This window comes from Erithacus rubecula (genome assembly GCF_903797595.1).
Source record: "Erithacus rubecula genome assembly, chromosome: 1".
Classification (NCBI taxonomy): domain Eukaryota; kingdom Metazoa; phylum Chordata; class Aves; order Passeriformes; family Muscicapidae; genus Erithacus; species Erithacus rubecula.
The window spans coordinates 89,904,401-89,976,489 of NC_136658.1; the positions used below are offsets into that span (position 1 = coordinate 89,904,401).

A 72,089-nucleotide genomic window follows, 5' to 3' on the forward strand; every position below is an offset into this window, starting at 1 on the left:
AGCAGCCTCTTGAAACACATGACATAGTGGTTTACAAGAGAATAACATCAATGCACAGAATTTAGAATGAAGCCAGGCAGGAAAAAAAATATTGTGTCTTAAGAAAGTGAACTTTTAACCAGTCCAAACTATCCACTAGGTTTTACGACTATGTAATTATCACCAGATTATATCTAGGATATAAATAAAATACATTTGATCCAAGAGAAGGAATTTAACACAAACAGATAAACTAATCTTGTTTAAAATGAACTTTTCAGGTTTTGATGGAAGATAAAATAAAGGGTAAGTTAGGTGTGCCTGACATGGTAAGAATGTTTTTCATGACATTGTAAGAATATTTTTCAATGGTTAAAGAAACTGATTGTACTGAGTATTCTGGACAGAATTCAGGTCATTAAATTGTGAAAACGCCAAAGCAATTACGGTCATATAATCAAAGTTTAATGAGAAGTCCAAGTTAACACTTTTGATTATTGGTGCACTACCTGAAATATTTTGAAAATGTACTTTTTGGTGCTTCTTTGACACCATCTGAAATCTGTTCCAACACTTGTGTCTCGTTCTGTAAAGGCTTAAAACACGAAAAGAAGGAACAATTGTTCTCCTACTTCTCTCACCTCCCCTTCACCATTTTCTTGGATGAAAAACCCCAAACTCCTCCCAGCATAAATGAAAGCAAACTAGGTTTAAACATTTGAAAAGATATAAAGGTTTATTAAATGAATCCAGATTTGACAGATATTACATTAAATTAAACAGCAATAAAGTTTTACTAGGGTTTATGTACAGATCACAGTGATTTTTCATTGTGCAATGAGGGCTGACTTTGTAACTTTGAACAGTACTTACACGTGAGCTACAACAAGCAACCAGCAACACAACATTAGCCCAAGTGAACCTGCAAGTTGAGCAGTCCAAACTGATGATGCAGCACACAAATGCCTGCTACTACTATCACTACTTACTACACAACAGAGAATTTATAAAGCAGTCAAGGTTTGCCATAGAAAAGTGCAAAACATGGGAAGTCTGTACACAGTACAGTACAAAAAGGAATCATGCTACAGTCATTGAAAGCTGAAAAATAATTCTATAGCATAGGAAGCACTGCATCACAACTCTTCTGAATGGCAAGCAGATGGGCTGAGGAACAGCCATATTTTCATTGCTTTCAAAACTGTAAAATCCCTGTTTATCCATTTAAACATAGTTTAGTACCTATATTTGATCGATAGCAATGACTGTCTACAGTGGAAGATCACATTAGTTAAAGCTCAGTAGCACACATATTCATTGATCAAGCTCATTTACAGGAAAATCTACAGCATGTTCTTCATCGAAATCATGAAGCATTTATATCATTTGGTTACAAGGCAATTGAGTTTACAATTCATGTTTATCACTTAAAACCTCAGATTGGGAAATTCAAAATATATATATATAAACTCAAAAATAAAGGCTGTTTTTTAATGTTTAACATTCTTGTTCACTGATGTAGAATGCCAAAGGCCTATGGGCTCTCTTGCAGAACAACAGTCCTTGTGCAACAGTCTATATGTAAAAGTACATATTAACAGAAGGAATCAAAACAAAATGAACTTCAGGGTACATCCTACTTGAATAGAAACTAAAACAAACCTTCTAGTCTTAAAAAAAATCCATAAATCCAGAATTCTTAGTGCAGTGTTTACCTGCATGAGCACTCAGAACTACATTAGTGGGCCATGAAGTCCCAGTTAAGACTTAAAGCTGACTCACTTGTGCAAATAAATACAACACCTCATTAAGTCCAGGATTGTAGAGAAAATAACTGATCACTTAAAATAATGCTTCAAAAATGATTGGGTTTTGTTTTTTAGTTCAGTATTTCAATTAAAAAAAATTGAAAGCAGTTTTGTACTAGAAAGCATGCTGACGAGGTCAATAGTTTGGTGTATGTACACATGGCTCTGAAACAATCTAAAGTCAATGGATTATCATCATTAATAACATTGCATTCACTTCCTTAGTCTCCACCACAATGAGTGTCAGTGCATCCACTGCCAGCAATGGATAAAATTCATAAAAAGAAAATCCACTATGTCCTGTTGTTCAAGCATTCAAAACTTCTAACCACCACTGTGGCAAATTACTCAAATTCAACTTCATTTCTTCAGATCTGAAGATTTAAACACAGACCAGCTTTGAAATTTGAAGAAAAATCCCATATTTAGCACACTTTCTTGTTTCAGCATGTAAATCTTCAAATAAGATACTGATGTTGTAGTATGCAGAGACCATAAAATACCATAAGTTTGCACATTAAGTAAACTCCTAAACTGTTTTCTCCCCCTTACACAAAGTAAGCTGTTTTTTGTTGAAACTGTAATTTCCTATGGATTGCTCTGTTTGCATAACATCAAGACAGCTTTGTGATATTCCAGAATTATCACTTTGAAATATCATGATTTTGTTACACATTGTGCATTTTTGCTAAGAGTTATACAATCTATTTAAGTAAGACTTGCTTTATGAAGAAATAATCTACCCTAGAAATTACAGGTTCTCAATAGTACTTCTGTATTGTTAAAACAAAAGCAAAATTGAGATCACTTTTCCACAAGGAGACTTCAGTAACAAATCTGCCATAAAATAATAAATATGGTAATTTCAGTAGCAATTACTAGAATACCTACTTTGCAGGCATTCAGGATGCAGTTTAGAAAAACAAATCATTGGCCGACAATTTTTATCGCTTTAGATCAAAAATGTGGAGACCAGTTTTTGAGAAAAACTGTCTGTATGATCTAATTAAACAGTATTATGTAGAGCCATAAGTCATAGTAGTAGAAGCCCAGGGAGCAGATGTGCTCTGACAAAAAAATAAATTTGGTCTAAATATGATAATTTCACTAGAAGTTATCTAAATTCACAACATCCTGAAGAATGTAATTGCTTTTTGCAATTGAAGCACTTCAAAATCAACTCCTTTATATTAACAAAAGTATCACAACATGTAACATCAAAAAAAAAAAAAAGAGATTCTGCCTAGTATTCAGCCTACCTTCATGTTTCTGTGCATTCATATATATAGATACATACATGTGCACATACTGATACTTAGTGCTACTTAAAATGAAGCAATATTGCAAATACTTCCAAAACACAGTGTGCTGAAGCTGCTAGAAAGATGTTAGCACAGGATGAAAAAAGAGACTGTGCACCTAAGGTTTGAACTCCATACATATGAAATTGCTGGCAGCAGGGACTAGGACATTTTCAAAACAGGAGGAGCAGAAAAATAAGGCTGTATTATATATTCAGTCTTCCCTCTGATATTCTGAAGTGTTCAGCATTCAACAACAATGAAAAAGGTCTGTTATGGCTCATGCTTTACATTTGGAGAAGACAACAAGCTTGCAAGGGAACAACTCCTGTCAGAGCCAAGTAAAGCCCTTTTATCAGGATGGACTGACTTGCATGTTTACAGCGAGTTTTCATGTGAGGAATCTCATTTCAGACAGTGCATAATCACTCAAAATTCTGGTTTTCAGAGACATAATTGTAACAGAAGTTTATAAATTAGGCATTAAGATGCATCTTAAACAACAATAAAACATGCCATTGTCTTTCTGCTTTCAAGTACTATGGTTGTAAGTGTAAGTGTGAGGCATTGGAAATTTTAGGTACAAATCTTTTTAAAACTTAATTATTTTTGCTTTTTACAAAGAATTATAAAATGTATATAAGATGATGAAAAACTCATTTATCCTTTTTTAAGACTTTTATTCCTAAAGAACTTCTTGAAAAACATTATTTGAAAAATAAAAATCATAGACTCTGCAAAGTACAAAAATTTACATCTTTGCACAATTCCTGTGCTTTAGTTGTACTGTATTCATTATATACATATATACTAATTTGTGCTTTTAATTACACAAGTTTAGTATAAACTTATAAAATTAAGTCTATGAGTTAACTATGCAAAAAGGATCTGGGAATAGCAGGAAACTTAATTCAACCATAAGTTAAAAAAAATAATCCTGAAAATATCATTTTAGTTAGTCTACTTCAGAGCAGACTATCATTATTACAATTTCCTAAACTAAAGTCAAATGTTTACAGCAAAAAAATTATTCCTGTCTCCATCTTTTTTGACATTATATACTAATACACATATCTGAATGCAGTATCATTCTTAGCCACAAAGAAAATTTTCCTTTATATCTGAACTCCATCGTTCTTCAGACTTATTCTCAGCACTTCAATTTCCTTCCAGTTTCTAAAACAAAAAAACACAAAACTCAAGGTGGACTATTTGAACTCAGGAACAAGTATCAACCTGTCACATTTATAACAGAGAGTATCTAGGGTACAGAATTAATCTGATAATCTTATTCCTCTAGTCTGCATTCTTAGTAGTAAAAACCTTACAGTTAAGAACTATCTCATTTCCTTATCTGTCAAATCGATCTAGGTATTTCTTTTTAACACACTATTTTAAAAAAATTAAGGACAGAAGGACTTAAATATCTGCATGCAAATAAACCTTTATTACTGTAGAACACTAAGTCCTGTGAGTAAAGTGATTTTTGTCACTTCAACCCATTATGAATCAGAAAATGTAATTTCTGCATGTGGTTTTCATTCACAGATCTGCAATGTTTCCAAGGGCACACATTTGGAAATACCTTGTCCAGTGTAGATGTGACACTCAGAAGTTCTTGAAAATTTCTAGATCTTTAGGAGGTACCGGAGGTGTCTTGTTCCAGTCATCTTCAGGATAAGCTTCAAAATTGGAAGTATCTCCATCATTGGATACTTTGGGCACTATGGGAGGCTAGTCAGAAGTACAACAAAAATGTTAGTAGTTTCCTCAATGAGCTCTTCTTCACCATACTATTTGTAAAAGATCTATTAAACAAATGGAGTACAGATTTACAGTTCACATTTTCCCTAATAATAAATTGTGTGAGAGGAGCTTGCAGCATCACATACGTCACATTCCCAAACTTTGTCAATTTTTTACATTTAAATAATGTAGTTAAAATACACTTAGATAATTAATACACTTAATACAGATACCTATTTTATTGAGCATTAGTCCTTTTTCAACTAAGACTCTCCAAAGCAGCATGGGAAACTGCTACCATGAAGAAGGAAAAAAGCCTCCTTTTCTCTGCTTTCAAATAGATTGATTACTTTTAAAGAGGTTGAAACTACTAACTTCTGTTTACCAACTGTGGTTTTTCCTAACCTAGTGATAAATTCAAGCAGGTAAACAAATTGCTTCACCATAGCTCATTTCACAAGGACAGCTATAAAAGCAGCTTAACTCAAATGGTTTATTTTTATGAAATTTGAAGGTGCCAAAAGAAATACCAGTTTTCTATTTGATTTCACAGAGGATCCCTTCAATTTCTAGTATTGCTCACCAGCTTCACAGTACCAGTAGTTTTAACTTGTCTTAAATCTAACATTGAGAATACTCCGTGCTTCTGGCCACAGACTGTAAGATAAATATCCTTCCAGGACCTTTTCATTAATTGCAGGTGTTAATGAAATCCCCTTTCCTCTCTCAAGGGACATTCACCTCTCTATCCTCTTAGCAAGTGAGAGCTTAACTATCAGGCTGAGTCCAACAGAAGGCTTTAGAATGAGAAAACCTTATGGATGATCACTGCACTGGCCCAAAGTTATACCACAGAGAGAGCTATAAAGTATGGCAAAATGCTATTCTGCATATCCTCAAAAAGATAAAAGTCTGGCTTCCACTAGCTCATGATATCTTATCTGATCCTTTGAGCTTCTCAAAATGATGTCATCATCAGTAGGCTTTCAGTGGTAAAGATGGGGTCTCTTTAAGACAGTACTTCTAACCTTCAGCCAAAAGCAGAGTCCTAATTCTGTGTCTGGCAGTCACAGTAATACTGCCCAGATGCTTAGGAAAATGTGCAGAATCTGCTCTGCCCCGAGAACTGTCTGCTCCACTGTGGGCAGTGTCTGGTACCCCTCCTCCCTGTAAGCATTTTGGCAAAAAAAGTTTTGTGAAGTGACACAGAAAAAAAAAAAAGAAGAGAGAAAGGATGATTAATGAAATTATTTTCTCCTTTTCAGCCATAGCTATTGTTTATATGAAATTTGTATTTAAGACCCTACTATGACCATGAATAAATGCATCATTTATACCATAGATTCACATTTTTTACGTTGCATTAGTTTCTTGTATTTAAATTCCCCCACTACCCAAAAACTCAAGGTATCTACCTGGAATTTAAGTACAAGAAACTAATGCAAAGAATACTGCTGTAAGGAATTATACAAGTTAGAAAATTCTGAAGAAGGAAAGAAAGAAGGGAATTTTATTTTCAAAGGACTTCAAAACCATTTTGCAGTGTTGATAGCTTTGAAACGTGCCATCATACAATACTAGAATTCAGTGCTATTAAAAAGTATGTTGGAATTGCATTCATAAATCCTGTTCTACCTTCCCTGTTCCTCATACTCCCATGTGCTTTACATTTTATTAAAACATTTGCCGGAACTGAACTTTGCAGAAAAATATAAAGCTCAGAGTAAAATAATTCCATATATATAAGGAAAAGGAAAAAAAGAAAAAATTCAAACCAACAAATTATCAATCCCCTCCAACTCCCAAAATAAAAAAAATCACTTAGAACAAGTAATCACTTACAAAACCCTAAACCTGAGAATTAAATTTTGTATTAACTAATCAGCTTCAGCAAACTAAAGCAGGGTTTTTTTTTGACAGTTCATATACAGACAAAAATGCAAACAGACATTCATACAATTAACTCTGCGTTGCAAAAAGGCCAATATGCACTTAATTACTAAGTGTGCATATAGACATGGTTATACACACACAAACACACAGATGCAACAGCCAACAAACCTTCAACAGGTCAGCTTAAATGAACAATGATTTCTCCTTGTGATGTCCTATACAGTATTTGCAGAATGTACCTTTAGTCTCCTTTGAGGTACAGCATCCCAGTCTATAGACCTGAACCATCGATGTCTCTTCACATCATCTGCTCCATTCTTTAAGAAAGAAATCAAAATAATTATTTTTTTAAGCTACATGTATGTCAAAACATGTATTTTATTACAAGCACTATGATATCAAATAAGTTATCCTTTTTTCTTTACTTCAGGTGATAATAATTAAAAGATTCTAAAGGGTAAATTTGTAGAATTAATTCCTTAGCAGGTCTGAGTTCTAGCAATAAAACCCAACTACTTCTGATTTGGGGTTTGTCTGGGCTTTTTCTAGCATTCTTCTGACACAATGGAGATCAAGAAAAGGCTTTGAAGTACCCACAAAACCATTCACTACAGTGCTATTTACTTTTGTTTTCTCCAACATTTTAGAGGATGCCTTCTATTCAGACATACTTTCTAATTCTTGCACTATAAAAGAAAATAACTGAGGGTTGACAGTGCTTTAAATAAAAATAGTGTCTGGGAAGCACATAGTTTTTTCAAATATTATAGATAGTTATGCTGATAGCAAGAGGTTCTCAGTACTGTTATGAAAGCAAATATCTTAAAACATTTGTTTTCATTTTAGATATACAGTTAAAGGTGTATTTGCCTTGTAATGATTATTCTCTCTGGGGTGCTTGTTTTATTTATGTACATAAGAAACAAAAATGTCTCTTTTTTTCATTATTAAGCTTGTTTCAAGCACAGACTTGTTCTCAAGGCATTAAGCACTGGGGAGAAACAGCTGGTTCTCTGTTTCAGGCATGATCACAGCATAGCACTCAAGATTATACCACATACAGCTTCACAAAATGGAGCATTATCACACATTTGGGTGTCTTCAGATTTATGTGGAGTGGGACTATCCATGCTCATATCCAATGAGGCATCAAGGAGATCAGTACCACCTAGCTCCCTCAAAAGCACATTCAACTGAATGCTTCACCAGGAAATGTTCAGTGGGATTTACATCTTTTTAAACCAATTATGATCATGCAAACGGATGAGACAGAAGTCTTAGTGCTCCCACCCGAAAATCTGCTTTTAATTAGAACTGTTTTTGATTTAATAGTCAACTGTAGGGAAAACCCCAAAACAAACCTAAGCAACTACAGACTAAAGAAAACCTCCCAAAACAACACAAAACCCAGTCAAACACATTTACCAAAGCCCATGTTTGAGTAAGTCAAGATTTGCTTTTGTTCTTGATTTCCTTCAAAACTGTCCAAAGATACAAAAGTTTACACTGGTAAATGAGTTTAAAAATTTTCAGCTTAAGAAATCCTCCTGAAAAACACTACAAAGGATTCTAAAGGATAAGAAAAATATTATTTCCTGTTTTATCTTACTAGTTGAAATTTGTGCAATAAAAAGGCACCAAATGAAAACACTGGACAGCTTGTTAAAGCATTTATACTTATATCAATATGTTAAGAAAACCCTGGATGATGGTGCACCTTTTACCTTTTTCACCTATGTTTACCATTCAATGTGCTTTGGGCCAGAAGGCAAACCTCCAACATCCCTTGCCAGAGAAATAAAAAATTTAGATGTCTCTGAAGAAATGAAATATTATACAAGCTAATTTCAGTATCTATTCAGTCTTCATAAATCAGTTTGGATTAGGGTAAGTAATTCTTCCTGGTGGAAGAGTATTTGACAGTGCTTAATCAGCCCCACTGAGACAATGACCAGGTATCAGAGTACTACAACAATCCTTATACTCCTAAATTATTAAAATTAAAAATGATTTTTAGACTTCAAATTTGTTTAGTGCTCCTTCTGGGATTAACATCTCCAGAAAAAAAGAACAGAATGAGGGCACCTCTGTACTACAGGACTTAATAGTATGTTTCTGGCCAAATCTAGGTTTTAGCATTAATGAAGGGATGGTGGTGAGGAGAGAGGGAAACCATCATGAACAATAGCATTAATCCAAACAAGAGAATGATTTTCAGAAGAACAGAAATACACAGGCTAAACTTTGCACTTAGGATTGCATAACCCAAGTAATATATGGGAAAATGTATCTATGTATCTAAACTCTAGGAAGAGCTGGTCTGTATCTTTCCAATAGAATTCTTTCAACCCTGTGCTGTGTAACACTAAAGATTTTATACTGACCTTCATATTTCCTAGTCGTCTTGTTCTGTCAACCACAAGCAGCTTCTTAATAAGGTCTCTGAAGTAAAGAAAACATGTTCTCTGTTAAAGAGAAGTAATTTATATTTGACTGTCAAGTATTACAGAATACAGACATGCTTCCCTTTGACCCATTCATTTCCTCATATTGTAGGACATTTAAGAGTAAACAATAGAAAAAAAAAATCTAACAGAATTCTTGTAGATTTCTTTTAGACTCTTCAAGAAACAAAGGAAAAAACTCTCTCTCTCTCTCCTCCCCTGCCTCTTGCCAAGTAGCACCATTTTGTTTTTTGTATTTTACTGGGCATTCAAAATCTCAAAATGGATCACTAATCTGTTTCTCAGAATTCAATACTAATATATATTAAAAAAGCAGCTAAAGCTGCACCCTTATCTTTATGGTAAATATCTGGGGAAACCATGGAAGAGCTAGTCATCTGCTTAAAACTAGTAACATCTATAATTTCATTGAAAACAAAAAGCCTCACAGATATACTGGTCCATTAAACAGTTCTACATAAAGTTAAATCAACATTTTAAAAGATTAAAAAGTTTGAAGACATAAAACTTGTCAATTTTAATAGCAAGTATTTCAAATATTAAGCCTCAAGCAACTATGACATAAACCAAAAGTGTAATAATTTATGGAATTAGCTTGAATACTTGAAGTTGAAAGAAAAATATGACTTCTAACTTCTATAAGCACTTACACTTTATCTCAAAGATTATTTTTCTACTTCATGTTACAAAAATGGCATTCTGGGCTAGTTGCATAAAATACCAATGACAAGAAAGAACTTACTTCTATAATCTCAAGTAGTCCTGAGAGATGATTTACAGCATGTAGTACTGGAGATTAAAGAGTATGACTACTTCCAATTCTTAACAATATGGCTAGTTCCAATTATTAACAATAGGAAAGTTTTTTTAACAAAAAAAAAGTCAACAGTTTTATTTACAGAAAAGAACACAAACATAAAATGACACACCTGCCTCTCTCCATCCCTACCTGTAATATCTAATATCCCTTCCAAAAATAGCATTGTGTCACCTATCCTTGAAATCACAAAAGTGCATGCAGAAAGAACTGAATGTGCTAGACTGTTTAAAAAGCTGTTGCATTTGGCAGGAATACAATTCTGAAATTCAACTGGGAAAAGTAATTAAATTACTAGATATACGAATAAAAAATTTAATGTAGAAAGCAATTTTTAAAACTCTCATGATTATTCCAGACAATCAATATTTGAATTAGATTAAATCATGTGACCAAGTCCTTTTACAGTCACCTTTGTAAAAACATCCCTTTCTACTTCACAAAGAAGATCATTCCTTATGGAAGAGGCTACAGGGATGGCTATAAGCACACTTAAGGCAGAAGTAGGGTTGAAAAGAAATCCAGAAACCCAGAAAGAGATTCATAGAGTTTATGGCCTAAGACACACTCCTATTCCTATAAAACTAGGCTACATTTCATGGACCATTCTTGACTTGCTTCAAAAATTCATCATGAAACAGTTAAGGGGTGAGCTTTCTTGGTGATACAGTGTTGTCACTAAAGATGATACTTGCTGCATTGGACCAGTGAAATATTCCTTGAATTGAAACAAATAATAGATGGTTTAGTAGTTCTCTATTACATTGGTTCTAAAAAAACATTTAAAAAATATGTTAAAATTAATTCAATAGATATGCTGGTGTATACATTTGGAGAATCAAATTCTGCCTGAAGGTCCCTCCAGACCAATAATCAGTAAAATCCAGTAACAGTGACATAAAAAAAAAAAAAAAAAAAAAAAAAAAAAGCTTTAAAAAAACAACAAAAAAAGTGACATTTATGCAGCAGGAGGTACAAATTCAGAAAGTATAAAGTATGGGAGGATGATGGGGGTGAGTAAAAAATGTCAATGCCCATAAGCTCAGGTAGTACATATCCCTAGGGAGAGTAACATTCTCACCATTCAGAAAGGGAAATAGTTTTGCTACCTCAGAATGGAGAGCTGAAACACTCGGACACAGTCTGGATGTGACAGGATCCAAGTCAGAATGCTATCTGGCTGAAATGCTGACTTATTGGAAGAAGAAAGAGAAAAGAGATGGGTTTAGAAGGCAAGATGCAGACTGCCTTCATTGGACAAAATAATCCTGGCACTTGCTTTAAGTTAATGATGCAAAGATGCTCAAAGACTATCCAGTTGTGCATACTGTGGTGCAAAAGAAGGAAGAGGGGCTGACATTGTGCTCACAACTCACTGCAGAAAGCAAGTGAAGCCACAGCAGCAGTGTGGCCAGCAGGACAGAACACTGATTGCCCCCCTCTACCTGCAAGTGGTGAGCCCACACTTAGTGTCCCTGTGTCCAGTTCTGGGCCACTCCCTTCAAGAAAGACATTGAGATGCAGGAGTGGGTCCAGAGAAGGGAAAAGGAGCTCGTGAAGGATCTGGAGGATAAGAAGTGGCTGAAAGAGCTGGGATTCTTTAGCCTGGATAAAAGGAGAATCGGGGCAGCCTTAATTAGTCTTTTAACTCCTTTCACTATATTGGATGGGTTGTTACTGATGATAATTGAATTTGAGGTGTTCCACCTTCTGGTAGCAATATTACAGATCAGTGCACAGAATGCTACAAGAGAGAATCCATTTTCTTTCCAAGACCAATTGGATTAGGAAGACTAGACAATGAGAGTACATTAAACTGGAAATACTGTGTAGCTGCTAAGAAAAAACTGTTACAAAGAGACAAAAATATGAGACAGTAGTCAGCCTAAGGGGCATGCAGACATGCTTTATTCCCCGATGATTCAGAGGAGGCTTAAACCAACAAACAAACCCATCTTTCTCAAATGATTAGTTTTGCTTGTATCTGTTTACCCAGCAGTAACAATAAGCAAGTGCCTCTCTAAGGTCACCATCAAAACACCACCAGTTATTAACATAGGAATAACTTCTTGACTTCACTTCCTCATCATTCATTCAATTATCTCTGGTTCTAAGAGAAACTTCATGTTTATAATTGCATTTCCTCTGTTTCAATGTTTACTAAAATTATTTCATTTATGGAATTTTTAAATCAGAAAAAAGTTATTTAATCTGAAATAATCACCCCTAAAAATTGCTAGATACTGAGAATTAAACCCACATTACACGTATATGTATTACTGCATATTGAACTGGGTTCCTGCTATCATAAATTTAAGTTGATTTTACACCAGAACTTCTGAAGTACCAGAGTTCTCTCAAGTAGTTATGCTGAGGGTGATTTAAGTGGTATGTACTTATAGATAGAAACAGTTAAATGTTCTCTTCCTTCTCTCCTGATTTTTACTCAGATTAACTTCTCACATTTCTCCTCATGACCTTCGTATGGTACAAGCCAATAGGGTTTGCACAAGGTGCAAAAGCATTTAATATCCCACAATACATGGAAAAGAGAGTCAGATATTATCTTAAATCTCTATCACCACCTTGCAGTCTACCAAACATATAAGTTTATTTCAACTGAAAAGTGTAAATGTAATATAAAATATTTTCCAGCATGATGCTTCAGAAAATCAGAATTTGAAATCAGGTCTTCTAAAAAGATTTTTTGGAAACAGTACTCAGGAGATATTTAGAAAAGATAGTGTTGAAAGTCATTGACTTACTTTACATATAAATCCAAATGCCTCGGGAAATCTATTTTGCCAGCAAGAATCTTCTGATATATACCAAATGGATTATCATCAAAAAATGGAGGAAACCTATTTTAATACAGAAAATATTCAGATGTTAGAAAAAGAATTTTTAAAAATCTTATAAGCAATATTATGCTGCAGCAGTTCCCCTCAGAAATAATTGTCTATATTGCTCTTTTTGGTAGGACACTACCAATACTATCTTGAAGAACAATTTAAGCCTGCCATTGTAAAACAGAAGACATTTTTGTACGCAACACACTGAATGCAGAATTAAAATTTAAATATAACAATAGGAAAATACAAAATCGTACATAATTGCAGTAAAAATACAATTTACGAAACAGATTTTCAGTGCCAAAAGTAAAAAATGCTTTGCCTTTATCTCTAAAACCCAGAGATATACTCTCCAAAAGAGCATTACCGTTTTTGATCTTGTCCTGTAACTGCAGGCACACTCTTATTTACCAGTTTCTGTCTAAAGTGCTAAAGGACCTTCACAAGAACACATTATCCAGTTCAGCTCTTTGTTCAATTATGCTGACATCTTGAATTCAAGTATATGTTTTGCTAGATAAGGTTTCTGAAACAGTCAGAGTGCTCACAACTCTCCAAGTGCAGTTGCCTTTCTGTGAGGGATAGATAAAGTTTTCACTTCATAATCTTCCCCATGACAAATAGTAAATTAACATGCAAATAAAATTCTACATTTATGTTTTATATGAAGTTCCTCATGAACTTATGAGCTAACGGAGAGACTTGTTGTACAGCTACAGTATGAATGGAAAGTTTTATACTGCACTTCCTTTTCTAGTACAGTACATCCCAATTGCTGCAAGAGGTGCATCAGTATAACCTGTACAGGCAGCTAAGCCCAAGTACCAACAGCTTTTGAGTGTCAGTCATGTTCTTAAAAGGTACCACAGGAAACCTTTCAAAGGGAATGGAATAACTCATTCAATAATCTCAGTTGTGCTTTGCTCTCCATAACATGACCAAAGCAACCCTCTTATTATGCCTCTGCCCCAAAATCCCGACAGAATTAAAAAACCCCACAGGTTTCAGTGTTCACTATATTAATTACATGCATCCACTATTAAATAAAAATATTTTTCACATCTCCCTACCATTTCATAATTACTTTCTCAGACAACTTAACTGTGTGCATACACACACAAATACAGTACTTGTGGCTTTGGAAATCACTGATAGCATGAAAACAAAGATGAAAATGTTTCTTCACTTCAGACTCTAAAATTTCATAGTAGTCAAACTAGCTTATTCTTTAATGAATACTATATATTATGTTTCAGAATTATTAATTTATTCATTATTCAGCTGATCAAGTGGATTAGCATTCCATTTCAAATACTGTAAATTCTCACCATGGTAATGATCAAATTCCATCAGAATAACAAGTAAAGATGTCTGTAAGATTATGGCAAAAAAAAATCCTAATAATTCAAAGCACTGAAAAGCATGACTAAACTATCTGATTAGGGCAAGACTAAAGGACCTTTTTTGTTGCTGTTCAGAAAGCCAGAGTATTTTTTAATACAAAACTACTTTCCCAGGAAACTGGAAAGTGGAAGAATCTCAGGAATAATACTTGTGCTATTACAAGCTATTATTGCTTTGACACTAAAGACCAAGGAAAATATGATTACTATTTAACATGCACAAGTTTTTCCCACACAAGAAGGACTATCATATAAAGTTTCTTTTTTCACTCCAGCAACATATTTACATTCTACACAGCAAATTGACAAACTCAATTTTCTATTTATAATTTATTAGAATCTATAAATGCATAAAGCAATTAGAGTATTTTGTAACTATGCATTACATAGCTACGACTTCAGTAAGCAGATTACTGTACATTACTGAGGTATGAAATCAAGTATAGAAGTAAATCTAATTTTTTTCATATTTACATGTTTGAATTGCCCTTTGCTTTCTCACTTTGAAAGTACAAAATTACTATGTCTAGAGTTGTTGAGAAACATTTAAATCACAGTTGGGTATATAGTAATTTTATGGCAATTCTGCTTAAAGTGCATTTGAACTCTATGCAAAATGACAACAGCTTTGAAAGACTGCACTTTTCTCATGGACAAACCAAGAAATTTGATTTTGACGCTTTCTGTAAATGTCAACCTTCAACACAGCACAGATTTTAGACAAAACAACATAAGTATTGTGCTGGAAGCTACCTAATAAATCAAGAAAAATCCTCTTGAGCTTCAGACTTTCTTCACACCACAACACAAATACAAACAGCTGGCTTTTCACCAACTGAAAAGAAGCTACAAAAAATATCATCTCTGTAAATGGAAGAACAGCTGCAAACTATTCATTTTGCTAACTGAAGCATAACAATGTCATGGACATAAGTTTCAAAACAGTCTGAAGAACAGAAGTTGTAAAACCTCAAGGGAAAACACACAGGTCTGAGAATATGAAACTGCAGACAGGAACCATTAACCTACCTAAAACGGCAGACCAGCACAACACACATAACAACCAACGCAAAAATAAAAAACACAAAGCTCACATTAATACACAAAATTCATATTAGCTGCATATCTGATAACAGCACAATTATGACCTAACATATCTAATGTTAAATAACAAGTATATTTTTCTCTGCATTAAATTGTAACAGAACTCATTTACTCAAAATAAATATATGTTCCAACTCTTGTATTGACAGTTTGTTTATCTTCTTTAGATTAACTTTATGAACTTGGTGTTACTCAACTGTTAAGAATTCTTCTCACCTTTGCTTATCCCTGTTCCTTCCCCTTTCTGTATCTTGCTGTGTTAAACCTAAACAGGACCTTGCCTTAAACTTAGTCTGTGCAGAAGAATTCCATGGGCCTCCAGAGATTAAATTAGGGAAATAAGACACTGTAGAACAGGAAGGTGTGGGTTTATTTGTTTGTTTTTAGAGAAGCCATTTCCTTACACACACACCTACCAATTCTTTTCAATTGCTTTTGGGCTTCAGAGAGACTAACTTCAGGAAATAACTATCAAATGCCTTATGTTGATTTACTTCCAGACAATAACAGTCTTGAAGTCAGGTTTTGTTCACCCCTAAAATAATTTCAAATTTTTTAAATCTCTGAATTTCGATGCATAAAGTTAACTAGGACTGTTTCTGTTATAAAAGCCTTGATATGAATACGAATGGTGAATATGCACCCAGATCTTGAATTGCTGAGGAAAAGTGCTTCAAAACACTATTGCCAAGAACAGCAAAAACTTGATAAAATGCTAAAAGCATACATTCCTTGTGACCAACCTTCCCATCTAAAGGAAACACATATAAACCATAACCCCTGTCCTCCTTTAATCCCCTAAAAAAATCCTAAGAAAGAAGTATCTATCTATACCCCATCTCGAAAAAAAACCTAAAAACAAACAAAAAAACCCCCAAAACAAACCTCAAAATGAAAGCACCCCCCAAAAAACAAGCTTGTATGGAGTCCCCATTCCAGCTTTGAAAAATGACTGAATGCTGCTGTGTTTTATTTTCCAGTGTTTGACAGAGTCCCTATCCAAAGCAGAGTTCAATCATCATGTAGAGCATACGAGTACTGCAATAAAAAAAACCCTTAGAAAATCACACACAGCAGACAGCTGCTCTGTCAATCAGCCTATATAAAACCTCACTTGACTTTCAGGGAAGTGCAAGCTATCTCTGTTGGTTAAGAGTCTCTAAAAGCCAAAGTGTTCATATTAAGCCACCTCCCTTCTATGCCCCCACCCTGAAATCCAGCCCTCACCCCTTGAGCCAGACAGTGTCACGATGCAGAACATCCTACATAGAAACAGCATCTGCTCTTTTTTAAAATTATATTTCAGTAGAATATACAGCAGCATACTGGAGCACCCTCCAGTCTTGAAGTCTTAATGACTCCAAATATCTAGCTTGGTTGCCACCTGTAGCCAGTATGTTAACTCTCTAAACCATGTTTCTATTAGTGGTCTAGTGGAGAGAATCCTACAATATTCACTTACACTGAGACCACACAGACCTAACAGAGAGTGGTCCCACTGAAACCCGTGGCAGGAAGGTAAATCACAGCTGGGTGACTGCAGCACCTGTGCTCATATTACAGCCTAGACATTTTTATCTACAGTCTTCCTGCTGTCTAGCACTAAGATTAGTGGCAACAAGCTTCCTGGGAATCTCTTTTTTCTCTCTGAGAATCTTTCATCTCTCTGAGAAGGACTCTTGACCAACTTGGGCTGCTCACCTTACAGGAAACGATGGAAGAAAGGTGAAACCTGGTCTCTGTACAGATCAGCCTACATAAATAACAACTTCATATTAGACCAGACTGCCAAGCCTGCCTGGGTCAACCAGTAATTATTATATATTTTTATTGCTTTTCTGTCCACAAATTGCTGTGAGATTCAAAATCCATGTATATGCAAGGCTTCAGGATGTTAAAGCAAGCAGTGGGTAGCAATGCTGTGCTGGGTGAAGTTGTGCTGCTATCAGGTGAACTTCACAGCAGCACATGCAATGGATTACAGCTCTGAAGTGACCACCAATCCATCAGGGGAACTACTTGCTCAGGCCAACTTATCAGCTTGTGCAAACACTGGAAGTCACCAAATTACTTTGAAATGATAGTACTGCACAGAGAAAAGGATGAATAAATGCAAGCAAGGATACTTTGTTCTGATTATTCTATAATGCTGCAGATTTATAAGGAAAGGCCGCAGAGGACACCTGACACAGCTGGGGACCCAAGAAGAAGGTGCAGAGCACACTGAGCCAGGAACCAGGCAGAAGCTCTAAGAACTATGAAATCAAACTGATGAAATATACAATGATTCTTCAGAAGCTATGAAAGCTTTGCTTTCATCTGCATTTGTCCTATAGGACCCACCATGGCAAAGCCAGCTGCTATCAAAAATCAAAATCTTTCATAGAAGTTCCCTCAAACCACATAGCCAAGACAAACAAGGCAGAAGCCTTGTTTAGCACATAAGCACAATTTCACATTCTACCTAAATCAGTTACTTATTTTACTGAAAAAAAAAAAAATCTTGAAATCAGAGCAAATTGAAAATAATACTTTTATCTAATACTAACAACTCAGGAACAGTTATTTATATTAATGGCCAAAACTGTTTCTTCGGTTTAAATTTTTATCTTCTGAAAACATTGTTTATCAAACAAATTACAAAACACCAAATGCAGTATTTGAACAAACTAATTTCAAACAGACCTATAAAGCTTTTCCCTCTTCTTCCTCTGGTTTAAAGAAAATCAGCACTCAGCTGTAATATAAACTGTATTAATAAAAGTCTTCCTACTTGCAACAGTGCATTTTTACAGACTAAAGCTTCCACTGTAATTAGGATTTCCCCACACTGGAAATTAATTACAAAGCAGTTCTGTTCTTTACCCTTTAAATATAAAGGACTTTGTGAATGAAGTTCTTTGGCAAACCCTGAATTTCTAAAACACATAAGGAAAAGAGAAGCTGTTAAAAAATTCTTAAGTAACAAAAAAAAAAAAAAAAAAAAGCTCAAACCAAACAGAAAACCAAAACCCAAAACAAGAAACAAAACCAACAAACTCAAACCTAAAACATTATCATAATAACAGTGTTACATGCTCTTTTGTAAAGCTTCCCAATTCCTTTCTTCAAAGGCAGAAATTAAACTGCTACATCAATAATAAATTTAATCCAAATACTGCAAACAGAACTAGAAAACAATTACATAATATTGCTGTGATATAGTAATTAGCACTTACCCTGACAACATCTCAAATATAAGAATTCCTAGGGCCCACCAATCCACAGCTCTTCCATGGCCTTTACTTTGTATAACTTCTGGTGCAAGGTACTCAGGAGTGCCACACAGAGTCCATGTTCTGGTTGTAAAAGAAGGAAAAAAATCCCACAACACAAACAACAAAAGCAGATTAAAGTGAACCGAAATAACAGGAAAAACCAAACACACACATAAGAAGTACCCAACATATACCTATGTATTTACTGTATAAAGAAACAGAGAAATAAGAAAAGTCTAAACAGTCTGCTTTGATGATGTTCTCCAATTCTCCTGGAACAGAGATAAATGCAAATTAAGAAACTTCCTGTCTCAGAAAATATCTGTGCACTGAGTTCCCCAGCTGGCGCTGTGGCATTCTACCCATTAGGCTATACATTGTTTTGAATCATTAACAGTGTTTCTCACTATGCAAACTGCAGACCCTGTGAGTTCATGGACTACTTCTGACAGGCCCAGCAGAAGACAAGCTTGATGGCCTTTTCCAGCAAAACAAAGTTTTATTTAGAAAAAAAAAAAAAAAAAAAAAAAAAAAAGAAGGGAGTTTTTAAAGTAGTAGAAGTAGTAGTAATTTCAATCAGTAAATAGCTGCACATACATGAAGATTTGTTTTACCACCTAAGTAAAGTTTTTAAATCATATTGAAATCTAACCTGTCATCACTTCCACAATATTCATGAAAAAGGAAACATTTTGTATTTTTAGTTATTTAAAGTATTTACAAGGTGTAATAATTAAACAAGTGTGACATAAATAGGCAATACCTTTTGTGATATATTTTAAAGCCATTTTTAGTCACTGCTTTCTATGACAAGGTCATAAGAAAACTGTTATAATGCTAACTAATTGAAGCTCAAATTCTATGATGACCAGCAATAAATTGAAGCTAAGCAGTTATGTTTACAAAGACCAAATTACATTTGAAAAGAAGAATATTCTGAAATAATTTTTTCCAGAAATCTGAACTTTCCTTTGCAAAAATGCCTGTGTAGAATTTGCCTTAATTCACTCCCTTGACTTAGGTTTAAAGGTACACTTTAGAAAAAAATGAAAAATGTGCTCTTATTTTGAATAAATTACTCTTCCCCAGCAGCAAGTCAGAAAATGAAACATTTCAAATGTGCTCACCAATTCAAGAGAAACTGAGATCACAGCACAGAGTAAGAAAGAAAACTGTATCACATTTTTAAAGGAGTGCCAGTAAAATATGACAAAGAATACAGTCACAATGGTCACCGCTCGTAATTTCTAACCTGCACCTCACTGTGTGAGGAAGAATTTTCTCCAATCAAACTGGTAACACATTCCTGGACAAATGCATTAATATGGACAACAATAACCTTTAGAAGTAATACCACTTCACCTTTTTTTTTTTTTCTGAGGATGCAGGGAAGATGATTGTTCCACCCTTCTCTTTGCTGATGTGGCCTCACCTTGAGTCCTGTGTGCACTTTTGGACACCACAATGTAAAAAAGACATTAAGCTACTAGAGAGTGTCCCAAGGAGGGCAATGAAGATGTTGAAGGGTCTGGAGGGAAGCCTTATGAGGAGGGGCTGAGGACACTTGGTCTGTTTGGACTGGAAGAGACTGATGGGAAACCTCACTGTGGGTCTTTAACATCCTCACAAGGGGAAGCAGAGGGGCAGGCACTGATCTCTTCACTCTTGTGGCCAGTGAGAGGACTCAACATCATGAAGCTGAGTCAAGGGGGGTTTAGGTTGTGTATCAGGAAAAGGTTCTTCACCCAGAGGGTGGCTGAGCACTGGAATAGGCTCCCCAGGGAAGTGATGCCTCAGGGCATTTGCCTCAGAATATTCAAAAAGTGCTTGGAAAATGCTCTCAGGCACATGGTGTAACACCTGGGGATGTTCTGGGCCAGGCTAGGAGTTGGATTTGATGATTCTGATGGATCCCTTCCAACTCAGCATATTCTCTGATTCTTCAAAATATTTTAAAGAGAGCTTTAGGGATTTTTTTTTTTTTTTTGCTGGTTGGTTTTTTTAAAGCCTTAGTCTTGATTCAGAAAAATAGTTAAGATAAAGGAAGAGGAGCTGTTCAGTCAGTTAAGGCTTTAAATGAAGAATTATGATTTGAATTTCTTTAAGCTTCAGTTTACTATGGCAAAAGCCAAATTACTCCAGCTAAGCTGCCAGAAGTGTTAAGCACATCTTGCATCCAATGTGCTTTAAGATTCTTAAAACTACATTCCTAGGTGTAAAGAACACATCTTTAATTTTTATTATTAATTTATCTAAAAAATGTAAACTCTTATTTTCCAAATCAAGCATACTGAAATTTTACATACAGTGCTGCTTTACACTACTGCCATCTAGCAGCTACCTAGAGCAGGACCATGGAATTAAGAATAACAGCAAAGCTCTGTCATCTTTTAAAATGAAGTATTTCTCCCTCTCCCAAATTAAAAAAGCTGGATCCATCATGTGATTTAATCATACTGATTTAGGCAGCTATGCAAATGAAGCAGCTGACAGTTTTACTGAATTTTTATTCAAGCAAGAGGAAAACTAAGTGAATTAAGGCCAACATAACTTGAGGTCTCCTAGCTGCAATAGGAAATAAAATTTATAACCACCATAGTAACTACTTCCTTAATTTCAATCAAGAAATGTATGTTGACTAACTACACAAAAACTTGAAAGAGGCTCGTGCTCTTTTTTAAGATGTGTATTTGTGCTGTAAGATCATGACTTGTGTTTCCTCTTTTGTTGATCATGAAACAGACTATTTAGCATTTTGGAAAACACATCAAGTAGATGCTACGAAAAGATAATATCTAAAATTATTTTTTATGACTGCGATTTTATGACTACTGCACATACATCTGAAATTCCTTATAACTTCTCTGAAGATAAATGACAATTCAAAAAAATAAGAAGCTGTTTGACTGTTCCCTTCAAACTGCTACAAAATATTCACTGTTCTGAATTATCAAGATAAAAGCTGAAATACAGGTAAGTGCTAAAACACAGAATCTACTCTGGTTACAAAGGTAAGCAACAAAGTGATTTTGTGAAACTTTTGAAGAGTACTGTGTGAAGAAGTTCAGCCTCGATGGTCAATGTGTTTTAGCATTTTACACCATTCAGAATCCATCTCTGTAGTACCTGAGAAGCTTTCTGCATATGAGCCAGATTAGCTATGTTTGTTATGGTATTCTGGCAGTTTCTCTAGAATTATATTTAACAAAGATTGCTTTGTATCCAGCCAACAAAAATTTGTTCTGCAAGACATTCTTTCTTGCTTCTAGAGTGACAAAGGGTACACTTTGCAAACTAGAATTACTGTGTCTTACTTAGTCTTTCTCTCCTCAATCCACTGTGTAGAACAGTCATGAGGCACATCCAGCCTAAGCAACAGTGCAGAACTATCCTCAATATGTTTAAGATTTATCACCTCTCAAGTTTCTAGAAAGACTCACAGGTAAATTTCTTTTTTTAGGAATGTAAACTGAATAAACTAAAATTAACAGTGAACAACATTCCAGGATAAAAAAAAAAGGATCACTCAAGTCTTAAATTTACCTAAAATGCTTATAACTTTCTGAATCAAACCTGTCCATAAAAAAAAAACCAAAAAACCATAAAATTCCATGCAGTTTAATTTTGTGTTTCTCTGAAAGAACATGGGAATTAAACCCCAACCTCCACCCAAAAATCCCAAAAAACTCCAAACCCCAAATCAAAATGAAAAAAACTCAACCAAAAAATGCACAAAAAAAGGAAATTAGATTAGAAAAAAAAATTCAATAAAAATATTATACCTAAAAAGTGGCATATGCTTTTCAGAAAAAGAAAGGTCTACATATGTAACAGCTGTAAAGTTCAAAGGAAATCCTTTTTACAGCCTTCAGGTAACAGTGGTTTATAAAAACCCCCTCCCCAATTTTCTTCTTGACATTGCCCTTTTTTAAAAGTAGTTGCACATCTATTTTATATTAAAGTACTTACAAGAAACTGAAAAGGTTATTAAGTCTTCAGTTAAGCAACATCAAGGTGGAAAAGAGAAGAAATAAACAGCAGCTGAGGCAAAGAAACACTGTTTTGGAGAAAAATTTAGAATTTTTAAACGTACACTGAGTGAAAAGGGAGGAACAAGGAAAAACAGGACATACCAACAAGGAACAGAAGGAGCAAAGAAAACCTCCTCTCTTTCCTCTGCCTCTAAAAAGAAAATATTAAGAGTCTAACCCTTCTGAAATTGCACTAATAAAAAGGTACAGGTGCAGGCTGCTTTCCACAATGGGAACATGAGCTATGAGCCAGACGCTCTTTCTGAAGAGCAGCTTAATTGTAGAGGGACATGGTGAATTTTTCATCCCTTCATACATGGTAGTGGGAAGAAAGGAAAATGTCTTCAGAAAAACTCCAATTAGGCAGCTATGGAATCTTTCATGTGAAGTATTATATATCTGGAATGTGTGATTGTATCCAAAGTGTTCTGCAGTCCATGTTTTCATTTATGTGTTATGTCTTCTTTCTAGGAATGCCTTCACTGATCCTGAGAGCACGTAACCTCACAAGGTTTGAGAAACAAACACTTAATGTCCTATTTTTGTTATTCATGTATGCTGTGTATATGCATACATATACACACTCACTGATACCCATACATGTAAGATTCATGTGTACAGATATTTGCCATGCATAAAAATGACACAATACCTCCTGTAATTTTGATCAAATAGGCTATGCTACAAACAAAAGTACCAACTGGAGTGCACTAGTGAATAAGGGGCTGATAACTGTGTATTTTTACAGTGACAAAAATCAACATTGTGAAGATTACTTTAGCTAGTGGGGAGAACACTATAGTGTTCAAAAAACACTACAGTGTTTCAAAAAAACCCACAAAACCATAACACACACACACAAAAAAAAAGCCAGATTTGCATAGGTTACAATCTGTCTTCTAACTGATAACGTCCTTGCTCTTCCAATTCTATGTTCTTTATTTATGCCACCTCTTGTAAATTTGAAGGTAAATCAGCTATGAATATAGAATTATAATATAATAGAATTATAATCTTCTATGATTCAACACAAACTGATCAACTTCACTGCCCCCCAAGCAATGTGGGAGATACAAACCCAATTAAAACCAGTCATAATAACTAACTTTGATATCCTAAAATATGTATGAACAAGTTTACTCTTCGGGATTCATCTTCCAGGTTTAAAAACACACTCTGATGTGAACTATCACCTTATTTACTGAAGACCTACTTCTCTTGTGCCTTTAACCCACAGAAACACAAGACAAAAATTACCACTAAGTGGCAGTGTTTGCATGTAAAGAGCAAGTCATAAGTATTTGAATGAAAATGTCTTATAAAGAGACTGTACTAATTTCTTACATGGAAGTATGCTACCTCTTCCTGAAAAGAGTTATTTTTGTTTTAAACACAAAGTATTAATTTTAAAGACCAGCACTTGTAGGCCTTTTAGCTTGCCTACTGGAAACTGAATTCAGATACTCATAATAAAACTCTATGGTTTTAAAACAGATTTTCAGACCTTAAAGGTGAATAGAACTTTTGATTCTATTTTGTGATTTGATTTGTCTCATCTAACTTTTACTTCATAATGGACCCATTAAGCAGCTTCCTCAGACTCACTCTTGTTACCAATAAGTAAAACTTTACAAAAGCAGGGCCCTGTAAAATCCTGGCTCAGGCCTGTTACTTTGGCTAAGCAGAAAAGGACTGTGGGAAAGCGACACAGGTGAATAGAAAAACAAGTTATATAATCATTATGTGTTCACATCATGGTGTATGGTGGTTGATTGAATTATGTTGTCATGATTTAAAGCTACATAACTGATAATGGGCTAACAGCTTAAAAAGGCCTGTTTTTTGCAATAAGGCAGCTCTCCTCTGCACCTGCCTGGGGACTCACTCATACTCTCCTTTCAAATTGACCTTGTAGAACTTTCCTCACACACAGACCCGTTTGTTGCAAAATCAGTATCAAGCAGGTTGATGACCAAAGAGGATGAGCACCTATGTAACATCTAACTCCTCACGGTGCTGCCTCCATCAGAACAGTCAAATATGATCTCCCTCAAGAGATGACTCAAAGGCATAACATCAAGCCGTTTCACACCACCCTTCTGATACAACAGGCTGGCTTTTACTGTCCATTTTCTTAAATCACAAAGCTCTTGCTTACTCTTAAAAACATGTATTATGGTCTTGGAAGAGTCCAAACAGAGAGAGCAGAGAAATCACTAGGAGGGAGTCTCTGCATTATCAAAAAGTTTACACATGTAATTAAAGCTGACAGTAATACAGAAGCTAGATTTAAATAAATCGGTTCTGCTGAAGCTGGCCTTATGGTTTCTGTCTAGATTTTTGCAGTTTCATTTTAGCCACAGGCTAGTGAAAACATTGTATCCAGTTTTTAAATGTTATTCTCACACTTCAAAATAATCTCCAATAGGAACTCAGATGGAAACATGAGTTACAGAACATGTAGCAATTCAGTATGTATTGAGGATTAATTTACATTTCTTAGCATTTGCTCATATTACTTCCCAGAACTCCCTTTTTACAACATGACTACTGAAAACTTCAATATACAAAACCAACTAAATAAAAATATTTTTCTGTCATTGCTTATGTGTGATAGTGCTCCTGGTTATGCCTAAGGGGTAATACTGCTTTCCATATAGCCATTTTAAACTTATAATTTCCTTCATATTAAGGGATTTGACATGTGTGAATCACATGCAGTGTTAAATCAAATGCTGAGCATCTGAAATAAAATATTTTTTTCCAACAGTTTAGCATGCAAAATATCATTACCAGAACAAAACTTCACTTACCTGTCCACCAGTTTTTTTGCAAATCCAAAGTCAGTAAGCTTGATATGCCCTTCTTTGTCTAGTAATATATTTTCAGGTTTTAAGTCTCTGTAAACTATTTCTTTGGAGTGCAGGTATTCTATTGCACAAATAATTTCTGTTGAGTAAAACAGTCCTGTGCTGTTGTTGAAACGCCCCATGTTGCGCAGGTAACTAAAAAGTTCTCCTCCTGGCACATATTCCATTAACATATATAAAAAACGTTCATCGTGGTTGGTCCAAAATCTGGAACAAAAATACTGTTTTACTGAATAAAGAAATTATGCCTCTGATTTGCTTTACAAGTAAATGTCAGTAAAATGGCCTCTGCCACCCCAACCGTGTACATAACCAGTTTCTGATTGCGTGTCTGCAAATATTAAACCCCCAAGAATCCAGGATTATGTAGGACATTCAAGGACCTTAACCTGCAATGTAAACCAGATAGCTGAGGATCAGTACAGCACAGGCCAAGAAATAAAATTGTTAGATTCTGTTTTACTGTACACAACAGATCTTTTCTAAGCACCACTTGATATAAAGACCAGATATTTTTTACATTTTACATTATCAAGCATTACCAAAGTAATGAGGATAGGCAGAATCTGCTTTTGTAAAGACTTTCATGACAATATGTTCAAAACCAGACATCAAAGAGTTGTCCTTCTCTCCTGTGCCTTTTTCCTGGGAGATACACAATTCCAACTAAAGCATCAGATGACAATGCTTGCTCTTCTATGGCATCTTTCACAAAATAATAGAAAAGCAAAAATGACAGAAAATGAGAATCATTTCTGTACCTCACAATTAATCTAAGGATAGGCACACCTTCCATTCCTCAGACTGCCATCTCTAATTTAAGGGCTATTTCCATGGTAGTCACAGTAACATAAAGAACAAGAACAAAAATAATTATTTGTGGCTTTAAAATGCTTCATTACAGAATACAGCAATCTTCACTTCCACATTCCCCTAAATCATGTTGTGTTTAATTCTATCTACATTAAACAACTCACCACACCCCTATATGTAGCTCAATGGTCAAGAAGAAAAGCATGTGGTAACTTTTTGAAGAACACTACCATTTAAAACAAAGAACTATCCCAAATTCCATAATAAAAGATCGAGAACACTGTATCCTTACCTACTTTATTGATACAGTGATACAAGAACAGAAGCTACTTCAGCTTCCAGTCAGTGCTTCTGCAGTATCACAAGTACCTCATGCTTAATCAGGGCATAGAGCCTTGGGAAAGATATGCAGAAACCAAGCTCGCTGACACATCAATGACTTTTACTCAGGAAGGTTTAATTTTTGACAGCAGCACCGAGGGAACCAAGGAAATAAGACAGACTAACAGACATCAGGTACAACTCTTCCATTCCCTCAGTGATGAAGAAAGCAGAGCCCAGGCTTGCCTTCTGATTTTATGAAACTTCTGCCCTATCATAATGATCAACATTATTAATTGACTATTGATTATGTTCACAGTACATGTATAGCAAGCACACAGATGATGTTTTTTATTGACTATGCAAAAACACTCTGAAAATGTATTTTAGGTAATTAGGCAAAGCTGTACCTACAAACAAAAGAAGAGCAGGAGTGAATGAAACAAAACAAACATATTTACGGGAAAGGAAGAGCAAAATCTGATAATACAGAGGAGAAAAAAAATGGAACATCGACATCATTAAGTACAGGATTTTTACAGGAATTAATTTCTTCAAAAACTGACTCTTAAAGGTTTGTCTGTCCACAGAAAAAAAGGATACATTATTTGGTATACAGGAAAAAGAGTAATGAAGAACTACTGTACTTGCAATTCAGATAGCTTTAAATGGTAAGTTAATACAAAAAGAAGAGGAAAAAAATAACAGAAGCTGTGATCAGAATAGTATGTGGTATCATTAACTCTACAATTCAGCTTTACTACATAAACCTTAGATGCTATTGTGAACTCCTACAGGCAAACAACCTGTTTTAGCTTATGCAAGACATAGCTCATTTTCATTAATTCTTCCTCTCCTCAAAAACATGTCAACATTCTATCTCACTATGAAGAGCTGCACCACAGTAATGACACATTACTCAAACACATCAGTCAAGATGCCTAGGAATCTACAGTGATCAGTTGTTGCAAAAACACCTAAGAAACATTTAGAAAAAATTGTTCAAAAAAAAGACACAGATGGGTAACTCCAATGTCTACAGAAAAGCTGCACCTCCCTATATCTAGAATAGGTATTTCTCTAAAGTAACAGGAAAAGGAAAACAAAAAACCAAAAACTCTTTAGATATAGGAAGACATACAGAATTTCCGAACACCAGTAATCAACTATGTGCAACATTACTTTATAATTTTTCATAATAAAGTCCCGAAATATTATGCTGCCTTGACACTTATTCACTGTTTTACAACCAAAGGAGAATATTATTGATGTTAAAGATGGTGAAGCTAACTGAAAACATAAAAACCAGATCATATAGATAACACATTTTAAAGACATTAAAACTGAACTATATAATTTTTTCCCGTTTTTATTAAACATGTACAGTGAAACAATTAACAGAAAGAAAGTCAAAACATATATTGGGCAGGAGGTGGCTGAAGAAACCTTTCAGTCACATAAAAAGCTGCAGAAAGTGTTGTCATGAAGTCTAGTGATAATGTTTTAACCTAAAGCACATAAACACTGTTGTGACTTTAATTTTAACTACCTCACTTCAGCTGCAGAGTCTCCTCTGCCAAGGGAAAAAGGCATCACATGGACAATGACATGAGCATAGCTGATGCAACATTTCACTGGACATTTCAACAGAAAAGGCAGAACTCTAGAAAACATGAAGAATGTTTGTCTCTCATACAAAGTGAACTATTCGCATTGTGTCCTTTGGCAACCTGAAGAATCTGATATTTTGTAAATAAGGTGTGAATGAAATCCAGCAAAACTCCCCTGTCTGGATTTTTGATCACTTCTGTACGAACATGAATCCTCTCATCCCTGTCTCTGACATCTCACCCCAATTTCTCTACTCCCACTGTTCCTGACACACAGACCTACTGAGATGGGGTTTGCTTGGGAGTTTGCTTGTTGGTTTGGTGGGGTTTTCTAGTAAAGAATTTCCAGATGTACATAAATACATATACAAAATCCTGTTCCCCCCATTCCATCCATACTTCGACCAGTCTAACCAGTTGTAGTCTTCTTTCATGAATCTCAATCTCTACATATTCTAGAACTTGTCTTACTGATACTATGCCACAAAGGATTTCTGAACACTAGCTGGAAACTACTAGCATCATGATGCTGGAAAAAGCCAACATCAGATCAGGGAAAAAACCTCCTCCTGCAGGGCTCATTTTATCTTCTGAATGACTAACATGCTGTTGCCTTCTTCCTTTCCCTCTGATGCCTGCTTAACCCTGGCAGGAATCTGCACTCCCTGCAGCTAGATTAACTATGGCTAATTTTGTCTAATTTTATGCAAAACTGATTAAGGCAGGTAAATGGAAACAAATCTTGGTTAATAGCCAGCCATTTATCCATGCATGAGAAAATATAAATGGAAATTAACCTGCAATTACCAGAGGTTTTAGGTATCCCATTAATAGATATGGACTCAGATACCCAAGAAGCACTGTGGTGCTGTGAACAGAAGTCTGATACCTTCTCTCTTTAACAATGGGACCATTGGGATCATTAATGTTACCTCAATTCCATTACAAAAAAAAATGTATTCTTTATGAACTGTGTTTAAATCATGCTTCTCAAGAGCTTCCATCATTTAACAACCTTAAATACAGGAATACCAAAGCCCAAGAAGTGCTGCACTTACTTAAACTCTTTAAAAATAAAGTCTGCAAAAGTATAGTTCACTTAAGCTTTTAAAACCTAGATATTTAAGTCTAGGAATATCTTTAGCTATTTATCAGTATGTACAGCACATACATTCTAACACAAAGAATCATTCTAGAAGTAATTTTTGTGAGCCAATCCTAAGAATTCTTCATTAGCATTTTCCTCTCAGTTAAGAAAATGTCTCTTCTGCAGTGTGAAAATACGAGAGAGAAAACACTTTATAATAAGTTATTGTCCGAGTGTTTAAATTATGCCTCTTTATTTTAAATTCTTGATTATTCTAAAATACATAAATCATTCCCAAGTCTATCTTAATCTAGCTTATATAAGAGAAATTAAATGCTCAATGTTGGTTTAGTATGTAAGAGCTTGCAATGAGACTCTGAAGTACTTTAACTGCACTTTCTGTATGAGTGAAATGAATTTAAAAAATACAACAACTTACAATCTGATCAAAAAAGGGTGGTTGACTTCTTTCAACACAGACTTTTCATTGTGCACATGCTGCTCTTGCTTCAGCCGAATGACATCAGGAATGCTCATTACTTTCAGTGCAAAGTAACGCTTGCCCATTTTTTCCTTCACCAGATGAACACGTCCAAAGGTACCCGTGCCTGAAAAGTTGGAATAGAAACATCAATTTATTGTAAAAAAGGAAAAACAACAAAGTTAATTTGCTAAATTAAAATCTACAGGAATTCCAATTATTCAGGTGAAGAGATTGTGAACTTAAGTGAGCACAGAGAGGTGAAGCGATTCAATAGGATAAGGAAGAAATGGGAAAAAATAACATAAAATTTGCTGATCCTTCTAAAAATAAACATTTTTTTAAAAAATCTGCTTATAGTGCTGAGTGTTATATCACTTGGAACAGTGGCTGTCTGGCACCCCTTTTTTATAGTTAATGTATTCCTTTTCCAATTCACTCTAAAAAAATAAAAAAGGAAAATAAAAACACACTGATTTTTAAATAATGCATTAGACAATTTCTCTATTCAATAGTCATTAAAGTTCCTTTTAAGTGCATTGCACTCAAGACAATAATATATAACTGAACTGAGTACCTCTTTTAGTTTGAAATCAAAGTTAAAACTGGCATGTTTAGGCAGACTGCTATTTGTTGTGCAGCAGTGTTACATTTAAAGATGAACACACATTTCAGCTCATTCGGTGGTTGCTTATTGTTTTACTGCTCCTTAAACAATGCCATGTAGGTTCCATTACAACAGTACACCAGATATTTTTAAGCCCATTCTCAGACAGAAATATGTGCCACTACAAAGGACACCTGGCATTCAAACCAAGCACCTAACTTGTGAAATGTCATTCAGTCCTGAAGTCAAAAGTTTACACTTCAGCTAACAATTATCCTCTTCTTTGCACATACCCTGTAGCAGCACACAGGCCTGTTACAGTATCATTAATTGATTTGTTACTTGATTTCAGATTGTGTTGATCAGTTATGATCAATTTATAGTAAACATAATTTCTGAAGAAGTGCAACAGATACAGGGAAAGGAGTATATATGTGAAAGGAAATACATTTTTGAGAGATAGCTAGGAGCAAGAAACTAACAAATGAACTCCTAAAATTGCATTACTGGGGAGATGAGAAAAAAAAAAGGGAATTTTTGCCTCTGGTAGCTTCAATTTATGTTTGAAATACTTGTTTTCTGTATGTGTCTTCTCAGCTAAAAATTTTTATGTTATTTAACAGTTTTTCTTTCCAATAACTTAAAATGTTATTTAAGATATAACATTTACTATTAAACAAAATACTCATCTTACAAACTAAAAATCTACCAACTCCAGCAATCCAGTTTTATGGAATTTGCAGCTCCCCTACCAATACAGCTTTCAAAGCCAGTTTTCAAGATAAAAGTTCTCACTACACAAACACATCAAGGATTATCATTGTCCAAGCACAAAAGATTCTATCAAAGAAGTTTTACATTCCCACCTGTCCCGAGTTACAGTTCTTTAATCATGAAAACTGTATACAGGTCTCAGAAAAAGCCTGCTGTTCCAGTAAAGTAAACCATCAGGTTACCCTGGAAAACTTATCATGCAGTGAAATCCCTTAACAATGTAGTCATATTACATGACTATACGAGCACACAACTTTATTTGCTCAGGGATGGGCTTCTGCAGTTAAAAAAAACCCAAACAAATAACATAAAAAAACCCAACAAACACCAAAAAACGCCCAAAAGCTTCCAAGCAGAGACATCTGTTCAAGCTACTTTAAATACTGATTACTTACATCTACACTGCACTGCATGCACGGAGAAAATTAACTTGGGTTATTTCTGAATTAGGAACTGAAATTTAAATTCTGAGTAAAACCACTGTGAAGAATAATGACAGTCATATGGAACACTAAAACTAGAAACCATCTTTAATTTTTGAAACTTCCAAATGTAGACTCAGGGAAATTAACAATTAACCCCATAAGCAAACGTGGTTTTACATACATTTTGATACTTGTATGAATGAAGTGCTTCCACAGAAATATCCAACAGGAAAGCCAAAGTGAACACATATCTAATTGTCTCTAGATTTCTACTGATTACATGTTTCAGAACTTGTTCTACTTGTTTAAGAAATTTTTATTTTAGAATGCTTTACTTTTCCTTAACCTATCAGTTTATCTTTACAGCCACTGGTCAGAAATAAAAGCAATAATAATAAAAATCACAAGTTCCATCTATTTTCAAAGAAAAACCTGTCAGCAATATTTATTTAGCAGTATTCTAACTGCTATTTAGCAATAGTTCTAACTTTGGAAACACTTCCTCCTTAAAAACATCTCTGCCAGGAACAGCAATGTTTGGCAGGCTATTCCAGAATAGTGGCAAGGCCCTAATCTACAAAGCCTCTGGGAAAACCAGACGACCACACAGACAGGCGAGAACAGAGAACCTCCCTAACCAGTTTCATTGTTGAACTGATCCCAGGCAGTCTATTTTCAAACATCTTCAGCACAGTTGCAAGCAACTATGAAAATCAAGACAATACAGACTAAGAAGCTGTCTAACACTTGTTTTCAGACATCTCCTCCCATAAAATGTGTTTTCTCCCCAACTCTTCTCAGAAAATACATTAGGCCTGCATTAGCTGGCAGTACCCACACACCCACCATTCTTCCATGGGACTAATTGCTATGCTTTTTCTTTTGTTTTATGCTTAGCCAGTCTTTAAATAACCAGATAAAGTTTGCATAAATAAACTACTGTGATTCAAAATCTCACTTCAAATCTGCTCATACTTTGAGCCATTTCTGCTAACATTTTTAACATGTTCTTCCTTGCAATTGATAGGGAGACAGGAGAAACAGGATGACAGTCAAGGTGGGAGACTGCAACAAGATGTTATCGTGGTTGTTTAGCATAGTCAAAAAATCTGCTTTATAAGAACAGGTTGTTGTGTTGTGACTAGATGGAAATTCTGCCCTTCAGATTCATTAAAAAAAGAAACTAAAAACCTGAAGCATCATGTGGCACTGTGCAAGATGAAGGCCCAGCTCCATAAATTTGAGGGAAGGCTTTTGGAAGCAAAAAAGGCAGTGTTAGTAATCAAAGCACCACTCCAGGTGAGGAGACACCTACCTCATGGAACAATTTCTTTTAATCCCTATAAAAGAACTATTCAATTTATTCTCCAATCACCTCAGAGCTCAGCTGTGTGAACCAACAAAATTTGACCTTTCCTGACAGATAAGCAAGCATTCCTTACAATTACCTTCAAATGGAAATATTCTATACTTGTCTGTAAGAATGAAGGGAAATAGCGTTTATGGATTTGCACTTTGGTCTACTCAGATTTATTTCGTATTTGGTTCAAACCAAGAGAACTTGAGAAACATCATATCATTCTGGCTTAGTCCTGAGATCTACCACATACTATCCTGCTGAAAGAAGAGCAATGGCTTCATACACTCCCTCCATACATATCCCTATCCATCTGTGTATTATAGTACATGTTACCAGAGTTTCAGAGCAAAGCACCTACATGAGAAGATCATACCTCAAGAAAACAGCTGTTCTTACAAAGTCTGAATCAGATTGGTAGTTTCTTTGCACATGCCCCTTCTCCCTGCTAAGGCATTTGGTACGTGAAGCTCTCTGGCCACCAGCAACAACAGCAAAAAGAGTGCCTGAGCTGTGTGCAACACAATTCAGGATTTTCAGGACTAAATGGGCAAACAGAACAAAATATGCAAAATGCTAACCACTAATCCAGTATAATCTGTTTATAACAGAAACAATAAAATTCTTGGATTTCATTGCAAATTTCATGTGGTAGCAGAGCTTGAAGGAATGCCAGCAATCTTCTCCATTAGGTAACCTTCTCATGTTAAACACAAAGAGATAAGGCCAAAATCTGCAGAGGACCAACTTGGCCTACATATCAAACACAAGTAGGGCATTTTCAGTCCTACAAGCTGGTTTCCCTAATACCATGCAGAAACACCATAGCCAGTTTCAGGATTTTGTTCTCTTTGAAGCCTGGCAGAAAAGAATAAAGTATGTGGGAACCTTTCTGATGCAATTTCAGATGCTTTTGATGCTAGGTAAACCAATCATGCAACTTTTGATCAGCTAAAACAATCGAGTGAGTAGTCATGTAGTAACCATTCACTATTGTAGATTACTAATTTAATGCTTAGGCTGCCTCTTTATTTGCTCCAATTAATTAGACCCAGCTGTTTCAGCTTCCCATTCTTTTAATCCCCAGCTCTTTCTTAAAATCAAGTTTGCCTTGCTCAGATAGATACCATCTGTTTTAATGAAGAATAAACTAGGTCATGTGAGCTCTATGACCCCAAGGGCTGATTTCTGACTCCCAGAAGGGTTGCCCCTGACTTCAACAGATGCCTACAAAAATCATCAGATGTATGCACTTTTATTTACAGATAGAAGAAACACTTCCTACTGTGACACATATTAGTCTTTATTAATAGCCATAAGCACAACAGACTTTATTCTGTTAAATATCAGAGATGAACTAAGTGAATTGTATCAGATTGCAAACTCACTACTGAAAGTCAACTTTTGTTTGACATTTAATCATTGTCTTATTTTGGGATGGAACTTCAACAGCCTAGACTAGGAAATGAGGGTTGTCAGCAATTCTTGAAAAAGAGGTGGAAAAGTGGCACAGAAAAGGAAAACCAGCCTGCCTAAACAGACTAGTAACCAGAAGATTAATACTTGGGAGAAAGATTTTGGGAAACCACAAGGCACAAGCAACTTTGAGCTTCTACAACAAAAGATGTGATTGGCACAGGAATAGGGAAACTCAAAAATAAATGAGGATGATGATTTTTGACATCACAGTAGTGAAATTAAGGTTTTTATTAATGTGTCAACCCATAGACCGATGTCACTGAAAATGCCAAATTCAGTTCTTCACTATTCTGCAAGCCAGCAGTGGATTGTTCACTGTAAATCTTAGATCACTGCTTTTATAGATCTGCATTACTCTAGAGGGTTAAGATCTACTGATCCACTGAAAAACACGTCAGAGAAATAACTAAAGTCAGAGGTTTTATAGAATGCCTTTTTTTTTCTAGAACCACGCATCTCATATTGCTGAATGAACCAAATAAATGTCTAATCACAATTCTTGCAAAGTTTTTTTCTATCCTTCAACAATATGCATTGAAATCAGAGACAGTCTGATTAAGACCCTAACAGCATAGAAAATAGAGATGTGTGTGCAATGTTCACCATGGGCAGCCCTGCCAGAGGACCTTTCTTCCATGATACTTCTTATTCATCCATTGTGCTATGATTCCATTTCCACCAAGAACCTTTGAAGAGAGAAAATGTCCTTCCACTCAGCAATAATTAAGATACTACACAGCAAGAACCATGCCCATTACATTCCAGGCAAGATCACATTACCTGTTCTCCAAATTTTATTGGCACTGGCATACCAGTGGTATTCTCTTCTGTTTTGGATGATAGCAGCACCCCTTGTCAAGCTAACTGAAAGCTCAGTACCATTAATTCTTTATTCCACCTCAGTTAAACTTAAAAAGAAAGTAGCAATGCACATACGAAGTACAACTGAACTTTTGACGGCCAGGGAATGCTGTAAAAAATTTCCAAAGGTCCCAAAGATCTGGCAATTTTTAGGTTCCTTCTTACTTAATATACAAGAAACCTACAACAACATATCACTAAAATGACGTTTAACCACTGAGAATTCAGTTTAGCCTCTTTACAATTTCACACAAGACTCAATATGTCAGAGAATACCGAAACATTGTACCAACAACTCTTGTTGCTGATCCATTTAAATATTACTGAACTACAATCCTTAAGAACTAAGGACATGGGAATCACCAAGGTAATTAACACCGATCAGTCAAGTTTTGTTTCTGATTTCCAGAAAGTGCCAATCAACTGAAAATCAATGATGCAAGTTCCTCTGTAATTTCAGGTTTTTGATTTTTTTTTTCTCAAAAATTGTCTCTCTACAAAACTATTGTAAATTTCAGGGTGTCCTTAAGCAAAACAAAGAGAATTCTTGAAAGTTTCCTCTTCTGTCACTTTAATCTTTCTTTTTAAATTTATTTTTAAATACTAGGGACCAATAAACAAATGAAACCAGAAAGTAACCAGGTTGCTGGTTATGATAGCCATAAATCCTCTCAATTTCTAAACAGCCCTTAGAACACTGATTCTAAATGTATCTCTCTTCTCAAAACTTTTAATATCCACAATCCTCAGAACATTTTTTATCAAACTGGTATTTCCCTACTTGGTTCTTCAACGCTATTTTTGCAACTCTTTCAATGTCTTCCACAACCTGCAATTTGTGACACATCAACAAAAAGAATCTGAACAGAAGAATGGGTGATAAAGATTTTCCTCCATATTGAAACTAGGACATTGCAAAATGATTATTACTCCTAGTTTTACCTATTTAACTGTAACCTAATTTGACTGCAAAAACTGGGTTTTTAAAAAATAAACAGCTGAAATAGAGACCTTCAAAGATTAACTCCTTTTCCACCTAGAAATGAAGTTTATACTACTTACTGAACTAAATTAAGGCCTGTTGAAATAGCTTATTTTAAATGATACCAAACATTTGATAGAAGCGAAGCTTATCAATCTGTACTAATATAATTTTTTTAAAAATTGGCCTATCATGTTTTAAAAGACATTTAAGCTAAGAATCAGGTACCTGTCTGGCTAGTAAACACTTGCCAAGCTAAAACAATAAAAGCATTAAACTCTCTCTTTCATCTGATAAGAACTTCAAGTAATTAAAGCATTATCAAAAAGTGTCACATTTTAACAGTTGGAGAAGAATCTGTAAACTGTAAATTATACAAGAAAGACCTTTTTTTGGGAATTAAAAAAGTTTTAACATTCAAATCCTATTCACAGAATTGATTCTTTCAGTTAGGGAGAGGTTAAAATAAGTACATGAACTACTTGGAACATAAATATTAAAGGGAAGAATTTTTAACCTATTGGTTTCCTTCCAAATAATTTCTTAAACAACAAAAACCAGAGAGGCAAACCTCACACCTAGCCTTCTGTACATTAATGGATGCTTAAAATTCCCATCAAGTTTTGAGTAATTCAGGTATCTTTTACATAAGTATGTGTTCAAAGTCAATCTTTTCTAAAGGCTTTAATTGTCTTTAAGTGTTTAAGCCCACTATGAAACAACTTCCTTAATATGAAACCTTACACAAATGGACATTTAGGCCAAATACATTTAATTCAAGTATGCTACACTTCCACTTATCACAAACAAAATGGGATACAAAATAACCCAGACTCCAGCAAGAAGGAAAACCAACGAGGTGAGTAAAGTACCATGCCATCTATCATGAAACCCCAAATTTTAGTCTACAAGATTTGTCTTCATTATTTAAAAAAAGTATTAAAAAATGATTGACAGAAACATCTCCCAATGCAATCCAAAGTGATGAATCCTGATGTCTCTTCAGATACACAACATCAAAGTGTATCAGAATAGGTGTGATCTGCAAATACAGCTCCTGCTTCTTGAGCTGGGATTAGTACTACACTCAGTATTTTGAACAGGATATCCCAGAAGTAGTCTAAGCCAAAAGGTTTCTAATTTACTATGAGGATGAATAACTCAGCAGTTTACCTCTGGCAGTACATAAAGAATCAATTCCAGTCAATCATTAAGATATCATTTTCCATTTATTATGTTCAGTTAATAAGAAGTGTTTCTCAGAGACTTTTTTTCCCCTTCCAAAATAGGTAAGTAGGAGAAAAATAAAGTAGGTGCACATCTCATACTGGAAAAACAAAAACAAAAAGCCACCCACAAACCCCTCTGCTTCTAAGTTTAATTCTCATAATCAAATTTTTATCCAAGAAGACAGTAAAGTTCTCTCTCATCATTTATTAGCACTTCTATCTTCACCTTCAGTTTTCTTGGCGACAGAAAGTATTTACAAAACTATTTTGGTTGCTTTAGTCAAATTCTGCATGAAGAAATTTAGTTGGTTTTCTACCAAGAAAACCCTCTGCAAAACAAAATAAAATAAACAAAGCTAAACAAGTTGCCATGTCACAGCAATAACAAGTTTCAGCACACTGAAATCCTTTTCAGGTAACTTCAACTAAAAGAAACAGTCATTAAGGCCTTCAAAGTTAAAAAAGCACCTCTGCAGAAGATACAGGGCTGTTCAGATACTTGAAATCTTGTTCCAAGATCTTCTGCTCTGTCAGTCGCCACAGCTGAACTTATGATGCTGCATAAGTCGCCATCAAACAATTATGCACATAAAGCTTACAATTACACCCAAAGAAAGAAGAAAACCTTAAAATAAAACTGGCCAAACAACTACAAAACATGGCTCAAAACTCATGTTTTCATCTCAGAAAAATAAATAAAAATAAAATTTTGATGACTAAGAAGAAAACACCAATCAATAATCCAAAAAGGATTTAGAGGCACATAGTTCCAAATAAGTTAATCCTACACAGAATAAAAATCAAATCCGCGCAACAGCACAGATCAAAACTTTAACATCAGCCCCTGTGAACTAGGTAAGTCTAAACAGGGTTACCTAGTAGATATCTGATTAGCAACATTTCTTTTCAACCCAGAAATAATGTGTCTCTACATCCTTGTATGATTTTACATAATCATCATCTTTTGGTCTGTCCTGAAACTCAGCTTTTCCGAACAGTTGCTGTAAATCAGTCCCATGTTAATGCAAAGAAAGCATGAGGTTTAATACCCTTGATAGTGTCCTTTTAGAAAGCAAACAAAAAAGTCTTGTGAAGTACAAAGGTTTATTATTGCTGACCCAATGTAATAAAAGCCACATTGTTTGTACTTGACCAATTTCCTCCTTCACCAGTGCTGGACAGAAGCCTTTGAGGAACTAGTACCTCCTATAATACATTCCTTTCAATTACATTTCAATTCCATCTTCACTGAAGGCACTGCTAAATCAGACAAAAATCAAGAGGAGGTATTCCACACAATGCACAAAAACTGTATTTTTAAATACTTTTCAAACAGACTGTCTATTTATTACTTAATATCTATGACAATGATTGGAAAGTATAAGACTGAAATTATGTTTAAGAGCTTCTGGTTGAAGACAGGTAAGACTTACACTTAAGACTAATTTAAATGCACTCAGGACATTCTAGGTCTCTTGTGTTTCAAGAAATGGGCAGTAAATAGTCAACAGTCAAACAGAAAACTGTTAGGGGATTACCTATTCCCTGCTACTTTCTGTGTTACCACACAATTAAACACAGAATGCACTAGTCCAGAAACACACTTGAGCACACACATACCAGCACAATTGGGAAAGCTTGAAAAGCCAGGTTGAAAACCTGATACACTAATATCCAGAAAGCAAAATTAAATCAAAGTTCACGGGTCGCCAATGACTACTTTTCCTTTTTTTTTTTTTTTTTTTCCAATCAAACTTTTCACATTCATTTTTAATTTTTAAACTGACCTAGACCTAACTCAGGATATAGAAAACCAAAACAAACAAAACCTCTGGACATGCCCGCTGAAGACAAAGTCTGACCATTGAGTAGTAAAGACCTCAAACCATCAGAAAGTTCAGTCTTCACATTGTATCTTAAAACCTTAGGACTGGTATTCCACTTTCAAAGACAGATTACCACAAAACACCACATAGTGATACCATCTTCTTCATGACTGGACATTAAAAGGCACAGTAAGTTCATACTTTGAAAGAAACGCCATTATTCTTGGCCTGATCCAATTTATGGTGGAAACTTATAAAAACTCTTTGTACACTACAGAAAAATGAAAATAGCAAAGTTGCAGGCTGAATATGTAAGCTGTTATTGCACCCCAAACCCAAGGTGAGACAAAATTTCTCCTATCTTTCAGGCAAAGAATCAACAGTATCCCCAGACACCCTGAGCCACAATGTCTTCATTTATTACACAGCTTAACTTTGGACCAGCCAAGTGGAATCCCCTGCAATTCAACAGAGGAGAAAAAAAGGTACTTCTGTATTCAGTAGAGTGGTTTTACACATCCAATTTACGAACACACAAGTATCTATCTCCCTCTGCTGACTCTACACATGTAAGTTTGATAGTTGTTTACAGTGCATGCGTCTGCATTCAGACAGGAGAGACCAACCCCAAAGTTATATGGCCTGATAAGTGCATGACACTTTTCATGACAGAAACTACTGAAAGAGAATATGCTAATCTGTGTAAGGAAGTATAAAAATTTGTGAGCTTTGAAAAAGAATTGTTGGCAACTCACTAAATTCTTCATGCTTCATGTCACAAAACCTAAGCCAAATGATACCTATACTGCTTTATAATCTTCAGCACCTAACTTAGTGACCCAGCATCACAAATGTGGCATTAACAATGTCAGTTCGTTCACCCAGCATTTTTTTCAAAGTATTCAAAATATTCAAAATATTTAACATTGCACACAGAATACTGTGTGTAAATAATAATCACAGTCCAAACCACATCCAATTTGCAAGCTTGAATTTATCTCTACAGTCTGTTATTTTACACGTTATTCAAATTAATACAGCACAACAGTCTTAGAAAGTATTTAAAACATTACTCTCACACTTGAACTATTATGCTGACAGAAAAATATTTCTGATATAACCATGACCTTTTCTAAAAATTCTCTTTAATTTGATCATTTGAATGGATTGTAGTGAGTACTACAGATTTTATTACAGTATGCACAAATGACTCAGCATTGTAACCGTAGCAAAAGGAATGCCTTTCCAGAAGACTCAGTTCCTTTGCATCTACAAGCTACAAGCAGCTGCTGTGCCACTACAACACTGCATTCTATCTTCTATAAATGAAATTTTCCACAACAGAATCAAACTACAAGCCCACAAGAACTTTCTCCTAAAACACTTATCTCAGTCTGGAACAAGCACTGCAAATATATTTATATTTGGTTAAAGGTTAATACACTGAGAATTCATGAGTGGAACAAAATATTCCTCAAAGGGAAGGCTTTGTTTATATTCAGAAGGCAACACCAACTGATATTCCTCAGAGACTATTGAATAACAATGCCTTAGATATCTAGAATTTATTTAGTGTGTTCCACTACCTTTCCAAATTCTCACGTTGTATACCTTACAAAAATTAGTGTAACTGTACAAGGTAAGGTGATGAAATCACCCTTATTTGGCACTAGAATGAATATCACCATATTCTCCACATAAAGAGCTATTATAAAAGAAAGAGGAAGTAAGTCTAGAATATCCAAATAAAGTTATATTTGATATGGAACCGGTACAAAAGCTCTAACACAAATATTAAGTTTCAAAATCCCAGTCTCCAAATTCCAATCTCAAATACCAATTAAACATTTGGGAAAAAATCTTGATAGTGCCCAAGAATTACAATACTAATGGAATTAAAGACTGCAAATATCACTTGTAGTGGTAACTAATGTTACTGAAGATATGCCAATAGTAACATCTAAATACTCTGTCAGAGAGGACCCTGGTCTGAATTTTTCATGCTATTCAGTGTTTTATGTACCAGCCACTGTTTTTTCTCTACAATGCAGAAAAATAAGGCTAAACTCAAATTCTGTTCTACCTTCATATCAGCCAATTACATGACTGAGACACAGAATGGATAAAGCAGTTTTTTCTGTTTTTACTATGCAGTTTTTTAATAGGAAAGAAAAGCCACTCTACCAACCTCCCACAGTTTCACCTTCCCCTGAGTTTTATGCACACACTTTCCTTCCTGTATCAAAACTGGGATCCAATCTTTCTCTATTATTATACCTCCCAATACCATGCCCAAGGAATCCATTCAAATCAACAAATAAGACTTTAAATAGAACACTGTATATAATTAACATTATTTAAATGGACCAGGAGGAGAACATTTGAGAATTTATGAAAAAGTATACCGAAACAACCTACAAGTAAATTCCTTTTATGAAACAACTCTGATTTTCCAAACAACTCCTAAGAAACTAACACTACAAGAAGAGAGAAATCATGTCAATACTTGAGTAACTTTCAGAGGTTAGGGCATATATTGTAGCAATATCAGAAAATTTGCAACAGAAAGAACAGGTTTTTTTGCTGATAACCGGATGGCATTTCTGTCCTGGACATTGTTTCTGTACAATCTCTCCTTTTGTTTTTCTTTAAGCATAACATCGTATTCAATATTTAGTTTTAAAAAAATTGTATTAAACACAATTTGCAAATTTAATACAACTGAAGAGACAAGTGGAAACATGCAATGTGTCATAACAGGCAAGGATAGAAGTGAACTCCCTACACAATACATTTTTTCCATGCAAAGGAAGACATACAAGACTAAATCTCATTTTGCAATGACTAGCTGCCCTGAACAAATACATTTAAAGAGTAAATATACATGTACAATAAAGAATTTATCAGATTTGAAATTATTAACAAGAAGTGCATGCTTGCAGACCAGAAGGTCAGCCACATCCTGGCCTGCATCACAAGCAGTCTGGGTGAGCAGGTCAAGGGAAGGGATTTGCCCTCTACTCTGCTCTGGTAAGAACCCACTTGAGCAGTATATCCAGTTTTGGGGTTCTCAGCACAAGAAAGACACAGATCTGTTAGAATGGGTCCAAAGGAGGGACACAAAGGTCATTAGAGGGCTGGAGCATCTCCCCTGTGAAGACAGGCTGAGAGAGCTGGGTTGCTCAGCCAGGAGAAAGCAAGGATCAGGGGAGACCTTATTGAGACTTTCTGGCAGTTAAAGAGGGTTTAAAAAATTCCAAACAAAACTGCTACTTTTTACATGGGCATACAGTGTTAGGACAAGGGGGAATGACTTCAAACTGAAAGAGAGTAGGCCAGATGTTACATTAGATTACTCAGGCTGCCCAAAGTGATTCTGGACATCTCATCCCTGGAAGTATTTGAGGCCAGTTTGGATGGGGCTTTCAGCAACCTAGTGGAAGGTGTCCCTGCCCACAGCAGAGAGGTTGGAACTAGATGTGTTTAAGGGCCCTTTCAACCATTTCAATGCATTCTCTGATTTTATGACTACTCAAATCTTGCAAATAAAACCAAGTTCACTTTTTTAGTAAGAATTTTTTAGTAAAAATTTTCTTTCAGACTTTGTGTTATTTCACTCTGCTATCCTACATATGTCTTCATCATACATTGAATTTCCTATGTAAGTAACGCAGGTATACACATGCACCCATTTACCCAAAGGTTAATTTATTCTGCTGTTTACTGCCACAGTTGCTTCTTAATTCTACAAGTCTCTTGCTCCATACAACCTCAGAATTACCTGAACTTAGTCTGATACACTTAATAACAAGACCATAGTCTGTAGTAAAGGAAGTAATGAATAGCAAATCCAACACCATTTTGATAGGATAGATCAAATTACAGCTAATTGAATTCATGAGTAATAGTTCACACACCAAGAGTACTTGATGTGCCCTTTGTAGACGCTGTTTCTCCAAAACTGCAACATTATTGATGAGGCTCATTCACCATTACAGCTGACACAGCACACAGCTCAAGAGATATGTATTTTAATTTGGTTTTGATTTAAAGAACATACAATTCAATATCATTTATAATTCAGCATTTACATTTAAGGAACTAGTATACAAGCTCAAAGATGCTAAAATTAGAAGGCATGGACAGATTTAAGATCAAATAAACATAAAACCAATCTATCTGGGCTGCTCATTAGCTCATATTTAAATCAGTTGTAACTGAAAACTACTGGTAATCTGATGGTTATTATATTTTATTCATTAACACTTTTTGCAAAAGGTGAAGCATGTTAAGTTTTCAGTAGCAAAGTCAAAAGGCATACTTCTTCCCTGAAGACAAATGAAATAGCCAAACAAGAAAAAGTATCAGGCATATTAGATAGTTACTGTTACTGAAGCTTGTTTCAGATTTCCTAGGAACAAGTAACAGTCTCCAAATACAGAACAGAGACTGACAAAATTATTGTCATATATATGAGGTCCTAATACATCACTAATGGAAGAAGAAACTAGCACTGAACCATATAAAGTATACCTTCTCACAAGGTACCAGAAGAAAGCTCTGCCAATGACTAACAAAATTTCATACTTCTTGACATCAAAACTAAGTGCTATCCTTTGTAGGACGTCAGTACACCAGCTAAGTATAATCAATGTTTAAAGAGTCCCAAAGCACCTGCTTTTACTATAGTGCCCCTTTCAGTCAAGTTCACTTTCAGTCTTTAAAAGGAGGTCTGTGTACAACATGCAAAACTCCTTAAAGATGACTGTACTTTAAAGTAAATTATTCAATAATTTCCACCCTCCTCCCTCCCCAAAAAGATTTGTCTGTTTATAAAACTATGCAGTGGAAGGCTCTCTAAAGCAAAGTGATCAAATACAGCATAGCTTTTCTCCTTCCCCAAATGGCCTTGCATTTCTATATGGCTCTCTTTTTTTTCTGTCCTATTATTAAAATAATTTAATTCTATATCAAGATTCATATTTCAGAGAAGCAAAGGAGGACAAACAACAGAGTTGTGTTTGTTCTCAAATAATCCAGTTTCTTAACATTTCAATCAAAATTTAAAGCAAATTGGACTAGAAATCTCAACCACAATGGGAGGACCTGGAGTTCTGAATCTCTTCATAGGTGTTACAACCAACTGCCAATAGGAAATTCTTTCCCCCCTTGTACAAATATTTTAAATGTCAAAACATACAAAGATTAGAGAGAGGTTTATCTATATATTTTATTATTGGATATAGACTGGCTATATTTCATGCAGGAGTACCCAACTTGAGTATATCAGAGAATCCATTAAGAAAGCTCCATAGCTGACTTACTTCAACATGAACAGATGACACTGCACATCCATTACTATCTAGCAAAAACTACACATTCAGATACATTTATCAAATCAAGAACTAGTGACAACAGTTTTTTCACTTACAATCATGCAGAACCTGTGTTCCTAGTTATACTTTCACTCAGTTCTACTGATCTTCTCTGAAAAGAAGCAATTATCCAGGAAATACAAACCCACCCAAACAAAATGGAAGTGTCTCAAAACAGCACTAAACCACCTTATTCTTTCTTTTTCCAATACTACTTTTAGTAAGAACCCCAACATTCTGTACTAAAGGTACAGCCTCACATATGCATTCATCTCCACTGCCTGCCAGCCTTCTCTTATCATTCATATGTTTTGTAAGTCTCCATTTCACCAAGAACCCTCTTTTTAAAATGCAAAGAGCAACCACATAAAGTCAGTAAAATTCTAAAAGAATATTTAACACAGAAGTATAACAGTTTATACCTTTTTCTCCAAATACTATACCAAAGCATTTCAGTTGCAATTCAAGGACAAAATTATCTAAATTGCAGGCTTTTATCACCCAGGTACACTCACAGGAAACTCTTAAAGCAATGTGAAACAGGCAGACACTAAGCTATGAAATCAGTAACTATGAAAAAATCCTGCCTTAGCTTTAGGTTAGCTGGATTTACCTGCAAACCTGTCAGAATAAAAAAAAAAAAAAACAACAAAAAATAAAACAAAAAAAATCCCCAAAAAACCTCACTGCTTTCTGAGGCACTGGTTAATCAGTCACAAAACCAGTTTTCTTCCTCATTTATCACTTCATAATGTTGCCTCTCTAACTTGGTGTGTATTGCAAGCTCTTCTAGACACATCAAAGATTCACTGGTAAGAAACAACATTTGCAGACAGCACAAATCATAACTATTTCATGTACAAAAGTATTTTTTAAAAACTGTTTTCACAGAATTATGCCAAATCAAACAAACCAGGCTGTACTCTGTCTAATCCACAACCAACAGTAGTCCAAGAGCACTGAAAAATTTTCTGCCTTAGAACCAAGACAGTAAAAAATTATCATCACTGCCACCAAAATAAATCTTTTACCCTATTGTAAGTCAAGTGTTGCAGATAAACACTTGAGATAAATCTAGAAACTCTTAACTTATTAGAACAAATAATAAAATTTATTTTATTAAAATACTTTAAATGGATAGATGTCCTAAGCTTTACAGCATCAGGATTGGATGTGCACCAATTTGTATCTACTTTTCAACTAATGAATGTATAAAACTGAATGAATGTGTGAAATTGAAATGGAAAAAAAAAATCCTTTAAAAAAAAAGCAAAAGAAGTATATTTTCATGTTTTTGAAGATATTTGCATTAAGTGCTAGGCAGATTCTTTCCAATTCTCTTCTCAGTTACTTTTGTTTTTCCTTCTAATGGCTATGTCTTGTAGGACACACTCTTTCTCACAGCTTCTTCCCAGTTGCCATTTGTAGCAGAAGAAAACAAAACAAAACAAACAACTTTAATTAAGAAAAATTTTCCAAAAACAGATAGGAGGAACCACAGCTACTCACTGTAAAAATTCTAGAAGAGATGCAAAAAAGCTTTTAAACAAAATAATTTTAATTAAGGTGCAATACTGGGAAAATTTTAGATTTTTTTTTTTTATTTTATTATAACCCAAATTCCATTGTCTCCAAATATATAAAAGAATGAACAATTTCTACAAATATGGGAATTGAACTATGTCAGCTACTAAAAAAGGAGGAAGAAATATGTTGCTGCTTCACCATAAATTCTAAACTCACCACTTCTGAGTGTGACAACTGGATGGTTTAAATAAAGACATACTGCCAAAGATTTTATAGGCCTTTGAAAGTCACAGAAGTCAGGGAGAATTTAATGGCCTCAGAACACAAACTCAACATGCTGACATGCAACCTTAAAAGTTTTCATAAAAGAGGGGACAAAAATCCCAGTTTAGAAAATGACCAGCATTGTCCTTATTGTTCTCCAGGGATAGACAACAAATTACCCACTAACCTTCCTGAAAACAAACAAAAATTTTACAGTGCATACTCTGAAGTTATTTTTGGCAGGCCACGCAAATTAAAACTGTACAGGCTATCATCTCCTGCATCCAAGAGCTGTTGGAAGCTGCTCCAAGCCACGATGGAAGAGGTCTGAGGCTAGAAGTCTGTCATCAGTTCTGGGGCAGGTGGCACAGGAGTCTGCTATTATAGCAATAGTTCAATCTGAACACAGTCAGCCACCAGCCCCTTCATGTTTATATTTGCCATCCATATAGCTATTACAGTGAATCCTCATTAGCAGACCAGCAAAATAAAAATCTTATACCCAGTTTAGCCTGTTTTTGGAAGAGTCTGTAGAGGGATAGTTCCCTTAACATATACCTAAATCATTTCAGAGCATTTAATTTGCTGACTGAAGCAATACCTGAGAGGCATAAAAAGCAGTACTAACTAGACATTTTGTTTCCATCCAGAGAGCACCCTGCACCTTCAACAATAATGGCAGAGTCATTACTATTAATATTTCAAATTGCTCTGAGTCACCATATTCCCCAACACAAACATAACAACACTTTAACAAATACCAAGAACACTCTGTAAAGAAGCTGCATTTTAGCAAAGAACCAGAACTCATAAAAAACACAGCATAATGGACAACTTAAACTGTCACTTTATAAGATTTATAAGTAATCAGCCCTTACCTCCTTGGTAAGAATCATGTAAAGAAGAAATAAATAAACAAACAAACAAGAAAACCAACTAAACAAGAAACAAAACAAAAAAAATCCCACACCTTGAGCAAATAACAAACTGAACATTCTTAGCAAAAAATGTTGTATCATGTATCACTTCCATCTTTATTTAAATTTAAAAAAAAATAAACACTTGTTCAGTCATTTGAAAGACAGTCTTCCTATGGGAAAGTAGAAATAGTCTAATTTAAAGATTTGTTTTACCCTAAATATCCCAGGTACACAGTAACACACAGTACTCAGCAAAATTTTACTTACCAAACTGAAGCTGCTAAAAAACCCACTCAAACATTGCAGAGACGAAAGGATGCTTTCCCAAGTAAAGATAACAAGTTAAATTACTCCAGAGCAGTATAAGCTAATATTGAAAATGTTTTACACTGGTAAGTGTCAACCATAAGGAATTACACTGAGCTAATTTGGTTAAAAACAGCTTATGCCCAGACAAGACCTTGGAAGGTAAACACAGGTTTCTATCTTTCACTTTACAAAAATTCACACATCATTGCTGTAAACACCTCTGTCTCTTACAAAAAAACCCAAAACAATATATAAATTTCACCACACTTGTCTTCTTTTTCTAGTTACCCTGCCTATCACCCTCAAAAGTGGACCAAACCAGGATTAAACATACTTTAGAAAGGGATTTGTGTTGCTAAGTTTTCATTACATTAAAGCCAAAATATAAAGGCAGTCATCTCCAAAAGGCTGCTCGCCCTGTCCACTACAAACAGTCCAGACATGCATATTCAGGAAACTAAACAGAAAAAATTGAGTCAAGCCCTAAGAGCCTACATGCTTTCAATCTCTATTACCTTAAAGTTCCTGTTTCTTCCCACTGAAGAAGGAAAAAGTAAAAAAATAGTTAAAATCTCTATTTCTCTTCAGGCTTCTTATCTTCTTCAGTTTGGGCTGAGACACAACACTTAACAGAAAAATTTTTCTGAAGTATTTTCACCTGGTACATTGGTGTTTTTAAGCATAAACTTGGCAGAGAAAAGGCATGGTGTTAGGTGCTTTTGATTTTGCATGCTTCTTATTTCTGAAATATTAGTTCTAGTTGGATTTCAGATTATTTGATTATTTGCGTTGCAAAAAGTGCTTCAGGGAATCTCTAGGCTATTTATAGGACTTAACAAATTACTCATCTTCAAGAAGCTTTTTTGAGTGTCAAAGCCTATTCTATAACACTGTCAAATTCACAACATCAGAAAAAGAGAACTGAATTTCTTTCTGCCATCAATTAAATATCTAAACCAGATTCAGACAAAAGAAACAGGTGACAGGCAAACACTAACAATTTACCTCAAGACTGATTTTAAACACTGAAGATAGAAAAGCAGAAATGTGAACTTTCAATTTTCACATGTTCAGACTTCTTCCATACACTTTCACTTTTCTGACCTCTCTGAAAGATAAAAGAGAATACTTGTTTCAATCCATTTTTTCCATCCTAAAGAGAACAAGAAACTTATAGGAAAGAACCTGTTGCTGCCTAAACTATAATAAACTCTATAGTATTGGAATTCACATCAGCTGTGGATAACAGGAAAAGCAAGGGAAGAAAGCTGAGTCATTTCTTTCTACAACAGCAGCTATAATAATAATGATTTATTTTGAGACAAGTGTCATTTTGTGGGAGGGAAAAATGAAGTAAGAAATACAGAGAGTGAAAACAAAATCCAAGTCATTTAGCTTCATGACTAAAGCCTCAAAGATGTACAAACGTAATGGTGAATTCAGGTCACCATTACAGTCACAACATTCAGACCATGTTTTCTTTCAAAACTTGTGGTATTTAAAAACATTGCCAAGTAAAATCATGGATTATTATTTATCATCTCAGTATCAAGAAAATGTGACAAAACAGGGAAAAAATGCTCATACAGCCTTTAGAAAATTTAAAATAGGTGACAACCTTGGTAGTGAAACCAAAAATAACACTTGGTATGAAACTGAACTAATTTAGGCCCCCAAGAAAAGGCAGAAAAGCCACGAGCGCTCTTTTTATGTAAAGAACTTGGCTACTCTGGGGCACAATTTCTTACTTAGACAATCCTCTGGCATTAGACTACTGCTGTGTACCTACTGTTGTGCTGATACAATGCCACTTGAAATACTTTTGTGTGTGAACATAGAGAAATTATTTATTTGAAAATACATGTCACCTCATTTTTCCCATGAAGTTTTTAAAATTTTCCCATATGCATAAAAATGAAAATACTGGTATTCCAAATTTTTTATTCTGCATTCATTTAGTGCAAAGCACTTAATGGGAACAGGAGTTTAAAAGAACCTTTTTGAATAAAAATGCTCTAATTAAAATATTTCAATCAATTGAATAGATTTACAACTCTAAACTTACATTTACATAGTATGCTATGGAATTCATTGTACTTTTTAAATAGGACAAGAAACATATTTCCAAGGAGAGAAGGCAAGAAAAATTTGTCATCTTTCTCCTCCTGGTGTTCTCTTCCTTCACCCTTTTCCTATTACTATGCATTTCAGCTGGAAATGTAACACTTTTCACACCTTTACCTACTCAAAAGTGAAGAAGTACCTTCTGGTTTTCCTGTATTACTTATTCTAGTTTACCTGAATTACTCTTTCATTATGGCATAATTAAAAATTTAGCATCTCTATTTCAGGATGCGTGTCAGGTGTCCAACTGCAGGCATTCTGGCTTCTGGAACAGGAAGTTTGCCATATTAAATGCTCATCACAACCAAGGATGATTCAGAAACTATGCCATTAGTGTTCACAGTTTCCCTCCTTCACTGACCAGATCAACAAGAATTTTGAAGTTCAGATAAGCATAGGCCACAAACTTTCAAATGGCATAGTGGTCATGGCATAAAAATTTTTGCATCTGTACTGCAAAGAACTAACTCAATCTTGCAATAGTTGAATATGTAAATTCACTGAGATTCACAGAGTATTTCAGCCTGGCCTGAACAGCAGTTTCAGTATGCTGAGCAAACATTTGTATTTCTACCTCCTTTGAAAGAAAAATTAATTCAAAACAAGATGAGGACAACCAGGCACCTTCAATGGCTCCAGAGCAAGAGAGTTCATACACGAAAACTAATTAAAAAACCCATACACTTCAAAGGTTCAAAGCCACATCTTCTACCCCTCAGGAAGTACCTTTAAAGAAATATTTTTCCTGTTTAACTTCTCTTAGTGCCAGAAACCAGCATGTGTCCCAGTCCTGTGCCCTCCCCAAAACCGTAACCTCACTTTATCAACTAAATATTAAGGCGCTTCCCTCCAAAACAAAACTGTATCCAGAGTCTGCACCAACTGCCTTTTAACAAAGGGCCCCACAAACACCCAAACAAAGGTCAAGTCCTGGGATGTTTGGGGGAGATAAATGTCCTCTGAATCATTATGCTAAACTGTACTTCCCTTTTGCTCTTCCTGCCTTTACACTCTGCTAAGCCAGGCACAGTATCCCAACAGAAATCACAGCAAACACATGCAATCCAGCCTGCATTATGGTGGTCAGGTTAACAGAGAGATATATTCAAAGCAGGTATTGGTTCAACTCTATTGGTTTTTTCACATGGATTTTATTCCATCCTCAGAGAAAAGATGCATAAAGTCATGGACGGCTACAATCTCACAGATTCTGACAGATTCTGTTACACAATTCTGTTACCTTAAATATTAATCATAAACAGCTGCAAGAGCATAGACCTCCCTTTTTGACTTTCAACTTTCTCAAGCTGATAGTTTCCAAGGCCATAACTATTTCTAAGCCTGGGTATATCTATAAGCAATGATACTAATAAAGGAGATACCAGAACTTCCTGTTATGTAATTTTTGGGTATTTCCCCTCCTATCCCCGAGCATCTCCAAATATCTCAGATGGAGTACACAGCTTTCAAGAACATCAGCAGAAAAAAAATGGTTATCCTTACCAGAGCAGTCAAACTAAATTTCTGTAGTGAAACTGATGACATTAATCCCATCTATTTGTGTAGGGAGATCAAAATGGAGGATAAGGTAATACTAACTTGAACCACTGCTAAAAAGAACTACAGATATACTTTTTCAGTACATGTGATATAAAACCTCTGTGTACTTAAACAAATTAATCAAAAAAGGTTTAAGCCAAGCAAAAAAGTTTCTCAAGCTAAACCACAAATCTACCCTACTACTCGGCAGAATTCTGCACTGATTTAACTTGCAGCCCATTTAAACCAGGTCTCCAATGCTTCATGTTAGCAGGTGCACACAGAGCAGCCCAACCTCATGCAGACTTACTGACTCAGAGCCCCAATGCACTACAGAAGCCTTAGTGTGGCACTGCATCTTTTATAAACTCGGCCACTCAGAGCACGAATTCACGTGTTCAGTTTCAGTATCACTTGGAGGCTGCAATATCGCTTCCTGGTCGGGAGCAAGACCTGGTCCCTCTCACAGACTTCTACTGAAGCACACAGGCATCTCAAAAATTCATTTTTCAACCAACTTAAAATAAGCCAGCTCAGTTTCTTTGACAAGGTAAGGCCCTATGTATTTATTTTTGCACAGTTTTATACCTTTCCAGTTTTTTGGTTTTTGTCTTTATTTTCCCTATTAAATGACCAAAGACGTAATTCAAAAGAGATGCAAAGTATGCTCATCTTTTCAGACCGAGCTATTTGAGAAAAAAAGAAAAGAAAAAAATCAAGCTGGGGAGGACAGAGAATGAAGGGAGACTATGAATCCTGTCTGTGCCTTGACAGGCAGCTATCTGGTTTTTTTACCTTTTTCTTCCTTTCTCTGTATCTTCGTAACAGGCACATGTCTCACTTTTTAAAGTCTCTTTAAATCCTGTGGAATCACAATTTTCCCTGTGCTTAGCCTCTAAAGAATATCCTAATGAACAGTCTAATAAAGATATATTGCTTAAAGTTGACACCAGGATTATTTCCACATTTCTTCATTGGCAGCAGGAATACTTCCATGACTACTCTGTCTTTCTTTAAAATTACTATTTTTCTGCCAAGTGTGTTTCACCAGAAGTCTTAATTCTCAGTGATGACTACCGTATCCACATGGTCTTGATGTAATGAAGAAAAGCAATCACTTCTGGAGGAAAAAAACCATCACGAACCTTTCAAAAAGTCTCTTAATAATCTCAAATAATTTATCAGTAACACAGTAAAATGTCTGCCCACATTTCAAACTGGAATATTATCTCAAAACACAATGCACTTCAAAAGAAGATAATGTGTTCCTCACTGACAACAACACTCTTGGGCCTTTCAAATTCCATGTTAAAAGCCATCAACTTCACTAAGAAGGGGTTTATATTTCACCTTTTTGGCTAAAGAGAGTTTAGGGAAAATTAATATTTACATCACATTATTTACTGGAATAAATCTGTCCATAATAATTTCACAATGCTATAATGGAAAAGTGAATAAAACTTCCATGCAGTTGAACATACAAGCTTTCAAACCAGGAGCAAAAACATATGCAACTGTCAGTATGTATGTTCAAACACAATGCACAGATACAGCACATACGAACACGACTGATGTCTGAAATGTCTGTTTATTAGGCACATGCATTTACTCTGCAATGCCAATGATTACAGGCAGTTTTATTAAGTGTGGTACTTGTGAGATGAGACCTTATCTTCTACCAAAATTCTACACACGCAAAGCATCTTTGCATCAATATTCAGGGCAAGAGCATGTAGGGGGTTTGACATACTCCCAGCTGCATTCGGCTAACCTGTTTGATCTCTTCCCTGGCCCGACAACTAATTTAAATGATGAATTTTTTATCATGATGCAGGTAAATGAAGTTAAACCAGATAAACCAGGTTTTACACCAAAAGGTCTTTCAGCTTCAGCAGTGGCAGTACCCATCTCACAGACAAGCCAAGCGCGGGTCCGGGCGCAGGCTGGCTCTGCTGCAGATCCCGCAGCGGAGCCGGTGGCCGCACAATGCCCGCAGCCCCGCAGCGCGGCTCCCGGTCCTCGGCAGCCGCCCGCAGCCACCGCAGGCAGCCCCGGCTGCCCTCACACCGGCCAGCGGCGGCGCGGCGGGAGAAATGGGAGCGGAGCGGGGCGGGGGAGAGAAAAAACACAAAAAACAGGGCGCTGGGGAAGGGGGCAGCCAGCTGTTCGGGCACCTCCTCCCGCCGGGCACGGTTGCAGACAGGCACCTCGGCAGCGCCTTTGTTCCCCTGCTTCCCGCACTCACCCACGGTGGCCAGGGTCTCCAGGTCCTCCAGCTTGTAGGCAGCGGGCTCCAGCGCGGCGGGCGAGCCGGGACCGGCGGGGCTGGGGGCCGGCACGGCGGGCTGAGGCGCGGCCACTCCTGCCGCCGCCGCCTCGCCGCCGCTCTTCGCCCCCATCTTGGCCTTGGCAGCGCTGAAGGCGTCCATGGGGCCGAGCGGGCGCCCCGCGGCCGCTCAGCGCATGGAGAAGGGCGAGAGGAAGAGGGAGGAGAGGGAGCGGCGGGGACGCAAAGTTTCAGTCTTCAGCAGGCGGGGTGGCTGCTCCCCAGGGCTAGAGCCTGCTGCCGCGTCTGAGGGGGCGCGCAGCCCTTCAGCATCGCGGCCACAACCGCCACGCCGCCCGCCGGTGCCCGCAGCAGGCAAGAACCGCCGCGCAGACAATGGCGAGGGTGCGCCCAGCCGCGCCACACGCGGGGCGGAGGGCGGGGTTTGCCGCTGCCGCTGCGGCACCGTCCCGCTGAGGGCCGGCGGGGCGGGGAGGGGCCGGAGGAAGCGCGGCCCCGCCGCTCAGCGGGAGCGCGGCTCTCGCCCCTCGCCCTGGCACGGCCCGGCCCGGCCCGTGTGACAGCCCCGGTGCTCTCTGCTCGTCCTTCCCCACCCTGCGTCGCGCTCGAGGGGCGGCGGGGCGGAGGGAAGCGCCGGCGGCTGCCGCGCCTGTCCCGCGCTCTCTCAGTGCTGCAGGGACGCCTCTTCGTAAAAAGTTAAAATTGAGCGGTGGGGCCCTTGCGAAGCGGCAGCCGGGCCCCTCGGCTGCACAGTCCCTGGGAAGAGCTGGTCTTTCCCCACGCGTGGGAGCGCGTGTGCGAGTAGCTCCCCCCGCACGTCCCGAAGGGTTTGTCACGCCTTCTTTCGCTCTCTGTTGAAGCAGGTGTGGATTCCGCGGCGGGCACAGCCCCGCTCCAGCCTGCAGGGTGCTGGTGCGGCTGGGATGGCTGGGGCGGGAGACACCCGCCCCACGCTGCAGCGGCCGAGCGCACAGCTCCGAATATAGCTCCTTCCTCAGCCGCCAAGAGACTGTGGCGATTGTGCTGGAAAACAAGGCAACACACTAATGTGTGTGAAACAAGGCACTGTAAAGCGCACACGTCAAAATTAGGGAGGAAATCCTAGTTTTTTCCATGCCAAATTTTATCCTATTCACAACTACTACCCTATGCGCCCGTGAGCAGGATATCTGCAAAGCTGATGTGTAAGTCAAGGCGCACAGGTGGCATTTGGCATCTCCTTTTTATTAAATTGACGTCATGTGAATTTAAGGCCTGTGAGTTTCTGTGAGGAGTAGGTTCAATAATAATGAGAAATAATTGTGTGTCTACAAAAAATGAGTACAAATTATTTATAAGAATTACAAGTTTCTGTATGTTTATCTTGAATTTTAAAGTATCCTTAGAGTCCAATTTATAGACGCAATATCAGAAGGATATAAGATGCTTGTTGACATGAAGGTTAATGACTAATTCGGAAAATCATTAGGTCATCTCTGCTTCCTGTCAGCCTTTGAAAAGTCACCAGTCAAGGAGGATGACATCACTTTTGCTCCAAAATTCCAGATTCCAGCTGTGAACTCTTTGGAATGCAAGTCTTGCACTTCTATTTTGCTTTACCACTTTACTGCTTTACTTCCCTTTGTGCTTCTTTACCGGGAGGCTGACAGCACTAGGACAGGTTGCCCAGAGAGATTATGGGATCTTCCTCACTGGAGATATTCAGAAACCATCTGGATGCAATGCTGTACACTGCTCTGGGATGACCCTACTTAAGCAGGGAGGTTGGAGCAGGTGACTCCCACCTTACCCATTCTGTGACTATGTTCAGCACACTGTATACCAAACATTTACCATGATTTAGGCCTTGAATGATAAATTTTAAAGATTCCTTAAACTGAAAATGGTAAATGTTAATGTTCTGACAAGCTGTAAATTTAATTCCTGTCTGGTCAGAAGATGAGCAAGCCAACAAAGCTCTTTTAAGAATAACTGAAAATTTTGTTTAAGATAGCAATTTGAGAAATAAGCATTAAATCAATGAAGAAATCTCAGAGTGTCTAGAAATCTAACTTTGTTTTTTAAGCCAAATAATTGCAAATTGGGAAAAAAGATATAAGGTGATTGTGATAATTATTTTCAAGAGAGAGTACCTTAAGTCTAGCTAAGAAAATGGATCTTTGATTCTTTGATCTTCCTGAAACTTTTCCTTTTCAATAAAAATTAAGAAATCCTTCACTGATGTTAAAAAGGGCACAAAGTATTTTACTTAAGATATTGATTATCTTCAACTGATGTTTCCATTTATGCTAAAAATATTACCCAATGTTTAAATTACTTGCATTCAAGACCATAAAACTTTATTTTAAAGAGCTTCCTACTGCCATGCTTCAACAGTTGGTGGCCTGTATGAGGACCCATTCAAATCTTGTGATTCAGCAAGGCTCCTAAGCACAGGTTTAGTTCCATTCGATCCAGTGTCTGTTCTTAAGGTAAAAATTTCCTTGCTTCCTTTGCATCCAAGGCATTTGCTAGTTGTAGTTGTGGCAACATAATTGCAATGTTTATATTTAGAATGTCAACATGTTATTAGTGTACTTTACCACCTCTGTATAACTCTCTCAGAATTTATCTTGCAGATACTTATTATTATCCACTATACTTCAGGGAAAGAAAATGCCATTCTTTCTACATACAATGAGGTTGAGAATCAAAACTCTTAACTTCATAAATTGCAAGGGGAAGTAGAGCTGGCCACTGGGTTGCAATAATCGATATGAAACAGTTTCTTGCCCAATTTGGATACAATTTATAGGCAAGCCTGCAGCTTTTTTTATACTCCTCTTTTCTTTCCTCCTTGCCCTTGGTCTAACTTAAACTGTGACATTTTGGTCACAGATACTTTTTGAATAATCTTGGCCTTTCTTTTGCTCTTGATAATTCATAGTTTTCAGCTTTTTCACTTTCCCCACATGCATTAGGTTACTATAGCCAGGTTCCTTTACCTTTAAACAATTTACCCTCTTTATGTCTTCAGTCCTTTTCCTTACAGTGCTTATACCAAGGGTTAGTTGTATTTTCATTTTCTCTTAGAAGTACCAGATGTTAGAGATGATTCTTTGCAGAGACAATGAAGATCTTTTTTAAAAGAGATTTTATTTAGGAAAAACCAAAAAAACAGAGAACAGTAGGTTAAATGGCTTTCTCAATTCATTATTTTAGTGAGGGCTTATACTTCCATTTCAGTTGCAAAAATGTTCAGTATACTTATATTTCTTTATAAGCCCAGAATTTTCAGTGACAAGAAGGATGATTCCAGGTATCAATTTGGTTATTCCATGCAGTCTTTTATGTATGTGCATTTGCCAAACTTCAGCACATACAACGACACTGGTAGCTAAATGTTTCTTAGGATCCTAAATTACTATCTTTCCTCCCATTCCTTCCTTTTTGTTTGTAGGTTTTTTATTTTTGCCCAGGAAACCTCTAATAAACAATATTAACTTAACAGAAAGGATAACAAACTTTCTACCTATCAATGAGTTGATATAACAGATCATTTTGGGGGAACATTGTGGTATACATTCCTTGCAAATTGAATATGATTTAAGCACCTAGCTCTCTGGGAAAAGAATCAGTCATTTAAATGTCTCCATGGCGGCAGACAAAAGAGTCTTTCCTGTGGTCTGAGCAGGTTTGCGTTTGTCTCCCCGAAAGCCTGCTTCTTTCTTCCCTGCAAATATATAATTTTCCTTACAAATCTTGTTAAAGCATATCTTTACCATCAACATCACAGTAAAACTACTACAACAAGTTTGCTGGAGAACCTGTTCAAACCTGTAGGGAGGAAATGGAGAAGTCCTTCAGTGGTGGTTGTTACTAATAAATAGCTCCATATCATCTCTTTTAGTCACATTATATACAATGCCTAAAAACGTGGGACTGCTCTGAGGAGGAAGAATAACTAGTAAAGATAATTAGTACTGGTATGTGTTTTTCATTTGTTTTGTTTTGCTAAAGAGGTTCATGATCAGACAAGTCCTATGATGTAAACCAGCGCCCTTTCGTGCAAAAAATCCCGGCCTGTGACAAAGGAAGGGGCAAATTATTCCACCCATCTGAAGCAGTTCCTTCACAGTATGGAAATAAGCCCATCTGTATAATGAGCAATCACACACCATGCCAATGTATCTACACATTCATAAAGCAACTATCACACTTTTATTTGAATAAGATTATGTTTAACATTTTTTTTAAAAGCATTTAAATTACGATTAATGTAGTGGCTGTATCCAAATGAGAATTTAAACACTAAGAATATAACATTATTGCCTACATCCAAAACCGTGTTTCTGGTGAGTCTTGCTGAGTTGATTCCTTGCTTCGGAAATGCATTGGTGTAGCCAGTTCAAACATGGAAATGCTGTTACTAGGGTGTCTAGACTTTCTGCCCAGTCTGAGCAAATTTGTGTCTAGCTTCTGCCAAAACTAGATTGAGATCTGGAAACAAGATGTTGCTTTGCCTACGTTTGCTGAGGAACTTGTTCTGTTAAGCATTCTGAAGGTATATCTCACATACATGCAAAACTGTTACCCTCATAAAAGTGAGTTGTGGCCAATTTTTTACAGAAAAAAAAAGAAATTATAGGAACACTGTGTTAGCTGATAGAAGACCCTTTATCCATGCAAGACGTGTAATATGAACTTTATAGCATTCAGGGTAGTCAGACAGAATAATAAACTCTATCTGTTGCTACCAGCTTCAGAGAATTAAGGTATCTCAACAAGGAGTTCTTACTTAGATAAATGTAAAATCTCTGTGGCAAAACATTTTCCCCCTCTGTATTTAGAATATTTAAAAGCCTTTTTAAAGTGAAATTGCATGTGTCTTTTTAAAGACATGCATATCTAATGCATGAGCAGAATAAATATTTTAATTCAACCTTTTTAAAAATTTTATTTGGTTTCATATTGGTATCTTCATGTCCAAGACTAAGGACTCAATGAGAAAAAAGAAATGGCTAAAATCTTCTTCTAGTCACAGGCCTCAAAGTGAAGATGTTGCCAGACCTCACAGTCAATTGTATCTGCATTGATTTAGCATCGAGTTTTCCCCATGTCACAATTTATGTGGGCATCAGGTGTGGTTCATTTTAACCTGATCCAAATCCAGGCTGCCACAACTCTGTCGTTCTCCTCCCTCTCTCACATCAGCACCCACGCCCTTGCTTTTGCTTTTGACACTCAGGTAGCTTCCTGGTGAGCCAGTTTAGGAATTCGTTCAGGGATTCATTTGTTAAATAAAGTTATTAGGGTTTCTAGCCAAATCACTCCCCCAAAGCTTTGCCATGCACAAGATTTTAGGGCATTTAGTGCCCTAATCTTACAGCTGGGAGAATTCTAACCTAGACTGCATTTCTATCAAGCTGGTTCAGTTTTATCCAACACTTTTTTTGCTTATGCCTTCACTGTTTCACTGTTGAAAAAAATGTCAGCACTTTGAATTCTTCATAGATATACATGGCTGCAGCTGAGGTTCCCATTAATAATTTTTAAAGGCACCTTTGTCCATAAATCTTTTCCAGCCTAAATGATTTCATGCTCTGCATGACACAATCACTTCACAGTGGTGTTGAAACTAGCCATAAAATCAGAGGAAAGATATGGACACCTCATTTAGATTGTCAGATGGTAGATGGCATTCTGGATTCCTTTCTTTGACTAGCTCTATCAGGAAATAAGCAGTGAGATTTAACTCACATTGGTTCCAGATGAGACTGCCATTCTCTCTTGCTTCTGTAGCACTTAAAATCAAATAAGCAAAATCTGACCCTTATTTACTTCCAGCTTAGATAAATCTTTTCAAATCTTTGTAGCTTATTTCTTAAACAAAGATGAAATCAGAACCCCCAAACTTTTACAAGTAGTATACAAACACGTTTTATAAATATTTGTATTCATGGCAAAATGCTTGAATGTGTGATAGCTACATCTTTAAAACTGATACTGAATTGCAAAAAGGAAGAACATTGTCTGTTGAATGTAACAACATTTATTGTTTGTAACTGATATCTTCTGCTGTGAAGTAATATATTCTTATCCTGCTCTTAATGTAATTAAAATACTACAAAGACTAAATTAATTCTGTAATCACGCTTACCACTTCAAGCTGGCCTAGTTTATATTTTTATCTTTTATTGTTAATCAATATCCTCACAGAAACATGGGCTAAAGCAGATAGAAAAGCCTTCAAAATATTTCTACTGATCTGATTACTACCAAAGCTGAAGGAATAGATTTTAGAATTCTTAGAATTCATTTTTGTATTCTTACATATGAAATAAAATTTATGTATGCTATTCAAACTCTTTTTCTGCTACACAAAAATGTTTTGCTGACTAGCAAAGTGATATTAGCTGTGATTCATTCATCTGTTTACCGTTCAGTTCACAAACTGTTCAGTGTATGAGAGTCACTACAGACTCATTAAGCAAAGTATTTAAGCACCTACTTAATGCCTGTTAGTTTTAAGCAAGTACCTAAATTCTGTTAAAGCCAATGGAATTAGTCATAAGGTGCAAGGATTCAATAACTGTGGTTGAGTTTACATGTGTGGTTAAAGTCATGCATGTACTTAAGTGCTTTATGAAAGGGAGCATAAACCAGATACATGAAACTGCTCAAGCAATGAAACTGAGAAGGAATCGTATTTCAGAAATAAAATAAAAATAGAAAAAAATGAAATTTCTTAGTCATGGTGCTCATTTAATTATGAAATTCATAAAAAAAAAAAAAAAAAAAAAAAGAAAAGCAGCATTGTGGCATTTAGGAAGAGTCAATTTAATATATGATTATTATAGATCTGTGCAAAGTCTAGGTTATGCCCAGGCATATATTGCATGGCTGGTCACAATAACTCCTGGAGAAGAAGAACAATTTATCATCAATTTATACATGAATACATTTAATGCTCTCACATTTTTTGCTACTTCATGGTACTTTTTTTTTTTCGTTGTGTATTACTTTGTTGTAGTATAAAATTTGAAAGTAATCAACATAAATATTAAATGTTGTGAATGTTGAGCAATACAGGATATGAATGTAGATGAGTTCAGTGGCATATGAGCGGCCCATTCATTGATCTTGCAAAACAACTAATTACATAACTTTCCTACTATACTTAGCAGCTGATCTCTGGCCTTTGATTCAGCTTTGTGTGTGTTAGAAGGAAATGGATCATTTCTTTAGATGGCTGGACTAGATCACTCATTCATAGTTTTATTAAGGATGAAAACTTTTATAAAGCCATGATTTAGCACACAGTTATTCTATTCAGGTTTCAGACTTTAGCAATTGTGCAAGTTTTATGCAGATGAAATTAGGATTATTTAATTAAGTGTAAGATACAACAGCTCAAATTCAAGCTAATAGCATTTCAGGGGATAGGTTACTGCATCAATTGATGCAGTATCAGTGCAGTAGCCTGCAATTCTGAGAGGAATGAGGAAGAAAGTGTCTTGAACTAGATGAAATATTCATTTTGGAAGAGAAGATACTTTAAATAATATATAAATAATTGCAAGCATTCTTTTCCAGCTTTGATTTTTAGTATATCTAGAAATCACGTCTCATTATTAATAAATTAACTTTATCAGAGTTTATACCAAGTGTTTTGCAAACTTTCTCAATGTTTTTATCTATTTTTGTAATGATTAATTTTCATCATACATTCATCTACTTCTCATAGTCATAGGAATGTTTCTGTGGTGACAGAGGCTTTGCATCAGGTATAATCTACATACACTTGGGATTGGTTTGTTTGTTTCCTGTCATTAGTTAATAGTGACATACTTGAAGTATTGGGAAAAGGTTGCTTAGATACTGATTCCAACTTAGCAGGAATTAACAGGAATCTTGCACTTATTGATGTCAGAGATTAGTGGATGATATATCAAAAATATGTATTAATTTTGTAAAGGAATATATAATTTTGTGAAGTCTCAGATGACAGGAAAAAGATATTTTTTGATATTTCCCTCCAGTTCTAGTTTCTTTCTTTTTCTTTCCCTTTATATGAGAGTCAGATAGATGCAATTTATTTTACTAAAATAACTATCTATATATTTTTAATGACAAAAAGATAACTGTGTTTTTAACTTGGGCTGCATTTAACTACTTGATTGGTCATGTAACAGGGGATAGGGTTTTGATCTTTATTTTGTAACTCCTTTTTTGTGATTGTTATTATTCAGATACTTGACTCTGTGAACCATTTTATCAGTGGTGCTTCTTTCATGAGTATATATGAGTACATATGTTTATATATTGTGGGTTTTTTGTCTGTTTCTGTTTTTAGAAAATTTTTCATCAGGCAGCCAAGCAGTCTCCTTGCTGTCAACAAATTTCATATTTCCCAATGGCACTTGTACAGTTGCAAATGTTAGTAGTCAGACATGAATAGAAAACTCTTCCAGAGTTGTCTTCACCTTTCTCATATTCTCCATTAAAAATGATACCCAAATTCATTAAAAGAAAATAAAATATATGAAAAATAAAAAATGTAAATAATAAGTAGTAGCAGACATATAGGCCAAGGAGAAAGAATGTTTTCTGTTGGAAAAGTGAGTGCATGTGGAGTGGGCAGGATGGGAGTCAGGGCAGCACTTCCAGGTGTCATGGCTAAGGAGTAATTCTGCTGAGGGTTTATGTGCCATGGGGAAAGCTTTGAAGGAGAATGCTCCTAGAGTTTCCTTTTTCAGCTGCCTTCTGTGCTTCTAGTGGAAGGAACAGCTGACTTATATTCCACTGAGGGCTGAGAAACCCAGTCTATAGAAACCACTGAAGACAGAAATCGGAATTAATCATACCATGGCTCATGCCATGATTTTCCTGGACAGGTCTGTCTTTTTCCAATCCTTTAGGAGAAATGGGTAATAAATGCATATGTGGTAGTGCATGACTGTGTGAATCTGTTTCTAAATTTAATGGGAAAAATGTGAAGTTCTTTAGCAATGATTTAGTTAGGTTCATCAGTTGTTTTCAGTATCTGCATTTGAACAGCTGGAACTTGGAGAATATTGAAAGGAAGAAAATTACTGCAATTCAGAAATAAATGTGGGTAAGGCAATATAGGGGTCTCAAAAAGATATAGTGAAGAGATAAAAGTGCTTCCCTAAACATACCAGGGCACAAATTTTAGGATACAGGTGACTGTAACACTGGTAAGGTGTTTCTGAATGAGCACATTCTCTTTAGTCTGGGCAGTTTATCACCTCATTTTTCTATCACTAGTAGTATTTGACTGCCCCAACCTGTGTCCCCAGGGATTGTTATGTAGGTAGAGTGAGGAACTTAATGAAGGAGGTGTGTGTGAGGTTTTCAGAAGTTAGGAATTTCAAACCTGAAAATGTGAAAATCATATTGTCACGGTGTTAGAGATAGTGGAATAATGAGGCTAACTGGCACAATGGAGACATCAAATGTATATGCAGGTTTACTCAGTACTCTTCTACTCTGTTATTTGTGATAGAGTTCAAGTTACATTATTATGGTACCTTTTTCATTAATTCTAAATATTCAAGATCTTTACTAGTGTAGTGGGCTGTTCTATTAAAATTGTTTCCATTTTGGCATTTGATGGTGAAAAAAAAAAAAGACCTAAAGATGACTTGCACATTTGAGAAGAAATGTGAAAATACTTTCTGATATTTCTGAGATTCAGTGAGAAGTGGTTTTCGCTAGATGATTTGAAAAGCACTGATAGAGTTTATTTGGCAGTATTACAAATAGTGCATATCTTAATCTCATTACATTACAGATTATTTAATTTCTTAAAATCAGTAGTTATTTGCTGAACATAACATGAAAACTTTGATACTTGTTCAAAGTTTTTTGAGAGACAGGTTTTAACTCAAATAAGGCTCAAAGCTTGATAATTTAATCTCCTCAGCCATACACAGGGACTTTGAGAAGGAAAAATCTTTAATGAATTGTAATGGAACCAGATCACAGCTTTTCTTGGATAATTCCATTTAAAATGTATTTCTCAGTTTGGTCTTGTTTTATGAAATCAATTATATGCATTTTCTGTTTAAGCTTGTGTATGATTTGAAGTCAGTAGGAGCAAAAAAAACGTTTAAGTGATTTGTTGACTAACAAAATTATAAGACAAGCACATACAGTAAGTGCTTTACTAAAATGAAACCCTTCTACTGTTTTCTCCAGTTGTGATGAGAGTAGAGGGAAAGAGGGAAAAAATTACCTTACATTTCACTGAAGCATTTAAAAAAGAGGTATGGCTCTCTAGGAACCTATTGTATCAAATCAGGCCAATTCAGCAGAATGAAGCTTCAAACTGCAGATTCTTATTACATGTAACACTAATTTCACTGAGTGTGAAATTGTTTTTTGCTAATCCAAAAAGCATGAAATAAGCACTGAGCAAGGAATATCTCATAGAAATAAAATGCCACACTGATGGTTTTTGACAGTAAGTAATGATTAAAGAAAGGGAAAAGGCATTCTCAGGGCACAGGATTGCTGCAAACTACAAAATTCTCTTTACACCACCCTGATTTATTATTTTCTGAATGACTACTAAATATTGATTTTACAAAGAAGTAAAATTGTCAAAAGTCTAACTATTGATGCAAAGCAAATATGGTATTCAAAATTAATATTTTTGTTGTTTAATAGATTTGCTGAAAATGGAAATTAATTTTTTACCAAATGAACCATACAGTGCAGTGCTAAAATAAAAGACTGGAAAATAATACATCACTGGCATATGTAGATTCTGTGCTAAGGCCTCCCAAATAATTAAAATATTTTCTATTATTTCACACATGTTAATATAATATAAAATAACTGGGTTCCCTCTTATTGCAGATATAATTTGTCACTAGAAGTGATCATGCATCAGGTATCTCAAAATAAAACAGCAGTGATAAAAATATCCTGAAAAAATTCTTTGCATGAGATGAAGGTCTGCTCAATTCTGAGAAGTGTTTCTGCTGAAGCTGTGACAAGCTTCAAGGCCATGAGAATACCTACTCTGTGGTGAAGCCTCATAAATCCTAAGTAGGGAATTATTTTAAGATGGGGATTTGGAGCCCTTCAAGAGCTCTTCCTATATACCACAGAAAGATTTCTGCTGATTTTTGTTTGTCTTTATTTAGCAAAGCTTTATATCATTACAGTAAAGAACAGAAAAAGCTCATAAATAGCTTTTATGAAAATCTTATATGTGTCTCCAAAAAATAACTCAAATTATTAACTCATGATTTTATTCTTAGATTATTGCTTCTGTAAAATGTAAGCACAAACATAAAATGGTATACCAATTATTTCATTCTGGTTCAGTATTCCTGTTTTTATCTAGGTGCATGTTAATGAAAATGAGATCTTTTCTAAGTAGTTATTTACCCAACACAGACAACTTTAAAACTACATTGGAAAATTTATATTGCCATACTGCAGTTTGAAAAAAATGTTTCAAATTTAAACCAAACATTTATTAAAGGTCTGATATTTTCCTTTTGAAGACATAATAATTCCTTGAGTGTCTCTTTGAGTTATGCTTTCCACTTTCAAAAAGTATATCATTATGATTTAAAATGCCATGATGTATCTTTGTTAATCTTTTAGAAATCTCATGGAAAATTGAATTTTTTCACTGGGTTTTGAAAACAGGCATATTTATTTAATATAAATATATTAATATTTTTCTGGGAAAAAAGAACAACTTTGTGAGTTCAAGTGAATTTCCAATTTTCTATTTTCCCTCTGTAAATTTCTCTCTGTTTCTCCCTGAAGAGCATCATTATTTCTGTGGTGTAAAATGAAGAAAGAGTTAGCACTGCTAACTACACTAACATGATACTGGAACCAGAGTTGCAGACCCCAGTGCACTGAGCAAGGAACTAGTCCATGCACTAGTGGAGGTCAGAGAAGACAAGGGCAAGGTGTGCTGTGGACAAGGCTAAGCATTTACATTTGATAGGCAATTTATTAGTATACAAAGCCAGGATGGAAATGCAGGTGCCTTGTCATCTCAGCCATTGGGGTAAAATGAGATTCAAGCTAAGTTAAGGAGTTGTCAGCTAATTGTTTCTTCTCCCCTCAGCCTCTTCCACTTGTCCCCTCAGCTGTGCAACCACCCAGTGAACAATCTTGGCAAAGCCATCAGACTGAAAAGTGATGCCATAGAAAGGGAAAGCTTTTTCCAGTCTTACCAGTTCCTTGGTTTGGGACACCACACTTTTACAATAATAGCTACCCCAGAAAGATGGAAGAGGTGATTGGGAAAAGAGGAGGTAGGTGAGCCACATGAGATGGTGCTGCAGCTGAAGAAACCCACATGGGATAATTACCTAACAGATCATTTTTGTCAAACTACGTCTTGTTGTTGACGCACTACAGGATATAGTAGAGTCAGAACACTTGTATTCAAAATCTAGACGTAATCTAAAGGTGGTTTTAAGATCCAGTGTTCTTAAAAACAGAAGCCTTACATTTGCTTATGTACAGTGGTTATGAGATTGGTTGTTGTACCTAGGAAATAATCTGGTTCATCAAAATTAATAAGAATGGCCAGAAAAGACACAAAGGCAGTGAAAACTGGTTTTTGTCTAGCATTCTAGGACTGCATTCACAGTTGAATTGTAAACTGTAGTCCTTGACAAAATGAAACCATTCCAAGTGATTTATTTTGTATTTGTATTTTTTTTGCATTCCTGTAGTACATTATCCTCCTTTTGTAACATAGACATGATGTTACATTTATTTTTTCTTTATATTTTAGCCTTATTGTTGAAAGTATTTGGAAAGAGCCTATCTTCATGTCATTGAAGAAGAAAACTGACATTTTAACATCTATTTATTTTGTCTGAGTCCTATTACAACAGTATCTCAGTAGAGCTAAATTTAACTCAAAAGATCTTGCTAATCTTGACTTCTTTTTCTTATTCATAGTTTGTTATTAACTTCCTTTGAAACACATTGTCGCAAATATTGGACAGATACCCATACGAATTCCTCAACAGTAATTATTAAGGTGCTATTATACTTTCTGTGGGTTTTTTGACATTTTTCAACCTTCCTCCATTATTTCACATCTCTGTTTTTTCTGTCATGGCTGTTGGTTTGAAGACTAAACTCTGTGGTACCATCTGAATTTAACTGTGCTAGGTTTGGTTCTTTCTCATGGCATATTTACCATTTATATTTCTCCATATTTCTCCTTATCTTTCATCTATTTCATTATTCTGTGATATAAAAATTTTCTTTCAGACCTGTCATTGTTTGTTTTTTTAGTAGCCTACAACTTACTTATCCTACGTTCCATCTATTTTTCAGTTCTGTAAACCCTAACAATTTCCAGCATATTTCATTATTCCCACTCATAACTGTTTTGCCTTCTGCTGATTTAGATTTATTTAACCTTCTGCAGTAGCATGTGTGTCAGTTTCAGTAACGTGTATGTGTATTTAAAAAGTACTGTTATAATGGTGATTCAATACTTAAGTTATTTTGCAAGAATAAAAGTACTTAACAGAATTTCTATGCCCTGGTCCTTTATTGTCCTCATCCTTTTCACATATATAAATATTATTAACTGAAACCTTATTTTTTTAAAAAGTGCGTTGGGTAAATTTCTCTTTGCATGATTAATTATTGTTATGATTAATCATAAAGGAGCATACAGTACAGCTGAGTCTTCCTAGAAAGTATAGAAAATACAGAAAAAGTTTAAATTTTTTTTCCCTGTGAAGTATGAAGGAGAATCCATACTTAATCAAGATTTTAGAAGCAGTGAAGACATGCAAGTACCAAGCTGATAGGTCTTTTTCAACTGGTGCAGTGATGGATTGTGCAGCAATGCTTCCTCTGTGTTTTACCAGGTGAATTTAATCATTATTTAATTAAATTTTATTAATTAAAAATTCAGTTGAAGAGTAGGAATATGCTGACAGAGTATGCTATAAGTAATGTAAATTATTATAAAGTCAGCTGCTTTAAGTGCATCTTGCAGCCCAAGGTATACATTTCCCCCTCTGGCCTCACTGTGTTCTTCACAAGACTGGAGTCACCTCACTACTAAGCTTTGTCTGGCAAAAGACCCTGGAGAAAAGCCCTGCAGAGAAGGTGTGAAAAATTAAGAGAAAGAGCTTCAGGCTTCCTAATCTTCTTTTCATGTTGAGAACAGCCCTGGTTTTTGATCCTGCATCACTAGTGCTAGAAAATGGACTACTCAATAATTATTTCTTCTTTTCTGTGGGATTCCTCTGAGTATGATATTTTTGTACCAAATTAGATGATGTCAGAGGGCCAACAAAGCCAGTCTTGTTCACTGCACAGGAGAAGAAATGTACATGCCAGATCTCCTCCCAAGTTAACTCTCAAAAGAAATCAGAAGTTGTAGAGTTTCAGAAATAATTTTTGCCTGGAGTAATGGAAAATTCACAGATCAGATGATATATTTCTTGATTCTGTAAGTGCTATAAGTGCTCTTCACAGTTTGTGAGAACTGCTAATTGAAAAGCACAATTCAGGCACAATTTCTTACACATCTTCCATAGGGGTTAGCAGCACTGGACAGTTTAATGTTGTCTAGCAGATTTCCAGGTCTTTATTAATATGGGAATGGAGGCCATGTCAAATTGTTCTTTTGATCCTGTTAAGCATTTACAACTAGAATTCAGAAGCGAAGCTGGTTTAAGCAGCTGCATGAATTTTCTATACTCCTTTCATATGTTCTTTCCCCCAGACCAGACTTTTTTACTAGCATTTAACTTTTATATTCTTCTGATTACATTATGCTGAATGAATGCTGTGTTGCATTTCCTCTTTTGCTCTCTTTCCACATTTGTTGAAGTCTTGAACGAATTTTAAGATCATTGTTACTGCTTTGGATTGCAGTAGAAAGCAGACATTGATAAATAGAATGGCTATGACAGTGGCTGGACAAATGTTCTCCTCTAATGCCTAGAAGTTATCTACTCTTCTGGTTTTTCTGGGAAATAAGTTATCCTTGTTTTAACATAATAGTATTAAAATAGTGCTTTAAGGTAATTTCTTATGAGGATGGATTTTTAAGACTGCTATAGTTAAGACTGAAAGTTCACTTTGAGCTCCTAAATTAAGGTCTGAGTTTTATTAATGCTCAGTGTCTGTTAGTTTCACCCAAGACAGTTTCTGCATACCATTCAACACCAGAAAATCATATTATTGTTGTTCCTATGTGGACATAGGAAACTGGTTTTAGATTTGCTTGAGTTAGAAAATCGCATACATTTTATTTTTGAATCTTCAGGAAGAATTCACATAGGGCTTAAATTTTTGAGGATGTGACCTCAATTGAATGGACAGAGATTGTCCTATTCAGTGGTCATTGGAATTAAGTGAGAGTGACAGTGACAAAGACCATGCTCATCATACTGCTTAGGTTTTACAAATTTCACTGAAATGTCCTTTTTTCCAATTAACAAAAATAAAGCAGATATTTTTATTTTTAAGTCATTAAATAAATCATAACTAGCACTTTATACTAAAACTATTGTTGGTAAGTTAATATTTAATTTTAATTGTCTACATGGCTTACTTTTTATTATTTTACAGAAATTGATTTTTTAAAAAAATTTTAATACCCATGTCTGATCATATATACAATTCTAGGGCATGCTCCACCTTTAATTTATGTACTTTTGCCAGAAGATTCCATGGTGCTTGGCATGGAAGGCCTTCACATTGCTACTATAATTAGTCACTGTGTAATCTGGAGCCTAATAATCATATATAAATTCCCTACTAATTACCCTGTAATCTGCTATTTGTTGATTAGAAGAGAATGAGATGACTATTTTTTCTATTATTAATTTCAATTTACATGATAATTATAGGGTGTTACAATTTTTTCTTGTTTACTTGCTTGGCTTTGCTGTGCAGCCTTTTGTTGTGTTAATAAAATACTACCTTTTCTATGTTCATCCATTTTTATCCATACTCAGCCAGCTTCTCCTTGCATGCACTTCTAGCCTGCATTGTTCTTGGGCTGGTACACAGGCAGGTCACTACAACAGGTCATTCTTTGTTTTCCCTGAAAAGCACACAGGCAAGTTTATGTGAAATAGTTACAGTGCTCTTGTCTATTTTAAATATAGGGTGAAACCCTGCCTGTGCTGAAGGAGCAACACAGGGAACTGTTGCTCTGTGGAGCAAGAATGTACACATACCTGCTCTGAAGTTCAGGAGGAGGCAGTGTGGTTGGATACTTGGGTGAAGATGAAAGGGGAAAAAAATAAGGTTAATTTAATGGTAAGGATATACTATAAACTGACAAACAGAAGGAGTAGGTGTGGACGAGGCTATTTTTGTGCAGCTATGTAATGCATCAAAATAGCAGGGTTGTGGGAGATTATTTTAATTAAGCTTGTATCTTTGAAAGAGTAATTTTGCTTTTCACAAGGAATAATAACTGGCCAGATGGACACAATATTTTTGTTTCAATAAATGGTTGTACTAGCAGTTTTAGGTGTGATTCAAACTAGCCAGACAATACCACTTGAAAATCCAAAGACAGGAGACATGCTGATGTAAATGGTTATGATGTATTTGTGATTATAGGAAGAGGCTGCATGTGTGGAAGAGGAGGATAAAGATGGAAGTATACCTCAGCAAAAGGGACAACAAATTCAAAATGTTGTTAGGTAGGGTCTCATGGCAAGATAGAATGAAAGAAGGGTAACTTCAAGGTAGAAAGCTATAACTTTTAATTAAGGAAAAAAATAAATTTTACTACATCAAAATATCTCAATATAAAAAAAAGTGAGTCGTTAATACATATGATAAATTAGAGAAATTATCTGAAGTCAGTTAGATGAAGTCCAGCAAAGAAAAATGCATAGTAAGGCACTAGAGGATCAAAAGAAAAACAATCCAAAGCCAAAAAGCCAACAAAGACAAAATGGGGAATTGTTCTTTAGGCAGAAGTGCAGAGAAGCATTTTGAAGACATTGCATATGCAGCATAATAAATGTAAATCAATAGTTTGATGTGGTTAAAGGAAAAGCAAATTTCATTCTAGGAGGTATAGGCGGCTGTGTTGTACATAATACAAACAGTAGTTTTTCTGCTTCTTCCAGATCTGGTGAGGCCTCAGCTAAAGTAACATGTCTACTTTTAGGAATTATTCTCTGTGAGTTATGTAGGTAAGTTAGAGTAAATTCAGAGTAGAGCTAGAAATGCCAAAAAATTAGACAGTATGATCTCGAAGAACAATTTGAAAGCACTGAGTTAATTTAGGAAAATAGGACTGTTAAAGGATAAATCCTCCAGTATATACAGGTTGTTGCATTGTGGTTTTCATCTACCTTACATGTCCACGCTAGGACAAGGACATTGACTGAATTTGCAACAAGAGAGGTTTAAGTTAAATGGGAAAAGATAACATTTAAACACATTGATAATTAATATCAGTAGAGAAAGATAATCTCAGTAAATTTTGTGTTCTTACACTATTCTAATATTTCCAGGTTGGGTGGTTGTTTTTTTTTTTTTTGTTCGTTTGTTTGTTTTATTTTTTTGGTTTTTTTTATTAATGGCAGTAACACATTGGGCTTTGGAGAGTATTTTATCTCCTAATGAGCTTGATATGACTAAAAGTCGACCCACAAACTAGCTCAAATACATGGAAAATGTAGTGGTAGAATACATGAGTGAGCTTTATGTCTTGTTTTGTTTTATCAGCTTTTATATTAAATCATGGGACATAGTGTATGATATTCAGATACATAATCTGATGGAAAATACACTGAGTGTGCAGCATGAAATCACATAGCTCTCTTACAACACATATTTGAAAATTTTTGTAATTATGGGAATTCAGTTGATGCTCCCAATTTAAAATTAGGTAATTTCCATTTGAGTGCTTATTTTCAGGTTCAAATTTTAAATGCGTCATTCAAATAAAATGTATTCTTGTGAGTGATACATTATCAATCTTATTTGCACTATGGTGAACAAATGTGGAAATTATCAGAAATAAATGTTGATTTATTTAAATATAAATCCATTTGAAATTATAGCTTTGGTAATCAGATAATGGTCTAAATAAAAAACCTCACACATCTTAAATATCAAAGAGAGGCTGAACTTCATGAAAATGCTTGGAAAATCTTAACTCTAGAGCCTTCTTTAATTTAAAAATTTTCAGTGTAAAAAGAAAATTTTCTTTACATCTCCCTATCAAGTAAATATCGGTCACAAATTATAGAGAAGTCATCACTCAAGAGTTAGCCCTGTAAAATGGAAGCCACCAACACATAGCCATAGTATTATAATTAATACAAGGATCTAATTGTTGCTTTGCTCTGAATAAACAGAAAAATG

At 35.6% G+C, this 72,089-nt stretch overlaps 1 protein-coding gene across 1 annotated transcript; it reads right to left on the bottom strand.

The window, feature by feature from the left end:
• Positions 1–688: 688 nt before the first annotated feature.
• PRKX (protein kinase cAMP-dependent X-linked catalytic subunit) lies at positions 689–54,128 on the bottom strand. The gene is made up of 9 exons (XM_079314057.1): positions 53,682–54,128; positions 29,797–29,965; positions 25,470–25,733; positions 18,587–18,706; positions 12,775–12,870; positions 9,112–9,169; positions 6,967–7,044; positions 4,674–4,822; positions 689–4,264 (listed from the first exon to the last, which is right to left on the bottom strand). Exons 1-8 carry the CDS (start codon positions 53,863–53,865, stop codon positions 4,697–4,699), a joined length of 1,095 nt encoding a protein of 364 aa, XP_079170183.1. The 5' UTR covers positions 53,866–54,128; the 3' UTR covers positions 689–4,264; positions 4,674–4,696.
• Positions 54,129–72,089: the final 17,961 nt, after the last annotated feature.

Excerpts from the sequence above, each read along its gene's own strand:
- PRKX (XM_079314057.1), bottom strand. The coding sequence starts at position 53,865 with ATGGACGCCTTCAGCGCTGCCAAGGCCAAGATGGGGGCGAAGAGCGGC. Across the intron at positions 9,170-12,774 it reads CATTTGGATTTATATGTAAA|AGACCTTATTAAGAAGCTGC; the intron begins GTAAGTCAATGA and ends TCTTTACTTCAG. Across the intron at positions 4,823-6,966 it reads TACCTCAAAGGAGACTAAAG|CCTCCCATAGTGCCCAAAGT; the intron begins GTACATTCTGCA and ends ACTTCTGACTAG.